This window comes from Lycium barbarum, chromosome 10 (assembly GCF_019175385.1).
Source record: "Lycium barbarum isolate Lr01 chromosome 10, ASM1917538v2, whole genome shotgun sequence".
NCBI classification, from domain to species: domain Eukaryota; kingdom Viridiplantae; phylum Streptophyta; class Magnoliopsida; order Solanales; family Solanaceae; genus Lycium; species Lycium barbarum.
The window spans coordinates 75,303,336-75,375,424 of NC_083346.1; the positions used below are offsets into that span (position 1 = coordinate 75,303,336).

Genomic DNA, 72,089 nt, shown 5'->3' on the forward strand with positions numbered 1-72,089 from the left:
ATTACATAAAACTACATTAAAATCACATAATTTCCTATAATCATTTTCAACAATTTTCCATGCCAACTTGAACCATTTTCTTCCATTTCCGTCATAAGGCTTCAACAACACAATTAACATAACAAATAAAAAAATTAATAATCCCTCTTCACCAACACTATTTTCGACCACACATACACATACCCATAACACACAATTTTCACACTTTACATTCCTTTCCACATTCTACAACATATATATATATATATCTTCCAAGACAAAAGGGGTGAAATCTTACCTTTTTCCTCCTAGATTCTTCACTTGATCAAGGTATTAATTTGACGAAATAAGCGGCCTATCTTACGAAATAACTACACCACGTTGTAGAGGGTCCTCAAATTAGTAGAAATACCACAAGAAAATAATTTTTGGAACAAAATTTCAAGGGGTGGGGGTGAAATTTGTGGGTTTTGGCCGAATGGCCTTTAATTTTTGCTCTTCTTCTTTTGTTTTTCTCCTTCTCTTATTTCTTGAATCTTCTAAAGATAATGATCCCCTCTTATTTAATTTATCACATGGAGATTTAATAAGTCCCATGGGCTTGGGCCATGTATGGCCGACCACCCCTATACTCTTGGGCCTCTTTTTCTCTTATTTTTTTTTTAGCCCAATTGGTTATGAATATTGTTTCGTAATTCCCGAAACTAATTTCCAAAATTTCAATTTTGCCCCTAGCCTTCCTCAATATTTCCACATTAATATTTCATGAGCAACACACATATATTAATTAAAATCAACATATGACCTTATTTCTTACAACTCAAGATTATTTTGAATTTTTCCGAATATGCGAAAATACGGGGTATAACATCCTCCCCCCCTTTAGAACATTCGTCCTCGAATGTTAGATTAATCTTATAGGGTCTTGTAAGCATTTAGGGAAGGTTCTTCATATGGGCAATACATATCACTTATTCATTAATCAGCATAATCAGTTACGAAATTTAAATTACCTGTAGGCATAGGAAACAAGTGAGGGTATTTCTTCTTCATCTCCTCTTCAGCTTCCCAGGTCATCTCCTCTCTGTTATTGTTCCGCCACAGTACCTTAACGGAAGCTACATATTTATTGCGCAATCTTCTCACCTGACGATCCAGGATGGCTATAGGTTGCTCTTCGTAAGATAGTTCTTCCGTCACCTGAATATCATCCACCGGAAATATTCTGGAAGGATCACCAACACATTTGCGGAGCATGGATACATGAAATACCGGATGTACTGCTTCCAGATCAGATGGTAGATCTAGCTCGTAGGCGACATTCCCAATCTTTCGAACAATCTGGTAAGGCCCAATATATCGCGGACTGAGCTTTCCCTTTTTGTCGAATCGCATTACGCCCTTCATAGGCGACACCTTCAGAAATACCCAATCACTCACTTGGAACTCCAAAGTTCGACGTCGTTTTTCAGCATATGATTTCTGTCGACTCTGGGCTGCTAATAACCGCTCTCGAATGAGTTTCACCTTATCAACCGCCTGCTGGATCATATCTGGGCTGATTAATTCAGTTTCGCCAACATCGAACCAGCCGATCGGTGACCTGCATTTTCTACCATATAAAGCCTCGTACGGTGCCATCTGGATGCTAGAATGGTAGCTGTTATTATAAGCAAACTCAATCAGCGGCAAGTGATCATCCCAACTACCTCTGAAATCAATAACACAGGCCCGCAACATATCTTCTAGCGTCTGTATAGTGCGCTCGGCCTGCCCGTCGCTCTGAGGATGGAATGATGTACTAAGACTTACTTGAGTCCCCAATACTTCTTGAAATGATCTCCAGAAATTTGCTGTAAACTGGGCACCCCTGTCAGTGATAATAGATATAGGAACTCCGTGAAGTCTTACTATTTCTTTAATATATAGTCTGGCATAATCCTCAGCTGAATAAGTGGTTCTGACTGGAAGAAAATGGGCTGATTTTGTCAGCCTATCAACAATAACCCATATGGAGTCATACTTCCGTGGAGTGCGAGGCAAACCTGTAATGAAGTCCATATTAATTATCTCCCACTTCCAGGTCGGAATTTCCATTTCCTGCAATAATCCACCCGGCTTTTGATGTTCAATCTTAACCTGCTGACAATTCGGGCACTGGGAAACGAACCCTGCGATGTCCCGTTTCATGCCATCCCACCAGTACAGACATCTGAGGTCATGATACATTTTCGTCGATCCCGGATGAACAGAATAATAGGCATAGTGTGCTTCGCTCATAACCTGCTGTCGTAGCCCTGCAACATTAGGTACACAACATCTGCCTCGATATAGCATTATTCCGTCTGGTGTAAACTCGAATGGAGTCTTCTCCTTTTCGTGGGCTGTGTCTCTGTACTGTACTAAAACAGGATCTTCATATTGGTGCCGCTTTATGTCTTCCCTAATAGATGATTCAGAAACCCCTCGGACAGAAATCCTCGTACCTCCAGAATCGGCCAGACGAACTCCAAGATTTGCCAGCTGATGAATATCACGTACTATCTCCTTCCTTTCTGGTCATAAATCTGCCAAGCTACCCATAGACTTGCGGCTGAGTGCATCTGCTACGACATTAGCCTTGCCCGGATGATACAAAATATCAACATCATAGTCTTTCAGCAGCTCCAGCCACCTCCTCTGCCGCAAATTCAGCTCCTTCTGCTTAAAGATATACTGGAGACTCTTGTGATCTGTATATATATCAACATGGACGCCGTATAGATAGTGTCTCCATATTTTCAAAGCATGGATTACCGTTGCTAGCTCCAAATCATGGGTAGGATAATTTCTTTCATGCTTTTTGAGCTGCCGGGAAGCGTAGGCTATAACTCTGCCATGCTGCATTAATACACAGCATAACCCAACGCCGGAAGCATCACAATAAATAACATACCCATTCGGTCCCTCTGGAAGAGTCAGAACTGGAGTTGTAGTCAACTTCTCCTTCAGCAACTGGAATCTTCGCTCGCAAGCATCAGTCCACTGGAACTTGGCTCCCTTCTGAGTTAGCCTCGTTAAAGGCGCTGAAATCGAAGCAAACTTTTTCACAAATCTTCTGTAATATCCTGCTAATCCCAGAAAACTACGTACCTCAGTGGGCGTTGTCGGTCTAGGCCAATTCTTTACGGCCTCAATCTTCTGTGTATCCACCCGGATGCCATCAGCTGCAATAATATGTCCCAAAAATGCCACTGAAGTCAGCCAGAATTCACACTTAGAGAATTTTGCATATAATTTCTGATGCCCAAGTACCGCCCTCAGATGATCTGCGTGTTCCTCCTCTGACCGTGAGTAAACCAGGATATCATCGATAAATACAATCACGAACATATCCAGGAACGGCCTGAATACCCGATTCATCAGATCCATGAATACCGCTGGAGCATTAGTCAGCCCAAAAGACATCACTCTGAATTCGTAATGCCCATATCGGGTCCGGAAAGCTGTCTTAGGAATATCAGCCTCTCGTACCCGTACATGGTGGTAGCCTGACCGCAGATCTATCTTCGAAAAACACTTAGCACCCTGCAACTGATCAAACAAATCATCAATTCTGGGGAGGGGGTATTTATTCTTTATGGTTACCTTATTTAGCTGCCGATAATCAATACACATACGCAGCGACCCGTCTTTCTTTCTTACAAATAATACCGGGGCTCCCCAAGGCGAGGTGCTGGGTCTGATGAAGCCTTTTTCTAATAAATCCTTCAGCTGCTCTTTTAATTCTTTTAATTCTGCAGGTGCCATCCTGTACGGGGGAATAGATATAGGCTGAGTATCTGGCAGCACATCAATAGTGAACTCTATCTCTCGCTCCGGAGGAAGACCTGGAAGCTCATCTTGGAATACATCTGGAAATTCATTAACCACTGGGACTGACTGAAGAGCCGGTGCTTCTGCTTTCAAGTCTTGTACCCGAACCAGATGATAAATATACCCTTTTCTGATCATCTTCCTTGCCTTAAGGTATGAAATAAACTTACCTTTCGGTGATGTTGTATTACCTGTCCACTCTATAACTGGTTCCCCGGGAAATTGGAAAAAAACCACCTTTTTCTGGCAATCAACATTAGCATAACAGGAAGCTAGCCAATCCATGCCCATAATAACATCAAATTCAATCATATCTAACTCCACCAAATCTGCCTTAGTATCTCGGCCACATATAATTACAGAACAATCTTTATATACCTGTCTCGCTATAATAAAGTCCCCAATCGGTGTAGCTACTTCAAATGGCTCTATAGGTTCGGGCGTTATACCAATTTTACTAGCTACAAGAGGAGAAATATATGACAAAGTAGAACCTGGATCAATCAATGCATATACAGACCGAGAGAAAACCAATAATGTACCCGTAACAACATTTGGCGACGCCTCCTGATCCTGGCGGCTGGCCAAAGCATAGATGCGGTTCGAAGGACCGCTAGAACTGGAAACTCCACCACGGCCTCTGCCGCGACCTGCTGGTGCCGATGTACCCGGCCCCGTAGGGCGCATAGCCACCGAAGAAGATGATGACCCAGCGGCTGATCCGGTAGGCTGCGCTGCACCTCCCAAATTACCCTTATACGGGAAATCTCTCACAGTATGGCCCTGGCGGCCACAAGAATAACAAGCACCTCTAGCACGGTAGCACTCTCCAGGGTGGTATCTCCCACAATAAGAACACTGAGGCCTGGGTGGCCTCGTCTGACCGGAACTCCTGTCTACCCGCGAACCTGAAGCCCTAGAGCTCTGGCCTGCTCCTGAATACCCTGGGCTGTCAAATCTCCTGCCTGAGAACTGTGGAGGTGTACTCTGTGTCGGCTGGGAAGAATGCCTGCTAGACTGCTATTGCTGCTGAGGCTGCCTACTCCGAAACTCCCCAGAATACCCAGCTGACCTGGCCCTCTTGGGCTGCCTCCGGTCCTGACCCCTGTCGGGCTGATGCCCCTTATGCCGGTCCTCCATACCCTGGGCGTGCGCCTGTATACGGGCAATATCCATCCCGGGCTAAGCGGCCATAACCAGAAAACTATCGACCAAATAAAGGTCCAGCCCCATAATATACCGGTGCATCCTGTCAGTCATAGTAGCTACCATAGCAGGTGCATATCTGGCCAATGAGTCAAACTCCAGACTATAATCTCGGATGCTGCGGCCCCTCTGTCTCCGCAATAAAAATTTGTCGGCCATAGCCCGCCGTAGCTCCGGAGGCAGAAAGTGGCCAAGAAAAGCCTCAGTAAACTCGTCCCATACTGCTGGGGGAGCGCCGTCGCCTCTGGATAACTCCCAGGACTCATACCAATTAGCTGCTACATCGTGCAACCGATATGAAGCCAACTCAACTGACTCGGTAGCAGAATCCTTAATCAACCGTAACGTACGCTGCATTTGCCTGATAAACTCCTGGGGGTCCTCTTCGGGCCTTGTCCTGAAGAACTCTGGAGGATTACAAGTCAGGAACTCACGGGCCCTCGAACTATCATGTTTGTCTGCACGATCACCCCCAAGTCCGTGCCTATGAACCTGCCCTGCTATCAACCTGGTCAACAACTGGACCGCATCCCTCATGGCCCTATCCTCCGCCCCTGGCTGTGGAGCCGGTGGCTCGGGCACTGGAACTCCGGGAGCTGGCGGTGGAGCCGCCCCCTGATCTACAGCTGCTGCTGCTCCAATCCCCTCTGGTGGTGGCGGTGTAGAGGAGCCCTCTGACTGGGGCATAATCTCAGCACGGGCCCTGGTAATCCTCTGGGCCTGGCTAGTCTCTCCCGCTGCTACTGACTTGCCCTTCTGGGCAGCTGTCGCCTTTTTCGGAGGCATGGCTGAAAACATAACAATTCGTTAGGGAGAAGTCATCCTGATAATACAGCTCTATCGCACGATCTAAGAGAAGAAGGAAGGGTAGCATCCTAAATGTCCTGTAGCCTCCTGTTTATAGATGTGGTGCACAACACACCGATAAACAGGACTCTACTAGACACGGTCTGTAGACCCTCCGAGGACGAACCGCTCTGATACCACTTTTGTCACGACCCAATCCCGTAGGCTGCGACTAGTGTCCGTGCTGGACACCCGTACGTACCCAGCAACCCAAACTAGCATTTACACAGAATATACAGATATAGAAGGCAGATAGCGTTACTAATTACCACAGGTAAACAGATATAACGCGGGAAAGCCGATAAGGCTATCGCAGAACATATCAACCCAAAACATATACACAACCCACATGTATGTCTACAGACCTCTACGGAACAATAACAGAATCATAAGATGGGACAGGGCCCCGTCATACCCCTGAATAACATATATATGTACAATAGAAAAAGTCTGTACCAAAATGTAGGCTCCGGACAAGAGAGCACTCCAAGACAGCAGAATAAAATCCTAAGCGGGCGGATCAGTAAATCGGTCGTCTGTACCTGCGCGGCATGAAACGCAGCCCCCGAAGAAAGGGGGTCAGTACGGAATATGTAAAGCCTGGAGTACAGTAATAAAATCATAGTCGAAACAGAGCGTACAGAAAATGAGTGTAATGTCCAGAATATCAAATACATATTTACAAACATAAATAGTGTATGCAAAAACATATGCCATATCCGGCCCCCGATAAGGGATTCGGTGAACAGAACGTGGTCGCCACCCCGACACTGGCGCCACAACACATCATACTCCAGAGTAAGGAACAACTCCGTAACATATCATATCATATCAGATGGCCATATCGTATCATATCATATCATATCAGAATAGGCGTACATGGCATAGCATACTCCACAACCCATGTACGTGTATACCTGCCCCCTCACATCGAGGCACGGCGAACAATGCAGTGGAATAGGCTTGATGACATATCCTGGCCCGGGCTCAGTGAAGGAAACATTGAGGCATCCACGAGTGGAGTAGTGAGAAACTAAATGCAGTATAAAACATAATACATTTACAAAGACTCGATGGAATATCTCGATAACAAATCTTAATAATAAAATCGCACGATAATCACAGTGCATGTATTTCGGATACCACAATAGGTTACGTAAAAATAAATTTTTCTGGAATCGTTTCCACGTTCCAAAATAGTTTATAAGACTCAATGGAATATTTAAAACAATTGTCGTTTAGTAGTTAGAAGGGTAGTTAAAACGTTCCCTTTTGAAATCGCTCGAAAATAAGTCAATACACAATAGGAGAGGAATTGGGGTACATTAAGCCTATGGAGTCGTCTATGAAGGTGTTAGGGAAATCTCATATCCTCTTAGGTAATTTATAGGCGCTTACACCATTCTTTCAACAAAGCATAGAACATATGATTCAACTCTATTGAATGAAAAAGGGTTAAATTCAAACTTGGATTTCTAGGAATAGAATCGTCCCCGAGGCTCGTATCTAAACCTATTAGGTCTAAGACATGCCAAGAGAAGGAAAGGTAAAGCTTTACATACCTTATTCGCTCCTTACGCTTCTCCAACTCAATTCCCGTTTCCTCCAAAATCTACAATTGGTCACAATTACCAAATATCAATTACAAGCCTCTAGGAATTCAATCTTAACTCATACTTGTCTACAGAAATTTGGGCAGCATCTCCCCTATACATACAACATCCCCGAGATTTAACTCGGCCCCGAATATCGACAACCATACCAACAACATCAACAATCGAATTAAAACACATTCTAGCATGAATAGTATTCTTTTCTACATAGTGCGACAACTTCCAATCTAACTTCGCACTTCCAAGCCAATATCAATGTTTTCATATTCATTTACTAATCAAGATCATTCCAATACAATTCGGAAGCATTTCATATCATTCTACAAAATATTTACAAAATATACAAAAATTCCACCAAAACCATAATTCATCCGAAACTTCTAATCTTCGACATAAATATTCATAACACATTTTCATCTTCCAATTTCATTAACAATAATCATAATTCGCACCTTAACAATTTCATTTTCATCATTACATAAATCTACCAAAAAATCACAAAACTTCCCATAACAACTTAACAACCAATCTTTCATGCCAATATGGACTTGCATCCCTCCAAATTCACCAACCAACATAATAATTCACATTTAGAACTCCACTTCCATAATTACATAAAACTACATTAAAATCACATAATTTCCTATAATCATTTTCAACAATTTTCCATGCCAACTTGAACCATTTTCTTCCATTTCCATCATAAGGCTTCAACAACACAATTAACATAACAAATAAAAAATTTAATAATCCCTCTTCACCAACACTATTTTCGACCACACATACACATACCCATAACACACAATTTTCACACTTTACATTCCTTTCCACATTCTACAACACATATATATATATATATATATATTTCTTCCAAGACAAAAGGGGTGAAATCTTACCTTTTTCCTCCTAGCTTCTTCACTTGATCAAGGTATTAATTTGACGAAATAAGCGGCCTATCTTCCGAAATAACTACACCACGTTGTAGAGGGTCCTCAAATTAGTAGAAATATCACAAGAAAACAATTTTTGGAACAAAATTTCAAGGGGTGGGGGTGAAATTTGTGGGTCTTGGCCGAATGGCCTTTAATTTTTGCTCTTCTTCTTTTGTTTTTCTCCTTCTCTTATTTCTTAAATCTTCTAAAGATAATGATCCCCTCTTATTTAATTTATCACATGGAGATTTAATAAGCATGGGCTTGGGCCATGTATGGCCGGCCACCCCTATACTCTTGGGCCTCTTTTTCTCTTATTATTTTTGAGCCCAATTGGTTATGAATCTTGTTTCGTAATTCCCGAAACTAATTTCCAAAATTCCAATTTTGCCCCTAGCCTTCCTCAATATTTCCACATTAATATTTCATGAGCAACACACATATATTAATTAAAATCAACATATGACCTTATTTCTTACAACTCAAGCTTATTTCGAATTTTTCCGAATATGCGAAAATACGGGGTATAACAGTCTGAGTAAGCATCTATTGCGTTATCCGGTGTTTATGGCCAAGTTGGGTTGAATATGTGATACTACTTGATAATCCATCATTGGAAGGGACGCGAAGGATAGATATATATACATACATGAACTGGCACATTTGACCGAGGGTAAGGATGTGGCCTAGTTGTGAGCTCGGGTCGACGAGTGAATCTGGAACGAGGGTACCTGGACACCATGGGTCCCTTGCAAGTCATGAGTTCTGGGCAATGACCCCAGTTAGCATGTGTGTACAGTGTGCATTTGGCCATCGCATTACATAACTTCATGTCCTCATATTGCATGTTGTCATTCTATTACATTACTCTGTGCATCTCCTATAATTGTGTGGTACTTTCTAAAGGTTCTGATCATTCGTGATGGTGTTGGTTTTAGGAATGATTCGTTAAGTTTCAGAGTTCGGCATTTAGTCTGATGGATTTGGAGAGTTGTAGTGTTGATAGAAGTGTGATGAATGTGTTCCGTGGATGCGTCTTGAATCTGTCAGAGTGACGTAAGGTCGTTACCCCCTCTGAAACTCGTTATGAGATAGCATTTTCATCAACAAGTGACTCTATGAAGCACACTAAATCTGGAGAGGATCTTGCTAAGAACAAAATTACTAGGACATGAATCAACATAGAACATCCCTAGCTGCTAAGAATAGAATCATTATGGTGTAGCGTTACGTTTACGTTTCGTTCATATGGATCGTGCCAACAAAGAAAAGGAAAGTTAGCCTTAACATACCTTTTCCACTTACGTTATTAGCTTAACTTATGCTTCCAACACTGGACAATCTACAACCAAGGTAAAGGAAACCGTAAACAACTCGTAAAAGGTCCTTACAATACTTTTTTAAGTTCGTAAATAACTTGCGTAAATTTGGGCAGCATTTCTCCGGTAATCTTCACTTCCATACAATTCCTATTCAGTCCAACCCTAAAACATAATCATCAATAACAACATACATACAAGCTATCATATCAAATCAGCCCAAGATTTACTCCACAACTCCTTCCAAAACAGTCTATGCGCATATTACCTTCACTTTCATGCTCTAGCTCAAGTTTAAATAATTTCCTTTCATCAATTTCTTTCGTAAACACATACACACACAGAAAAATATTATACATATAATATTCATGCTATTTACCATGATTTCCATCCACAACAACATCTACATATACTTCAAAATAGTCAAACAACACAAGCACAACATTTCATCCTTCTTTTAAGTTTGTCTTACTTTCTTTCACTTAAATAACACAACCAACACCAAGATAATCTTAAACAAAACCAATATGGTGATGGTCGTACCTCATACAGAAACTTCAGGTCGAAACCTTAGCTCCTCCTAGCTCACCACAAGCTTCAATCCATCAACAACACCATAAAACTGCTTTTCCTTGTTCTCCTTGAACTTTTGATGTAGAACTTAGGTAAAATACTTTAGTTTTGGCTTAGGGTCTTTAATAACTGACTTGGGAGGGTCTTAAGAGCTTGTAAACAAAATTTCAAGTGAAAATGACTTAAAATGACCCTTCCGACGTATTTAAAAAACAAGAAGGTTGGCCACCGCCTCACAGATGCGTTGGCATCTGCGGCCACAAATGCCTTTGCAGATACCTTCCAGAGAATTGTCATTCTTTAGGCTTCAAATGCAGACTCATCTGTGAGGCATCCTACCATCCGCGATGCGTAACGCTTAGCATATCGTACTAACTTTATCGAACTTCGTCGGAAGATGGTTTCTTTGATTCGTTCAACCTCGAAACTTTATAATATATACCAAACACTTTATTACACCCTTCCTTAACCTTGTAGTGGTTCCATGGCCTCTCCATCTTATATTGGTTTACTTACGATGCGAATGACGCGAAAAAATTTTGAAGTGCAACATATAATTACTTGTTTCGGTTTAACTATAAGAACAAATTCACTATTTACTCACTTACATAGCTAAAATCTACACACGAACTTCTTGTCATGTGTAGTAGTTAATGTCTTGTCTGATAATGTAGTTACAATATATATTTAACCAAATCAATAGTTTTTTTATATGTATATTTGTATAAATCATCCAATGTCCTATGTTGTTGTATATTATCAATTGATTTAAACCATTTCTTTATAATTTAACCTTATCTTATGTAGAGTGATTTTTCTCCTTTATGTAAAGTAATTTTTTATATTTGAATTTCAGTATTTAATAAAAATCCCAAAAAGATTATAAATTTAATTAATTTAATATGCATTAAAAATAAAACTCACCCAATTAAATAAAAAAGATAATGTAATAATAAGATTGGTAACATAAAAGAATATACTAATAAAAATGCATATATATATATATATATATATATATATATATATATATATCAATTTATTAGATTATTAAAAGGTAGATAAGATAATGTAGAATAAAAAAGGGAATTAAAATCGATCATAGATGTAATATAAGTTTATGAATAATACAATTTAAATATATTATTTTTAATTAAATTATTATTTATTAAGTCAATTAACATAATTCTTAATATAAGAAAAATAAAACTTCAAATATGAGATTAATCATATATATATATATATATATATATATATATATATATATATATATATATATTAAGGGAGTCAATAATTTACTTTAAAAGTATAGCATCATATATTCGTAATGCAAGAGAGACAATTGCTAAATTTAAAAATATATAGGAATATGTATGCAAAAATGTCAGTTATAAGTTAATAGCTTACTGGTAAAATGTAGAGTCTGGAAGCTAAATGACCCAAAAAAAGAGGAAATGAATACCCCAAGAAAAGAAGTGATACCACTTCTGTCACGACCCAACCCCGTAGGTCGTGACTAGTGCCCGAACTGGGCACCCGAACACACTCACCAATCCCGAATCACATACAAATAGTGTATACGGGCACAAATATCACACGCTGCTACAAATCATATCAAACCGTCTCAGACACATTTCAAACACAACCATATATATATATATATATATATCAGAAGCCGACACGGCTATCAAATGGCGCAACGGCCCAAAACATATACAAATGCACGCCGACAAGGCTGCCATGGGGAGTGGGATCATACAAACACACCTGTACAGAAGTAGGCACAACCCACATATACGTCTACAGACCTCTAAACAGACCAACCGAAACATATGGCGGGACAGGGCCCCACCGTACCCCTGAACAAATATACGCATATGCAACGAACGAAGATATATACCAAAATGTAGGCTCCGGAATGAGAGGAGCACTCCAAACAGCAAAAGAGGGTGTCCTAAACTGGTGGATCGCCAAACTGTGCGTCTGTACCTGCGGGCATGAAACGCAGCCCCCCGAAGAAAGGGGGGGTCAGTACGAAAGATGTACTGAGTATGTAAAGCATAAAGTACAAAAATCCAAACCATAACTGAAGTGAAGGGTACAGAGAGAAAATACCGGATCAATATATCAAAACCTGTACTGAAGACATATGTACATAATGCAAACAGAAATCATGCATAAGGCTCAGGAACGTGGTCACCACTCCGACGCTGGTGCCACAACACAACATAACTCCAGAAGGTTTCAAATCTCCGTACACCCCGAACACAACATATCATATCATCAAACATATCATAAGCCATATCACAGCATAACTCCATAAACGGAACCCGGCCCTATGGCGAGGTCTCGGGAACCGTAACACAGCATACTGCCGAATTTATCATAGTGCGCACGATCACAAACCGGCCCGGGAACCGGCGAACGATATCATAATAATGGGCACGAGCAGAGTAGTGCGGAAACTAATGCAATTTACATATCAAAACATTTATGAAACTGGATAAATCATATGACCACCCGTTAAGCAACTAGTCCGGACAACTGATCAATACGGAGTTTAGCTCATAAAAGTACTTCGGAAATCATATTCATAGTTCAAAATGTAAATCAGAATATCATGGAGTAATCAAAACATTATTCTTTAATGGCTAGAGTTATAAGCAAAAGTCTCTTTCCGATATCGTACAAAGTTATGTCAATTAGGGCAACGAAGGAGACTCGAGGCTAGTGGGCCCACCTCGGTCCAAGTCGAGGCGGCGAGCAAATTTTTACAGACATTTGACCTTATGGAATCAACCATGAAAGCTTAGGGGTGATTCGATCATATTTACGAAAGTTACGAATGTTTGAACGTTTCTTTTCAACAAAGCATAAGTTTCTAATTCAATTTCACTGAATAGAATAGTGCTAAAAGTAAACTCGGATTTCTATGAGTAGAATGATCCCCGAGGTTCAAACTCAAACCTAGTACATCTAGGACATGCCAAGAGAAGAAAAGGAATAGCTTCACATACCTTTTCCGCTTCCTACTCGTCTCCGAAATCGAATCTCAAGTTCACCAAAATCTACAGTTTGGTCACAGTTACCAAATGTCAATAGTAAGACTTTTAGCATTCGAATCTTTAATTCACTACTTGTCTACAAAATTTTGGGCAGCATTTCCCCTATAATTTTGCCACCCCGAGAATATAACTCGGCTCAAAATATCAACACAACACCCATAACAATATCAAAAGCATCAATAATTACTACAAAACACATTCTAACATGAATAGTCTTCCTTTCTTCATAATGCCACAACTTCTACTCCAACTTCATACTTCCAAGATATTATCAACATTTTCATATTCATGCGCTAATTCAAAACCATTCAAATGCAATTCGGAAGCATTTCACATTATTCTTACAAAGTATACAAAAATTTCACCGAAACCATACTTCATCCAAAACTTCCAACCTTCGACATAAACATTCACAATGCATTTTCACCTTCCAATTTCATTAATAACAATCATAATTTGCACCTTACCACTTTCATTTCCATATTTACATAAACTACAATAAAGTCGCATATTTTCCTACAACAACCTTATAACAAATCTTCCATAACAACAAGAACCATTTATCTTCTATTTACGTTCCAAGGCCATAACAACACAATTAACATACTAAATAAATTTAATCCATCTCCCTTCATGAATGGTGTCACACGGCCACACACATACACACATACACACGGCTCACACACACCACATCACAATTCCATGATTTCCATTCAATTCTACTCACTCTAACATCTATAAATCTTCCATAACATAAAAGAAACAAGAAATCCTTACCTTTTTCCAATAAGTTCTCCTTGCCACCAAAGTCACTTTCATGCCAAAATAATTATACCACTTTGTAGAGAATCTTGAGCTTAGTAGAGATACAAGAAAACTAGGATTTTTGGATTAAAGATTGAAGGGCAAAAACTTTTCTTTCTTTTCTCTCCCCCTTTTTTTCTTATGGCCGAACCTCACCTTCTCTTTCTCTCTTTCTTTTGTTTTCTTGATTAGTCTTGAAACTTCTTAAAATGATGACTTGTAGCTCCTTTTATTAATAATCACATGGGTCAATTTTTCCATGGGCTTCGGCCATAAGTGTATGGTCGGCCACCCTCCAAACATTGGGCCTCTTTTCTTATTTTTTTTAGCCCAACTAGTGATGGATCACACTTGGTAATTCACGGAACTAATTTCCAAAATTCCAATTTTTCCCTTGGCCTCCTTCCATATTTCCACATCCAAAATTTTCATAACCAACTTATGTATCAAACAAGGCCAAGATATGGCCTCATCCTTAACTTGTCGCAACTTTCTCAACATATGCGAACGTGCAAAGTACGGGGTATAACAAAATTACCCTTAACGCAGGAATTTCCAGCGTTAAAGAACTTAACTGTAACAGCTCAGTTAAGTCCTTTAGTGCAGGAAATTACTGCGTTATAGGGTCTTGTATAATACAAGAATTTCCTAGTCATTAAAACTAAGGCAGAACCTCCATTTTTCAACACTTCTCCATTCTCCTCCATTTTCACTCTTTTGCCATACTCCCCCCCCCCCCCCCCCCAGTCTCAAAACTCTGAATCATCGTTTCTTGCTATAGAACCCCATGTATGTCATTTTGGTGTATATTGCCGGCTCAAAATATCAAGGATCCCAAAAAATCCGGGCCGTCATTTTTGGCGTTGTAAAGTGCCCGAAATAAGTTTATTTTGCAACTTTTTATAGAGTTTGTCACATTTTCTACATTTTTTACTTTACAAAACTTATTTTTTATTTGTTATTTTATTAGGCAAATGGTTGGGCACATATTTTCGGTGGGAAAATCAAGTTCTCGTGGATAAAACGGTGGCGGCAAATTATAAAAAGCCTTCGGTTGATAGACATACCACAACTTCACGAAGTAGTGTAGATACCGTGAAGTTTAATTTGCAGTGTCAACTTAGGGAAACTCTAGAAAAAAATGAACTTGTTGAGATGTTGCTAAAAGAATCAGAAGAAAAAAAAGAGGTTTTTCAAGGATAATCTTAGAGATTCTCAACACGAGACAAATGCTTTGAAAGAGAAAGTGAAATTTTGGAGGATGATTTGTGGTCTCTTGTTGTTGTTTGTAATTTTGAAATGTTGCATTGTCGGTTAGGTTTATTATTTCCTATGTAGTTTGTTTTTATTTTTAGTAGTTTCACTTTTTATGCATTATGTATTTTCTATGTTTTTTCTAATGTATTATGTAATCGTCACTTTTTATGTAGTAATTTATTTGTGTTTTCTATAAAAATTTGAATCGTTGCACTTTGTATGTAATTTTATGTATCTAATGTTTGTCAATTCTAACACGCTTAAGTAAGTAAATAATAAAAAATAAGAATAAATGCAAAACTAAACATACTAATATTCTTCAAATTAATGACATCATCATAAATTAAAAATATAATTAAAATCACAATATTCTTAATCATCATAATTGAAGTTGTCAATATGGTCCTCAGATAAATATCTTGGGTTTCTTAAGACAAATCCGCTTTCTATAGATGTTAGTTCCCTACCGGTTGATGATGTTTGTTCTTCAGCCAACTTGAGCATGTAAAATCTACAACGTCGTGCTAGCATTCGGTTGTTTTCTTTTCTAATTCTCTTTACCGCAACCTCACAAGAATCTTGATCAGTTCGAGGCATGCTCATTGAGAATCTTGTTGGGATTGGAGCGTTGAGATTTTTCAAGTCACGAACAAGACGTTGTCATTCGGCATCTCACAGTCCGAGTCCCACTTGGATGTGATGTAACCATTTCGACTACATCCAACCCTAATGCAACATATTTTCATTCGGTTGTTCTCTTAGAGCAAAATTCAACTCTTGTGGAGTGTCACGAGGCATTGACGTAGCACAACTTTTTGGGTGTTTAAGTCCAAATGCCCTCAAGTTTTGTTCCAGTGCTGCAGCCTCCCTAACACACTAATTCCACTCATCTGTCATTGTATTGTTGTAACATTGATTGTATCTCTTGTTCAGGTTATTCGAGTATTCAAAATATTCACCCAATTCCCATGTCTACCCATTGCTTCGAATATGTCTCCTGGAAAGAATGATGTAATACGACTAATATTTTCAAATTGGTTAAAAAATCACACAATAACTCGATTTTGTATGGTTGCTAGTTATTCGTCAATTATGTCATATAACACTACCTAGCACTTTATTTCTATTTAACGTTGATTTTACATGCATTATGCATGGTGGATTTATGACGTTTCTGAATGACAACCCCGATTGACAACGCAATGCATGTGTTTGACCACTTTATATGGCACACTTATATAACACTGATTTTACATGCGTTATGCATGGTGGATTTATGACGTTTATGAATGACAACCCTGATTGAAAACACAATGCACGTGTTTGGCAACTTTATATGACACACCTATATAGGGATAATTTTATATGCGTTATGCATGGTGGATTTATGACATTTCTGAATGACAACCTTGATTGACAACACAATGCACGTGTTTAACCACTTTATATGACACACCTATATAGCGCTAATTTTATATGCATGGTGGATTTATGACATTATAAACACAATGATAATTGTATTCATTGAGGTAAAAAAAACTCACATTTTCAGAATGCCTAGAAATATTACATTCAATAGTTGGTTTAGAAATAGACAAAAAGGCGAATGTAGCTCAAGGAAGCCCCATGGTAGGACAGAAACAAGCACAATTGAATCTTATTTTGAAAAAGATATATTAGGATGTTACACAGATTTATCAGATGAAAAATGGTATGGTGTTGTTCGGCCCTTTGAAAATCGACCTCTTTGTATCCATGTTGATTTAAAAGTTGTTGGACACATCATTGAGGGCGATGCACACTCCTCAAAATTTGACGGAGTTCGAATTTACGGTGAAAAGCTTCAATGGGTTGAATTATATTTGAAAAGGTGTGATTATGAGGTACTATGTCGTTGGCATAATTTGGTCATGCCACAAGCATTGTCGGCTACATTTCAAACCTCCAAATTCAAGGATGAACCACTAGTCATCCAACACTTAATAAAAAAAAATTAGAAATGCAAAAATCATTAGACATGTATCATGCTTTGGATGATCTTAACTTTCGTGGAGCGGATGAAGAAGAGCATTGGAAAATGTTAGAAGATAAAAACCTTCACCGAGATTCTTCTTATCTTGTTTTTCCAGTTATTCAAGAATGGATAGTCCTTCCAAAATATTTACCAAAAATATTAGATTGTGGAGTGCCATATTGTTGTTTAAACCAAGAAAGTGCTCCTAATGATGATAGTTGGGATCTAGACTACAATGAGTATGATGAAGATGAAGCAAGGGAAGTCAATGAAGAAGAGACAGATGAAAATGACGATGATGACGAGGTCATCCCAGAAAGTGACGAAACTTAATCCTTGTATTTTAAGAGACTTTATCATTGTTATGTCTTTATCCTTTATTTAAGATAAGTTATTTCTAAATTGCATCATTCATAACAATCTGAAAATAATTAAATTGCATCATTCATAACAATCTGAAAATAATTAAATTACATCATTCATAACAATCTGAAAATACTTAAAGTACATCATTAATAATAAACCGAAACTACTTAAAATACATCATCAAAGAAAATAATTTAAATAGATTCATCAATTCATGCCCATGACTATATGTTCCGCCACCGCGAGATGTGCCACCACCATGAAAGATTCTTCCGCCATGAGAGGTACTTTCACCATGACCCCATAGGGGACACTTACGCTTATCATGACCAAAATCATTGCAAATTGTTGTTAAGGAAATCCTTGTAATATTTAAATGTGTATTAAAATTCCAAGGTGATATATATAATCAAACGTTTTTAATAAAAATTGACTGCCAAGCGGCCAAATTTATGTTTAATAAATATTGTAAACATGATGTTTCTAAACAAATGTTTGCAAGATGGCAAGCACAATTAGCGCCATTCGATTTTGAGATTCAATATAAAAAAGGGTCAGATAATAGTCTAACAGTAGCATGGTCACTATCAACCGTAATAGTTTCTTCAGTGGTTTTTACCACTTGTTTGAGACCTAATTTCTCAAAGGTACCCATCTGATATATTAAACTGGGCTTGATTTTAGGGATAGTCCACCTATTAAGCTGCTCTAATTGCTGAGGCATATCATATTCCTCCTTTTTACTATTTTTAACAGTATTTTTATTTCTAATGATATTCATTAAAAAAAGTGTGTTGAACTTATATCACCTATTACTACTCCTGTACCATGGCTTTGATACCATAATTAGAGGCGGATCGCACGGTGAGATAATACTGCAGAAGGACTTTTACTAGGTCAATAAACCTGGCATGGAGGTTGTCAGACTTAGAACATATCCAAAAACATCCCTAACGCCATCTTGGTTCGGCGGGCAAACAAACAAGACCATCAGCCTGAGTTTGAACATTCCGCCTGGGTTATTCTCTGCCTGACCTCAGTACCATCTTATGTGGGTCTTAGCTAATTAAAGCATTTTCACCATAATACCTAGTAGTCTAGTGTGATATAGTTCAACACAAGGTGTTTAGCCTATCATTTAAGCTAAATATGAATACTAAATTAAAATTGAAACAAAATAAAATAAAATAAAAATTACCTAAAATTGTAAGTTGTGCTCAGAAGAAATGGAGATGTTGTAAACTGGAAACTTTTTATTATATTGAAAGTATTTTTACAAAGAGAGAAGGTGGTTGCTCAAAACCTGCCCTTTACATAATTTAATAATCCTTTATATAGAGGATCGGTACAACAAACTGCAAAAATAGAAAACAGTAAAATGGCCAACAATATTTTCTGGCCGACAAACTAAAAAGCAAAAGCTACAATAATATGAAACAAATAAAAAGCTAAAACGAAATACTTTTTATCATATCAAACTTTATTAAAGTTTGTGCTTCTTTTATCAAAAGCAGACATTTCCTTTATTAAAAAAGTCCTCATTCCACATTATCGTGGGGTCTTTCTTTCACTTCATTTTTTCTTTTCCCTTGTCTTTTATAGAGGCGGAAGATTCTTCCAGCTAGCTTTTGAATTTTTTAAAATATTCTTCAATGTCTTCTGTATTATCGAAGCTTTGAGACTCTCCAGCTAAACAGTTATGGTCCTCATCATCATTATCCGTAGTATTAGCTGATGCCATTGATATGTCTGAACGCACCTCTATTTCTAGATTTTGGATTAAATCCTTTTTAACTTCTTCCATGTAAGAAGCTATCATTTCTGATCTAGCTATGATTCTTTCTTCATTTGAAGTCTTCTGGCTATATGCTTGAAGGGACTATGAATTTCCTTTTGTTGTCTTGAATTGATTGAATCCTTATAACTTGCTATAGTAGCCTTAATCTGATCAGCCACTTCTTGTCCATGGATATTACCATCAGCTGTCTTTTGAATGAGTTTTTTCCAGAATTTTGTATAAAAAATTCTATTAAGGCAAGGAATATTTTGAGGGTTATAGCCCACCTATAACACCATTTCATGATCCATGGAATGAAAAATTCTATGAAGAAATAAATATTAGTCATTCCTTCAAAATATGTACTATTATTTTCCGAATCTATTAACTTTGGAGAAACTTCGACCCATTCAGTATATAAACTTTTGAAGGGTTCCGGTAGTATTCTGATTGATGGACCATAATTAATCCACCATTGACAAAACCAATTTGGTATGCCTTGTTTATAAACATTGGCACATATTTTTATAAACCAAGAATGTTTTTTATTAGCATTCTCATATAAAAGAGCTTTGTTAAAGCTTTCAATATAATCTCAATAATTAAATTTAACTGGGACCTTCTGCTCAGGATGATTATAATTCCTTTCCTTAAGTGTACTTAATCCCCATTCAGCTAGAGAAAAAATCTTTTTAATTATAATTTTTGAAAGGTTATAAACTTTTCTGCTATTAGCAGGATAAAAATGTTGGAATTCTCCCGATCCTGTAGAAGAGAGAATCATCTCATAATTCATTCTATACTTATAAGTATGAGTAGCATATGACGCTGTGTCAAAATACCTATGTATTATTTGCCAAGGTTCATGTCACGACTCAATTTCACTAAGTCGTGCGGGCACCTACCTTTTCCACCACGATAAGCGAACTCTTAACCCAACATTCACAAAAGATAGAAAATAGCAGAGGAAAGTAAAATAACGTAAATCTCAGAAATATAATATAAATAAGTGCGGAAGTAAATGAAATTCAGCCTAATATCTGGTCTGGTCATAGAAGAGCATCTAAACCAAATACTACAAGTCTGAGTAATAATACATAAATAGTATCAAAATGGAAAGCAAGACATAATAATAGGAAGTGTCTTCGAGCAGCAATCGTCCTCATGCTCACCTTGAAGAGACTCAAATCAGCAATCCTCGAATATCAGCTACGAGGGATAGAAGTAGATCCAACCTGGTACTCTGCATTCATAAAAAAATGCAGCAAGTACAGGTCAGTACAAACAACAACTACTGGTATATAAGACTAGCTAACGTATATAAAGATGACAAAGCAAGATAAACAAGTAAAACAATAAGGTACAAGTCAACACGAATCCATAACCACAGTACAAGTCATCACCTATGTGATAGCATCTAAACCCAACTATGCCAAGTATCAGTCTTATTGACACCTAATTTTTGACCTGCCGTAATTTATTTCAATCACTCAGAATCCCCGGATAATGAATAAATGAGCTGAGCATTTTTAAAATCCTTTAGTGATTTTTATAAATTGTTCAGATCAGCATTTCTTTCCCTTAAATTAACAAAAAAAGGATTTTCATGCATCATAAATTTTATTTAGAGATTAATGAGCATTTTCATGATATTTGTTAAATTTAATTTAAAATGGAAAAGGAGAGATAGAGGAAGAGTTCTTATTTAATTATTTAAAATTATTTTGCAAATACTTCTTCCCTTTTTATTTTATCTTTGAAAATTTTAATAATTTAAATAATTTAAGTAATTAATTATTTAACTTTTTTAACTCCTGAGTTTTTTAGAATAAGCACAATTACCCCTTAAATGTTTTAATTAGGCTAATTAAGTAATTAAGTGATGATTATTGCAAAAAAACAAATGAGTCTTTTATATAGATATATTTCTTGCTTTGGCCATAATTAATTTAGTCAGTCCATAATTTAAAGAAATTAGAGTTATTGTTTTACAAAATTAACCTATTAACATATTATTTAAAATAATAGGTTTAATTTAATTTCCAAAATTTATTTAAAAGGCCAAAACTAAAATAATTATGCTAGGATAATTAATTAAGGCCATTTTAGGCCAATTGATAATTTGATCGACTTTTAAAATTATTTTAAAATAACTACGGCCTAATTTTTCCCGTAATTAAAATTTCCTCCAATTTTTAATTTCTAATTATTTGTTTTAGGTATTAGATATACCCAATGCATACACAAAAGTATACACATATATATGAAATATATATGTATACACCTGGTGTATACATGAAATATTAAGGCCCTCTTAATTTAAATTTGGATTTGGACCGAGTCCAGCCCAAGCCAGGTTGTGACCCGGCCCAATCCTTTTAATTATCAGACGTATCCCCCCCCCCCCCCCCACCATGCTTCTATCTCTCTCTCTCTCTCTCTCTCTCTCCCCCCTTTCCCTTCTCGTGTAAACCTTAGGTAGCAGCCATGTATTTCTCGCCTCTCTCATGACAAAATGGCATTTTTACAGGCGTGTGCTGACATGCACAGCATCTATATGCCCTTTATGATAAAATATTGCATATACTCTTGGTTCCACGACTGCTTTAGTCTAAATGTGGTAATGAATCTTTGCTTTACTCTATTATTTTCAAATTTTAGTCAAAATTGCCATTATCTTTTACTTTTAAGTTTATTTTTGCTGGTATTTTGTTATTGGTTCATGTTCCTTGGGTCAGATCGACCCAAGAGGGTCAGATCTGACCGTATGTTGGCTTATTTTAGATCTGGGGCGTTGATTTGTTGGCTATTTGACTTTGATTGTGAGAAAGGTTTTGTCCCACATCGACTGTTGTTGGGTTTCATTTGAACTTTGGGGTTCTATAAATAGAACCCCAACCCTCGTACAAGAGGAGTTTTTAGAAAGGTTGAAAAAGGAAAAGTCTGAAAAAATATATAGAGAAATTTGAGGGGAAAAAAAAGGAAGTTGAAAAACTTAGATTTTTCAGATAAACTTCTTAGTAAAAAAGAATTTTGAAAACCTAGACTAAATAGTTGGTTTTTTTTTTTTTAGTTAATATATTTGGTCCTCACTTCATTTGTTTTGGTGTGTATGTGTGGCTGAGTTGCTGAGATTTGGAAGTACAGAGGCTCCCAAATCCATTCTTTTCTTGGCTGCGCACTTAAAAGGTAAACCTTAATTTAATTTATTTCATTTTTGTATTTAGTATTTAGTATTCTGCCTAGTTTGAATATGTTTGTAGGTTTGTTATGTTTATATGTCTGATGATGCTAAGTATGCCTTATTTGGGTTCTATGCTTAATATGTGCTTTATTTAATAATAAACATGATAGGAATTGAGGAAAGTGATATTGTGAAGTTCATTCAAGAAGTAGGCTGTTGAATTACCTTTTTGTCTTGTTTGTTCATGTGGTCTTGAGGTTCTGTGTGCACCATAAAGATGTGTATGTGAGGTGTTTTGAAAGTCCCCTTCCCTTTCCCCTGCCTCTTCTTGAATATTATTGCTAGTTTACTGATCATGATCCTAAGTAGAGTCAGTATAATAAGTTCAACTTAATTTTGAAAAAAAAGGAAGGTGAGACAGTCTATGTGTTAGTACAAAGGAACGCGGATGATTTGTTGTTAGTATGAGTCTATGTGTTAGAACAGAGGAACGTGGATGATTTGCTGGTAGTATGTGCTTGTGATTATAGCTTAGTCCCCTATTGTGCTAATCAATCATGAATGGCCCCTATGGTGAAGTGAGGTCTTGTGTCAAAATCTTAAACTGGGTTGTTTGAACTTGACAGGTTGTTCTGGACACAATCCCTAATATGTTTCCCTTTTTTTTTTAAATAAGTAAATAAGGGAACACTTAGATAAAATATGAACCTGTTTGCTAAATCTCTGAACACAATAGGATGCCTTATTGCCTTCTTTCCTTTCCTCTTTGATGATCTTGCTCACCCAGAATAGAATAAAACAAGATAAGTCAATAGCCTGTTTTGTTTGTCAATCAACACTAAAAACAAAGAAGTATCAGGTTCATGCCTTAAGCTTACAGTTTGATAGCATGTTCATGGTTGTGTCTGTCATTGTGCCACCATCTAATGTAGATCATGTATACCTGTGACTTGTGGCAAATGTATGTGAATTGTCCATGACTTATAGCAAGATCCTAGAGCCATTATGATCATGGCACTTGAGTGTGAATTCTGTTTCCCTTTTGGTTTGCTTAAGGATGGTTTGCCTTGATCAAATTTGTTGCTTATGCACATGGTGTTCACAACTTGTCCTTTTAGTCTATGCTACAAGTCCTTCACCTAGGAATAGCCTACCTCCCTAAATGTGCAGAGTTTTGATGGAAAGGGAAAAGTAAAAATGAGAGAAATGATTAATTGTAGGAACTATAGGATCAAGTCCTCATTTATGGCTAATTAGAGTTAATTTAGTTGATAATTGGTTAATAGACTAACTATCACCTGTAACTTAGTCATGGTCATGTTGAAACTGAAAGGTATAAAATAGAATAGAATGAAATAATGTCTAAGAAAGAGGTCTGTTCTATTATTTGTGATTTATTTTGTTGACCCTGCCCCATTAGTGATTTTACTTAAAAGGTGAAGTAAAGTAGTTATAAAAATGGACTGATATGTTAATGCTCTTGCATCTGTGTTGTCTTCATCCGTGTTGTCTTCATCCATGTATGGGTCTTAACTTGGTAAGGGATCAGGAGTGTTCCAACTTTATGAGTTTAAGTATTAAAAGAAGAATGAAAGGAAACAACTTGATTTTGATTTGCCCAAGTCTTGAACAATTTAGAGATTAAAGCTTTACCTTGAGACAAGAATGCTTTCTTTGTTCTCCTATGTGTATAAGTAATTGATGTAGTAATAATAATCCTTTGTTTGCAAACTGCCTAGGCTTAAAGCTAGGCACAGATAGAAAGAAAAAGCCACATGATAATAGTCTAAGTAAAAGAGGATTATGAAAGAATAGGAAAGAAGAAAGCAGTGTTTGAGAACTTAAGAGAAAGAAGAAAAAATAACTTGCCTTTGAATTGGGAACTATCCAGTCTCATTCGGTGTGTGATGGGGGATAATAAAAGGTCATAAGTGTATGGGTTGAGGTTGAAAACCACTTGGCTAGATGGGGAAGGTCTTTTATAGACATCTTAGGAGAGGATTGAGAAAGGGTTAAGCATTGCTAGACCCATAGTATCTTTTCTCCCAAAATAAAAGATTGAAATGGCATCCCTCTCAAGTCTATGGGGGTATAACCTCTCACCTTTGCACTTTGGTCTCATCTTGTCATTCTGTTAAGGTTATTGAGTCCTAAAAGATAAAATTTCTTGTACACTTGTTAATGGACCACTAAAACTGATTAGCCTAGTTTTTGTTGTATTTGTCCTGATGTGTCTCAAGAAGATGTTTGGATCAATTGGATGATGTATGATGATTTGGAAATTGTAATAAAACTGGAAAGGGAAAAGTTGTTTTCAAAAGAGGAAACTGATTGTTTTTTTTTTGGATAAATAAAGTAGAAGAGTCCTTTCCTTTTTGTGAAGAAGACATGATAATATGTGACAAACTCCTTAACAATTGGCTAAGTTAGAATCAGGATTTAGACCCTATGTAGATTCTGTGTGCATTGATGTGGTTCCAACCTGTATTTTGAAGGGTGATCTGTCCCCCCTTGCATCCTAAAGTCCTAATAGTGCCTCTTTTAAAAGGTAAGAAGGTCAATGGTCTGCATTTATTCAAGGTAGTAATATAGGCTGATGGGGGGTATATTTGGCCCTTTTCTCTGTGACCCTTTTGACAATAAGCCATGCTTCCTTCCCATCTTCTTCTTTGAACTGAGTTGTGAGTCCGTTAATCTAAAAGCCCAGTAACAGATGAAGTTGACCCTATTCTAGCTATGTTTGAATGAAGTTGTTTTCCTCCTGTGCAACATATAAAGTTAGTCAAAGATATGTGATACTTATTCAATTTTGAAGAAAAGATGAAGATTAAGAATAAGGTTATAGCTAAAATTAAGTGCAACCCTTAAAAGTTAATTTAAATTTTTCTGCAAATGAGATAGAATCAAGAATAAAGGTTAGGAAAGTTTAAACTCTGCACCTAGAATAAAAAGAATGTGAGGTCTCTATGCATTTTTAAGACTTTGACCTTCCTACTTGCTTAAGTCATGTATAGAGGTGTAACCGTTGGGTCTGAGATTTATATATCCTATATGGGAACATGATAACATAAAGGTTTCTGGGCAGTTGGTTCTATAGATGATCCTAGCTTGGTTTTCATTACTGCTTAGGTCTTGAATTGAATTATGTAAAAAATAACATAGTATCACACCATTAAGGGACCCTGATTTGTGCCTGCTTGGTTTTGTTATGCTATGTCTATTAAGATTATAGTTTGGATCCTCCTGTTTATTTTTGTCTTCACTAGAGGAATCATTTAGACTTTGGAATATAATGTCCTAAAAAATGGCAAGAGCATTCACTTGAATTGTCCATAAAATGTCTAGGCCCATTTGAGAGTTATATTTAGATAGTTATAGATATACTTTATGTATACTAAACCTGTTGCAATTACACTATACCTAGAGGATGGTTTTCCCTTATCCTTGTGTGTCTCTATACTTTATCACATTGACCTGATTCAATATTGGACAGAATTGCATTATTTCCATGTGACTGCCACTATTGTGATTATTTGGTTTAAGTTTGGCCTAAGCCACACTGTGTCCATATAGATTGCTTCTCATCTTTGTGCTCAAGTCATTTTGTCTTTCCTCTACTTGTCTCATCTGTTTTTGTTGGCTTATGATTGTTCTGTACACATGTATATTAGACCTATCCTACTTATTATGAGCTATGTGTGTGTGTATGTGGATCTGTGTCTTCCATGGTTGTTGGTTGAGAGGCAGCTTAGGTAAAGGGGGGTCTAGTTTTGTCACGACCCGACTAGGGGGCCGCGACGGGCACCCGGTGCTAGCCCACCCGGGCACCCCTTGGCTTACACTTACACTTACATCTAGTTGAGCCACATAATTAAACATATATATATATATATATATATATATATATATATATATACATATATATATATATATATATATATTTCTATTCATCCATCATGCTAGTCCCATTGGACAACAATGCCTTTATATCATCGCTGGCATCTATGCCACATCAACGTACATAAGCCGACAAGGCTAACAAAATGATATACAAAATATAGGCCGACAAGGCCAAACATATCTAATCGTATACACATGTCTACGAGCCTCTAAGGAAAGTGTGTCATATCACATAAGCGAGACAGGACCTCGCTATGCCCATAATTATGTACACAAAAGAATAAGTACCCAAAAGCTATAGCTCCGAATGAAATGGAGCTCCGCTATATAGTCCCTGAGAATGTAGCTATGGATCAAGTCTGTCTCCCTGTGCACCTGCGAGCATGACGCAGAGTCCACAAACAAAAGGACGTCAGTACGAAGAATGTACTGAGTATGTAAAGCATGCTCAATATCAACATAGAAGCATATTATACGACATATGAAATAGTATAGGATGGGAGATAGTAATATCATCGTCATAAGAACTTACTTACCTTTCATAGGAACTTTTCAATTCTAATGCGTATTTGTGTACATACATCCATATCCGTATCCGTACTCATTTACATTGCATTCATCGCCGTATTCATACACATAGTCTTATTCATACTTGTACCATATTCGTATTCAAACTCATATCTATATCATATACATAATCATATCATATACATAGCATTTGCGTAGCATACCCGACCATGAAGGATCGGTGTTCCATACTTACTTGGCCAACCAAGGCTCAAGGTTACACATAACTAGCCCTACCAAGGCTTCAGGGTTACATCTACCTAGCCCTACCAAGGCTTCAGGGTTATCCGTACCATCTGCAGAGGTGTGCGCGCGTTACATAATCATATACATATTCTACCCGGCCTTATAAGCTCGAGGTTTCATAATAGTCATACATAATTACATATACATAATAGCTCATAAGCATCTATACTATTGACATCACTATCATTATCGTCATCGTTATCGTCATCGCTATGAGCGTCGTTATCGATATCATTATCACTGTTATCATCATTCGTTGCATCTATCTTTATAGGCTTACTCGTCATATGAGGAACTTAGTGTAATCGTAATACATATCGAGAGTCATAAGCTTAGTAGCTTCGAAGATAGTATCATTTGGAATATGTCATAGACTTATAGAAGAATTTATTGGCCAAAGAACCATGCCTTATGAAAGAAAGGGTTAGCCTTACATACCTTTCCGTTCGACTATTCTATCACTTGCACGTGCTGCTTCAATGCTCATGTTTCTACCTTCATTAGAGTGCATACTAACATTAGAGAATTGATAGCTTAGCATTCATGACTAAAGCGAGGGAAAATTGGACAGCATCTCCTTTGTTTATACGACATTCTTCCATATGGTAAATAAACTCCCAAACGTCAATAATACATTCACAATATCAAAACAATAGTCTTTATTTATCCACATTATCCTTACTTCTCATTTCACCCCAATTCATCCATATTCATGGTCATATCACACAATTTCGTTCCTTCATATACATAGTATATTCCACGTTCTCAATGTCATTTATAACATGATTATAATCATAATGTATCGAGAATCATAACTCAACCCAAACATTTACTCAAAAGTGACACTATTCCCACATTCATGACCCATTTCCTATTTCCTCATATAATCCAAGTGTTTCAACTTTTAAATATCTTAAACAACAAGGAAATGTCGTAAAACTTACCTTAGATGGTGTAGGAATGAGCCTTGGGTGCAAACACTTCACTTGTGAAAAAACCCTAGTTTCACCTTCACTTGGATCTCTTGAATTTGTGTGAAATAAATGTAGAGAGATGTTTTAGAGAGAAGGGGTGAAATGTAGAAATGAAATAATGAACTTGGTCCCCTTTTTAATAACCCAAAATCTTATCTGTCGGGACCATTATACGGGTCGTATAAATTTATACGGTCCGTATAAGGGACCGTGAAAGGGACCTTTCATCCACTCGTCTCTATGACCATTATACAATCCATTATACGGGCCGTATAAATTTATACGGTCCGTATAACTGACCGTATAATCCCACCAGTGAGTGACCCTCACTGTGATGGTTTTGCAGTCCATTATACGGTTCGTATAACATTATACGGTCCGTATAATGAGCCGTATAACCCATCAATCCACTGAACTTGTTCTCGCCACTTCGTTTGATCTCCAATCCTTATAGGATCTTCTTAACACTTGTTCAACACTTCATTAACAATCTAAAGGACGTTATAACTCTTCCCCACAACACCATTAAGCCGTCATCAACTTGTTACTCATAATTCTCGTCTGATACCTATCGTGTGCCTTGCCTTCTCTTGGCAACTTTCTTGTCTAACATCGGATATCTTTGAAATCTTACTTAGGGTCATCACATGTCATTATTTGCTTATTGAAATACCATACACTTTGTGCTCTTCGTTAGCCCTTTCACTGTGCATCAACGGGAAATTTTTCCGAGGTGTAACAAGTTTGAACCCTTCCCTGGTGACCAACCATGCCGAAGGTTCATGAAACCTCTTGGAACTTGTGCGGCATTAGGAATAAAAAGGGGGTGATGACTGGACCTTCCATCACCTAGTTTGGATATTGAGTTTGAGGACATGGAACACACATATGCCCCACACATGAGCTTATGAATAAATAGGCTATGTTTCTTATATGTGTGTATATTTAGGTATAGAATGGATTTATAAACTGTAGTGTGTTATGTATATTATGTGTGTATATCATATGTATGATAGGAACCGAAAATATAAACTAACCGTGGTCTTTTGTCCCCCCCCCCCCCCCTCTACTGCATGGCCACTTGGGCCGAAGTCCAGCCACCCTAGGGAAAATTCTTTCATTAGCAGCCCAATAGGGAAAATTCTTTCAAATGTCTTCGAGTCCAAAAAGGAAGAAAGGGAAGCTAACATAGTGAGGGCCCAATCATGGGTAAAAATGATATGAAGGCCCAACCATGGGTGAAAATGGTTGGGGTTTGGTACACCCCATTTCATTTTACTTCATATTTTTGTTATCTTTTGGCTTATTTGTATTGTGTTTATTACTTGTAAAACCCAAAAATATTATTGGAACCTTTATTATGAATTAGGCATCTTAGGCAAACGGTGCATATGTCGTTTAGACCGACTTTAGCACCCGAAAACTCTTTTTTTCAAAACTTTGAAAATGCGTACTGATTTTTGGAGGTAAAAAATGGAAAAACAAAACTACTTTTTCTTAATAAACGAGGAACTAAAAAAGGTGTGTTTGATAAGATGGCATAATCGTGTGGTATAAAATTAGGAAGATTAGACAAAAATTCCATTTCATTTTTTCAAAACTATCAAAAAAATACTTTTCTTTTCTGGTCATGAGTTATAATAAAAACACAACGTTTTGGATCGAAAACCCACATGATTCTTTTCCTTAAAACTGAAGGTTTTCAAAAGAATAAGTTTAGGCTGAAACACATCCCAATTTGGTTTTCAAAATATGGATTTGTATAAAGTCACCACTTGGGCTAGTAAATTTCGTTTAAATGTTGTATAAAAATCAGAGGCTAATAAAAGAGATCAAGGCCCATAATGTAGTTGGCCAAACAAGGAATATTTGGGCTAGGGCCCATGCGGGTAGTTTCTTTAAATAAGCTTAAAGAAAAACATTTCTTGGTCAAGACCCGTTTTTATCTTTTAAAAACCCATGATCAAAGTTTTTGGGCTAATGCTTGGAGGAATTTCAGTAAAGTGCCTTAAAACGAAATGGATTGCAAAAAGCCAAATTTATCTTTAAAACTAAAATCCGGACTTTTTATGTGTATAGCAAGTATATTTTGTTAAAGGAAAACATATAAGATTTTCTTTTAGGCCACAAACAATTCATTTTTCTTTCAAACTAACTGTGCAACATAATATAAAGAGTTCTTTCTTAAAAAAGGTCAAAACAGTCCAATTTGCGCCTAATCTACCAAAATTTAGGTAAGGATATTCTAAAAAGGTATTGAGCGGATCAACCCGGTCCATGTATGAGTAAAGCATGAATGAAATCTAAACCAATAAAACAAAAAATAAACTTTCCATTCTTTTAGAAAACTACTATCCTTATAAGTAAAAGGAATTAATTATACCCGGATATCATAAATCCGAACTTATATACCCTATATATAAAGGGGATATATTCAAAAAAAAAAAAAACAATGATATGCAACACGACAGTATTTGCGGGAAATAAACACTAAGTAAACAGTTCATGCAAATACTCACACATTGGAATTCGAAGGTCAACCTATAGTACGGACCCTTAATATTAGGGTGCCTAACACCTTCCCTAGGGGATCACCAGAACCCTTATCAAGAACTTTAGATTAAGAAGGTTTTTTCACGGTATACGAATAAAACCTTCAAAACTGGTTTTCCTAATTTCCTAAAAATTAGGTGGCCACTCTTTTAAAACAAAGTCCGAAAGAGCACCAACGATTTCGAAGTAGCTTTTCCGAGCGCTAACCCCTCCCGTGAAAATGCGACCCGTCACAAACCTATCCATTCCGAACCAGTAAATCCCAATCATATCACAACAAGCCATCACCTACGTTATAGCAGCTAAACCCAACTGTACCAAGTCTCAAGAATAATCAATCACGAATCAACATCACAACAAGGAGCATATGGAAGAATAAGATGCAATGCAATGAAGTATGTAATGTGGATGCAATGCCAATGCAGTCTTTGTACAATATGTCCCGGACGGAATACCTCCACGTTTTGGCGATCATGACCCATGAGGGACCCGCGAAGTCTATGTACCACTCGTCCAAGCAACGACCTCGGCGACGAACTCTCTCTCGATCCCGGCAAGAGACCTCGGGAAACGTACACTCATTCCGCTCCGATAAATTACGTCAGATCACGGACTCTCATCTCTCATTTTACGCTCTCCGGCAAAGACCTCGGAGGCTACCCTCTCTCACTTATCATCATCGGTACCATAACAAAGCAATATCAATGTATCATGGAAATGAGTATTAATACGATGCAATGTGCATTAACAACCAATTGAATCCCAAACAGTACCACACCTGGTACGCAAATAATATCAATAATAAGGCTACACAATAAGCCACAATGGAATCACAATTCTCATCTCAATATCAATCAAGTAAAGTACCGCAATATCATAGCCATGATATATCACTAATCACCAACATCCGATGTCTCAACATGGCAATGAGCCAATAAGTAAATAGAACAAGGTAAGTCAACAACACAACAAGACCCAAACTAAGACAATATCCAACCCAACTACATACCTGAAGGGCTACATGCATTCTCCAACAATATCATCTAAACAAACGCTTCGCTAATTGAAGTATCACCATAAGGTAAATCGTAACCTACCTGGATAGCCGAACAGCAAATCTCCAACAGTCAAACCTTAGTCTTGCCCTTTCTTTGTGCCTCGATATAACGAAAGTCTAGTCATATCCGGATTAGTAAATTAGAATCAAGAAGAATCATTATTCAAACGACCTTACTTCTATTCAAGACCCAAATCCCAACTTATGGAATGGAGTTTATGAACTAGAAAGAGGAAATTAGGAATCTATAGGTCTCAAAATGAGATTAATGTTCTAGGTGATCAATTCCCATCAATTAGAAGCTAGAAGAACTCATAAATTACTCAAATTCAGATTCTAGGTGAAACCCCCAATTTTGGGTATAAACCCTAACACAAATCGGTCACCAATAATGAAGGAATCATGATTATATAGCTACTACTCATCAATTCCATACTTACTCAAGGTTAATCCACCAACAAATCAAGGTTTTATAATTAACAACTTATTCAAGAAAGAAACCCGAAAACCCTCTATTATTCTTCCAAGTTCTAAAGACTTCCTACCATGGATTCTTACTTAGGAAGGTAAATGAAAAAGATTAAGATTAGGGAACTTACCCTTATGAGAATTCTGACCAAACCCTCCTCAAATCGCGTCCAAGATGCTAAGGAAATGTAATATAGGAATGGGAGGAAGAACGGTTTTCATAAGGCATTTAAATAAAAATCTGGTTCGTTGGCCGCTTCCGCGGTCAGGCCACCGCTTCCGCGCTACCACTACCGCTTTCGCGAGCAGGCGACACCGTTTTCACGCACCGCTTCCGTGCCAAAGCGGTCACCAGACACCAGAAAATTCTAGTGTCTTCCAAACATGCAATTGAGCCCCGGAACCATCCCAGAACCTCCCAGACACAAACCAAATATGCAGATATACATAAAAATACGCTACGAACGCACTCGTGGCCTCGAAATTCTCAACAGAGGGCTCATTGATCACGTCAAATCCCAAAAGGCACCTGAACGCATTGGGAACCGAACCGAATATACACCCAAGTTCTAAATGACCATCTGGACCTATCGAAATAGACAGACTCACAAAAAAGGTCTGTTTACCAAAAGTCAACTACTTTGCGCTTTAAGCCAAAAAAAATTCCAAATCATAGCCAAAGATCTTGGGAAGTATGTCAACGGTCCCCTTGGGTAAAATGTGAGCTAAAAAAGCTCTGGAAAGGATCAAAAGCATCAAAAAAGTAATAACAACCAAACGGATCGTTACAGTTCATCCTTCCATTGATGATCTTCATTTTCAAGGAGAAATATTACCTCTCTGCTTTCATTTTGATCATATGAATCTGTGTTCTCATGATCATCCTCAGTAAGGGCACTAGAATATGAAGGTGGAATATTATCATCCTTCTTTTTGGATTTTATGAAATCCAGAAATTGTTGATACATAGGGTCTTCTTTATTAATGTTAGAAGATCCGGCAATATTGTCGGCTATGAGCCTTTGGTTACCCATTTGGGCAAGAACAGCTCCTCTGCCTGTTCCTTTGGTTGTGCCTCTTCCTCCCCTGCCTCTATAAGAGTTGGGGCTATACGGCGGCCTCATCCTGCAGATAAAAAAATTATTAGAGTTATAAACTCAAATATTATCTTGTGAGTAAATCAGGGAGACTATTATCTAACCCTTTTTTATATTGAAACTTAAAATCGAATGGCGCTAAAGTGTTTACCATCTTGCAAATATTTGTTTAGAAACATCATTTTTACAGGATGAAAATTCTATTAATGCTTTAATATTAAGTGTTAAATTACATGGCTATGATTATATGCCAGGTACAGAAGTAATATGTATTTGCTATAGGATATATTTTTGTTACATCCCGTATCTTACAACAAAGGTTAGACTCGTATCGTTAGAGTTTCAATGGAAATTTGAAGGTTTGAACGTTTTACGAAAGTGGCCGAGGGGCCTACTTCGGGCAACCATAACCCCTTAATTAGTTGAGATTATTGAAATGGTTCCTTAACGAAAGTTATAGTACGTGGAAGTACATTTCCAGGCATATAAAGATCAGGCCAATCAAAGATCGGAGCAAGGATATATGATCATCGCAAGGTGGCTAATAGTAAGGTGCTCAAGATTCGATAGAATCAGCTAAGTTTACGGCAGGTCTGTCTTCCAGCCTGATTTAGTGAAAATCCGTTGAGAATTGGAGAAAACTCAACACATGAAAGTTGTAGCCCATTGAAATAACTTTCCATCCATATAAGGCCCACGTCAAACAGAGTTCTGTACAAAAAGTTATGGCCAATTTACTGAGGACATGTAAAATGGAAATCCCGATTCTTGTAGGATTAGGTTTTAAAGCTCAAGCCTTTATGATAACCTATAAATACAATCCTAAAACGTTTTATGTAAGGATTTTCGACCAGAGCTGCTACCAAACACCTAAGGTGAGTTCTTATTCAATCGTTATGTCAATTATATTAATTTAACACTAGATTAACACCAAATAATTATTTGGAATCGCTAGATTTTGGAAAAAATCCATTCAAGGTTGAATTTGGAATGAAGCTCTGGGATTTCTTCAAAAAGCTAAGCCCCTCAATCATTAATGGATTATATGGAGTTATTATTATGTTTTTACACATTTATTGGTTGGTAAAATCATGAAATAGGATTGATTTAGATGCACTCCATCAAACGCAAAACCCTAGTAATTCTGCTGTAGATTTCCCGCCAACCATCCAGCTTCCTTTGGCGTTTGCCACTAATTTAGCCGTTGGATCGAACCCAAATTTTAACTGAGTTATCAAAACATATAGGTATTAAATGTGAACGGTGGAGATCATATTTAAAAGTCCGGAGAAGTGTGGTTTGAGCTATGAACAGTAGATACGAAAATCAGTGAAAACTCTTCTCAGAGTTTCAAGTTCTAGCTTTGGGCTTCTTCTTCAAAATTTCAGACCTTTTCTTCAATTTTTGGAGTGTTACAGGTATGTGAGGCTAACTATATATGTTAGGGAACATTTATGATTCTCCCTATGCCTCATTATTCATGCTCATCCGTAAATTGACTCAGAATATAGTTTTGCCCCAGTTTCATGATATATTGTAGAACTTCCATCTTCTAGGGATATAGTTTCATAATTCGTTCATGTTTATCATTCTGACTATCATGAACTCAGTACGTAATCATTATAGACTTGTGTATTGTCATCACATGAGTCTCAGTCAGTGTGTAAACAGTTATTGGCTTAAGTTCCATAATCAGAAACAGTTATCATGCTATCAGTTATATCTCAGTCTCAGTATCATGAATTGTTTGATGTTGAACACCTGTATCTGTATTTTTGGGCCCTAGGCCACAGTTTATGCATACGTATTGCTTGGGCCTAAGGCCACAGTTTTTGTGCACATTATCTGGGCCCTAGGCCACAGTTTATTTTTACAGTTATACAGGTGATTCATCATTCAGAAAACAGGAAGTATTCTTATCGTTACTTCACATGTTTAGTTTAGTCTGCTTTCAGTTTAAGTTTCAGTTTCAGTTTCATTACTTACAGTTCTTTCGTTCAGTTTGCTTTACATACCAATACAATCCAAATGTGTTGATGTCTTTTTTCTTATTACTTGGGGGCCTGCATCTCGCGATGCAGGCAATGATATACAGATTGATGATTCAGCTAGCTAGGATTGCTCGTATCAGCTACTTGGTGAGCCTCAGTTCCGCCGGGGCATTATCCTGCTTTCAGTCTTTCCAGTTTTAGACAGTTACCTTTTCAGTATTCGTAGAGGCTTTATAGACATAGTCTAGTCAGTCATTAATAGCAGCCTTTGATGTGTTGGCATTGATTTCAGATGTTTTAGACTAAACAGTATTTCCCCATGTTATATATTTCATCCAGACTTTTTAGTAGATCAGCATGTGTTAGTCTTATTTCCTTATTTTAGCATGTTTTGATATCACATGTTGATTCAGCCAGCCTATGGGTTCGCTCGGTCACATGCAGTTAGGCACCGAGTGTCGTGTTACGCCTAGGTCATAGTTCGGGGCGTGACAATTTTAAACCATTATATACTATGAATCCCATGTGCAAAATTATGGATTTCAAAAATGAAACTATTTTAATAGAAACTAATTTTGGCAAATCCAAAGTTACTACTCGTAGACATATTAAATGGGATGAAATTGATTTTCCCAAAGAGTGGGTCATAGAGGGAGCTGCTCCTCCCCAAAATAATTTAAATACTGATCTTACTGAGTTGAGCAGGCATAACATTCCATTCGAATTTCCCTATAGGGACATTGAAAGCAGTTTTGTATTTATCTTTCTCTACAATTTGAATTTGCCAATACCCTGATTTTAAATCAAATTTTGAAAATATAATAGCATTATGAAGTCTACCCAACAAATCTTTTTTGTTTGGAATAGGATACCTAATCCATTTCAAAACTCTATTAAGGGGTTTATAATTTATAACTAATCTAGGGACTCCTCGTTCCTGTTCAACATATTTATTAACATAAAAAATTGTGCATGACCATGGAGATTTGGAAGGTTTTATGAGACCTTTATGTAAAAGAGAAGTAATTTCTTTTTTACAAAATTCTAAATATTCAGAATTCATTTGACATGGTCTTGCTTTTTTAGGGATAGTTCCCTCATTAAAATCATCTTCGTATGGAAGAGTAATGTTACGACCCAACTGAAAGGCCATGACGGGCACCTGGAGCTAACCTACCGAGCACCTCAAAACATGCATGCATCACATAATCCTACCTGAGTAGGCGATAATGCTAACTCATAAATGTCATACTCTGTAAGGGATACAAGCCCAAAAGATATATACATATATACGTCATCAAGATGTGCCCATGTATACAAGCTGACAAGGCTGTCAAAATGATATAACAAAATATAGATCGAGAAGGTCATGGAATATCTAGTTGTACATATCTGTCTACGAGCCTCTACATGGAGTGCATATCAATAATAAAGACGGGACAGGACCCCGCCATGCTCAAATGTACACAAAGGATCATACCAAGCTGAGCGGCAACTCCAGAACAAGTGGAGTGCTCCTATACCAATGCTGAGATAGCAACCTAAGGGTCTGAACCGTCTCCCTGTGCGTCTTTAAAAAAAAAGCCGTCAGTACAAACAATTTACCGAGTATGTAAGGCATGAATAACAACATAATGAAAATATGAAGATAACATGAGATAAGATAAGAAAGATCAATCTGTACCTCTGAATGCCTCATAAGGCGGATGGCATGCATGCTTGCCTTTTTTAAAAAAACATTTTCATACATATACATATAATACCATACCCGACCACAAAGGCTCGGTGTCATCCGTACCCGGCCATAAAAGGCTCGGTGTTATCCTACCCGGCTATAACTGCAGTGGTGTACACAATATGTGTCTTACCCGGCCAACTATAGCGCGGCTCGGTGTTAGAAAATAAATATGTATATATAAAGCATGCATGAGAGCCCAAAGAAAAGTTATGACTCTATCGGAGTGACGTAAGGTCAGTAACCTCCAATTACCATTATGGAACTATCATCGTCGGTATATCTCGCCTTAAAGGAATCAATGACCATAAGATGAGATCAACATCCATAAACAAGATCAATAATCATAAGACAAGATCAATAATCATGAGACAAAGATCAATAATATCATACGAAGATCATGAACATAAGCTCCTAACACCTTTTAAGAGTAGGGTCATTATGGACATCATTTGTGTAAGCTCGTAATAATGGAATCATGCCATAAGAAAGAAAGGGACAGCCGTAACAGCCCTTGTCGTCTACTTAATCACTCAACGTCTATCCTCCCAAGCTTGAAAATGTACATTCAAGGTGATTCACACTAAGGTTAAGTCGTTGAAACACTTATAAGATCAAACTAGATTAAATGGGTAAGCTAATGAAAGTCGGGCAGCATTTCCCCTATATCATCTACTTCCTCCAATTCCAAAACAACTCCCAAGCATCCTTAACAACATCAACAAAACCATAATCAAAGGATTACATTCAAATTATACTTAATTCAGCCCCAAAACTTCTTTTCATAATCAATCCATAACAATAACTTCAATACAACAACTTATGACCTTTTCTCCAATTTCTTTTCCTCAAATCTTAGCATAATTACCACATAAACTCATAAACATGAAACTCAGATGAAATATTACCTCAAAATTCAAGAAAACTTCAATTCCGAGGTCACTTCACCTTAGAATACCCTCCAAAGCTTTTACAAGAAGAAGAGACAAGTTCAAATCTCACTTTGAAACCCTAAGCACTTTAATCTTCACTTTGATCTTTGATTTATACTTGAAGAAGTGTTTGAATATGTTTGGAGAGGTCTCTAGAGCTTTCTTGAACTTGGGATTATGTTTAAAATGAAGAGGGGTCGTCATATATAAAATCAGCAAAATCCACCGACATTGCAGAATATGGGCCGTATCTTGGGCCGTATAACATTATACGGCCAACCTTCTAGCCGTATAGTTGGCCGTATAATACCACCTCAAAAACTTCCTTCTCTGGAATTTTTTAAAATCCTTAAATACGGTTCATATCTCAAAATACGAACCATATCTCAATTATACGGTCCATATTCTATAATTTCCAAAAACGACTTTTGACAAACCTTTCCGTTACGATTCCCTTATTCTCTAATCCTTCCGTAACCTACCAAACATGAACTTAAACACTTATAAGCATAAGTTAAGCATGTCCAACCTCATATAACCTTGAAGGCAAATCCCAGTGTCCAGAATTAAGACAACTAACGCACGACAAATCTTAATGTATAAAACTACAAGGTGTAACAAGTAACTACATGCTTCTTCCTAGCCAAAAAGCATTGGAATGTTCACTACAAATTTGTAATGAAAACTGGTTTTTTATAAATCAATTTTTTGTTGTAATTTGGGATTTTGTAAAATTTCCTCGACATTCATTCTATAAATTTCTTGTTTGAGAAAATTGACTTGTTGATATTTAGTCATCAACTTGTCTTTGATTTCATTTAAAATTCTTGAAAAAGGTTCAGTTATAAACTGAAATTTGACCTTTTTTCCTTCAAAGGTTCCTATAATACCTTTTTTATTCCATCTTCGAATGGGAAATATTTTTTGAAAAAATGGTGTTCCCAAAATTATTTGGTTTGAAATATTTTTCACCAGTACAAAACTTTCTGGTATACAAACCTTTCCTTGGCAAATATAAGCTTTTGGTAATTTAAAAGCAATTTCCATTTTCTGTCCATTAGCAGTATATTCCTTTTTTAAATTATAATCAATTAAAAAAGTAATTTTCATAAAAAAAAAATTGAGAAGTAATTATCTCAAGAGTTTGGAGAAATTATTTATCCTCCTTATTACATATGCCTTCAGTATCTTCGATGGTTGGGGTTTCTATGATCTGTTTGCCTTTGCCCTCAATTCTAGAAATTCTTTCATCTAGAATAATACTATGCTTTTTTAATTTGAAATCTCCTTTTTGAGATTATCAATCTCTTTTTCAATCTCTTAACTGTGGTAGGAGTACTTATAATATTTCTCCTTTGTCCAAGAAGCCATTTAACTTTAGACATGGTGTATGGACCTGATGTTTCTGAGTTTGGTTTCTCACCTTGAATTTCAGGTGCTTCATGAATTTGATCAATGATTTGAGATCTGATCTCCGGATCTTTAATCTTTTTTAATAAGTCAACCAGGTTATTACCATCTAAGACATTGATATTCAAATCCTTGAACTAAGAGAAGACATTGCAAAATTCATCTTCTTCTTTGTTGCCTTTGCTAACAACACTGTCCTATTTGACAAGGAGCACATTCCTCATCAGAGTCCGAAGAAATATAACTTTTATTTTCAAGAACTCTAAGATCTTCATTTGAAGTAGAATCCTCAGATATATCTAAATCAAAACTTGAATCTTCTGGTTCTGAATTCAATAATAATTTGGACAATGTATCCTTCAATTCTTCATCAATGTTAAGGCTCTTAATTTTTTCCTTAACTTTGCAGTCTTTATAATAATGACCTGTTCTACCGCATTTCCAGCAAGATTTTGGATTCTTGGATTTGATAAAATCCTTCCTTTTCTTGAATTCCTTGATCCTAGCATTTTTCTTTCCAAGCTTGAAAATCCTTCTTTTTCTTTTTATGCCTATGAGGCTCTTTGGTTTTTGGAATGTCCATACCAAATGGTCCCCAAAATTCTCCTAATTGTTGTCTTTCATTTAGACGATGTCTCTTGATTTTCTGATTCAACTTAATCTCATTACATAAGGATAAAGCTTCTTGCATACAAGTACCTATTAACTTGCCATAAGTGTATTCATCATAATTGATGTTGGTTTCTCCTTTTCTAAAAACTTTCCTAACTCTTTCTGCAAAAAGGCTAGGTAATCCATCTATAAACTTGGACTTTCAATGGGTGTTATTGCACTCAGGTAATTCCATGACCCTACTAAGGAATACATTCTTATACCACCTAAATGCGGTACGGGTTTTACATCTTAAATTCTGAAGCATAGTCCTAATGTTTTCACTATTATCAAACCATCTCCCAGAGAAATATTCTATTATATTAATAACCAAAGAATAGACAGCATTTTGTCCTTGGGGTGTTCCTTCTGTACCCGGTTCATCTTTGACAGCACTTAAAATCCTATTACGATGGTCTTGGGTTAAATAATTATCCCACCATCCTTTCAATTGGCCAGTAAAACCAGCAATAATCATCTCAGCAATAGACCTATCATTATTTTTATTGGCCTTGCAAATTGTAGTAGTAGTAATCATAATAATGGTGGTGGTAGTGGTAAATAATAATGATTGATGATGATGATGATGATGGTAGTAGCAGTAGTAGTAGGAGTAGTAATAACTCATAAATAATCTCTCCGTCCCAAAACAAAGAAACCTAAAAGTTGGAACATCCTCCATTTTTTACTAATTTACAAGTTGGATGAATTTTTGTGTTTTCCTTTCGTCAAAAATCCGCTTTATATAAGTTTTGAATGAGTTTAAAGGTACCATATAACGAAACAAATTATTGCGCCATGCAACTTTATGTCCAATCAAGTACGGATGGGCAGTAAAATCTACTGGAAAATCAGTGGAATTATTGACTTGTTTAGCGCAGGAAATTCCTGCGTTATACAAGGCCCTATAACGCAGTAATTTCCTACGCTGAAGGACTTAACTGAGTGTTACAGTTAATTCCTTTAACGCAGGAAATTCCTGCGTTAAGGGTACTTTGGTATCACTTTTTTTCTTGAGGTATTTTGATTCATTTCTTTTTTTTTTTTGGGTCATTTAGGTTCCAGACTCTAAAATTTAAAGATGATGAGTGTGCCATCTTATCATGTTTCTTTGTATTGCTAGTTATCGGTTGCACGTGTAAAAATAAAAAATAAAAAAAAAAAAACGCAAAAATCGAACTAAATTGACAAAATTGAAATCGGCAAAATTTACTCTCTTTCTTCCAAAATAAGTGTCACCTCAGAAAAAAAAAATTATCCCAAAATAAGTGTCACCTTATGAATTCAAGACAAAATTGGCAAGTGGTTTCAAGTTCCAACTATGCCCTTAGCATTAAAAAAGTAGTCTTCTTTAATATTTCTCAATTCTCATAAAACATCTAATAAATAGGGGTAATTTAGTAAACTCCACATTGTATTTATTAATTTCTTAAATGGGCGTGATTTTTGCCAAGGTGAATCTTATTTTGGTACGGAGGGAGTACTATATTGGTTAAACTGGTTTAAATATTTTTTTTTTAAAAAAAATCAACTTAGTAGGTTTTATTTTCTTTTAAGTAAACATCGAGCCAAACAAGCATTTTGAATACGCAATTTCATGGAAACACTATTATGTGGGCATCTGAATCAAACATTCAAAGATTGCCATATGCGTTGCGAACACTATTATGTAGGCATCTGAATATGCAATTATAACAGACAATGAAAAAAGTACACCACAATCCATCTCAAATGGCAAGCGCAACAGAGAAACAAATTCATGCTCAATTCCGATGTTCAGCATTCGAAAATCTAGGAAAGGGAGGAATTGAAGGGGTCTTCATAAATGAAAACGAAGACGGAATCCTAGGCTACATGGAGGGACTCTCCTTGACAATCAACACCATAGCAAAAATCATCGCACTCCTACAAGGATACTACGACCGGTCGTTAATCAATACATACAAACACTAGAAAGATGAATAGATTCCAAAGAAGTAATAAACCTACTCATTGATCCAATTGACACTTACAAAAATTTATTAAGTGAATGCAAGGTGTTGCTGAAGAGATAGGGATGCATCTGTTAGCCACAACTAAAGTGAAGAATCGTGTGTGGACATGCTGGCAAAGGAGGAAGCTAGAACCTAGAACTAGAAGGCAGTTGTATGACGAGCTCTTTTTGGATGCAGTTCCTCCTGTGTTTGTCGTAGCATCAGTCTGGACAGACAATTAGAAACTACTTTTGCTAGAAGCATTTGTATTCCGGACTGTAATAGAAATTTAGGTGTTACCTATGACTCTTCTACAGTTCTACTTATCCGGCCCAACACGGGCCAAACTATTGCGGGCAATTGCCCTTCTTTTGGGGTGGTTTTTAAATTTTACCCCTCATATTTGAAATTTTTATATTTTGCCCTTCGGCTAAACCCCATGGGTTCCAGGTTCGAACCCCGACACAGTCAAAATTTAAAAAAAAAACGCAAGGCAGAGTTTAAATTCGCTATGCCCCCACCGGCATACACTTGTAAAGGAATTACTAAAGTTATGCTGGACCCGGCATACTTATGCCTTATGGGAATACTTGGCATAAGTATGTCGGGTCCGGCATAACTTTGATAATTCCTTCAGAAGTTTATGCCGGATCCGGCATAAAAGTTTGCCCATTAAAAGTATGCCCCCAACGGCATAAACTTGTGAAGGAATTACCAAACTTATGTCGATCCCGGCATACTTATGCCTTATGGGAAGACTTGGCATAAGTATGCCGGGTCCGGCATAACTTTGGTAATTCCTTCATAAGTTTATGCCTGATCCGGCATAAAAGTTTGCCCATTAAAAGTATGCCTCCACCGGATGAGGGTACCTAGGAAGAATTTCATTGTCCTCCTTCCAATATTATTACAGAACTAAAAGGTTTCATGGTAAAAACTGTGTGTGGCCTCTTCCACTCATCGTCATGCAAATGCTGTCAACAATTATCATAGTGTTAATACTCATGAAAAACTAGGCTTAGATATAATGGAACAAAATCACGACAACTACTCTTTTCTAACACTACCCAATAATATATTAACAAGAGCGGTTATAATATATCCAATATAGGAAATGTAGCAAAGAAAGTCTTTAGGCCACATTGACACAAAAACCACTTGAATTTTAATAGAGCATTTTGATGTCACTAAAAATCTGTAAAAAGTTGACATGAGATCTCAAAGTTATGCCAGACCCAGCATAAACTTATGAAGGAATTACCAAAGTTATGCCGGACCCAGCATACTTATGTCAAGTCTGCCCATAAGGCATGAGTATGTCGGGTCCGGCATAACTTTGATAATTCCTTCATAAGTTTATGCCGGGTCCGGCATACACGCGCCCCAAACCTTGCCTTGCGATTTTCTTTTTTAATTTATGCTTGAGCGGGAACTCGAACTCAGAACCTCATGATTTCTGCGTGAACGCTCAGTGTTGCAATGCGAAGAGCAAAAATTAAAGACCAGCAATATGAGGGGCATAATTTAAAGACCACAATTATGAGGGGCAAAATTTAAAGACCACCCCAAAAGAAGGGCAATCCGCGCAAAAAAATGAACTATTGCTCTGCAATTTTTGTATATAATGATCTCGCTTTTAATAAAATTAAAAAAAAAATGTATTTTTTTCCAATTTTATTGTGTTGGGGATTATAGATAAAGTTTTGATAAATCAATGAGTCTAGTAATAATTGATAAAGTGACAAACATGTGATTTATTAAACACATGACAGTTATTTTAACTAATAAATTTAATAATTAAACAAAAAGTCAATATAAAACCTAAAAATGATGGGCTGCTTTGTTTAGTTTTAAAAATTATCAATAATAGACCATCTCAAATTCGATGGAAGTATAAGAATTTGATATATCTTGAAACATGAATAACATAAAACAAATAGATTAACCATTTCAACAACACTTGTTGTGAATTTGATAAATGAGTAGATCATGAATTTACGTAAATTTGTTGTAAATGAGTAGTAACCGTGCATGTGAAACTATATCAACTCGTAAATACTTGACGATCATATGTCCGTTTTTAATTTTTAAGCATGAAAGGGGGAACAAAGTATCACCAAAAAGGACACATAAACACGCGAGCTTTTATGTAGCATTAATTTTGCAAAGCAACGGTTGATCCGTTGTCAATGTGAATGGAATTTCACATGCTGTTTGACATGTATGTAAATTTGAAAGTTTAAGTTGAGGTGCAGTCTGAACTATTCATTTCATGAAATTGATAAAGCCTTCTAAGCGGACCTCTTCTTGCTCTCAACTGCTTCCTTAAGTTTCCTTCCAAGTGCATATGCCAAAGGAGGTGGAACAGCATTTCCTATTTGCCTGTGCTTGTGTAAAATGGTACCAGCAAATTGGTAGCTGTCCGGGAAACCCTGCAATACATGATAGTATTATTATTATAAGAATCCCATCAAAGGCCTGGCTGCAGTTTTAGTGGAGTACAATACAAAATTCTGCAACTTTGAGTTGTGTTTGCTCATGTTTGAAAATGATTACTCTTATTTCCTAATGTAGAATTGCCATCTCACTTTTGACCATCTCAAGACAGACAGTGGAAGAATATAAAAATGATACTAAAATGAATAGCCCTCTTATTTCCAAATTGTCATGCATTAATGAAAAAACTGCACTCAATTTCACCTCGAACTATGCCTCAAACAACTTCAGATATCTTAAAATATGCGTGTCAATTTTGTAAGACTTACTTGAGAACGTGCACATTCACGAACTGTAACAATCCTGTCTTGGTCTGGATGAAAGCACATCCCCACTTTACCCATCGGCTGGGGATCAGTAATGGAAGTGGGGAAGTTCCCATCCCAATCCAACCTCCCAAAGAGCCCCTTCCACTGGTTGTGCCTCTTAGCAGTATTAGGCAGGCACCATGGAATCAAATCAACCAGTTGACCATTAGATAGTTTAACCTGCAACCCAAAACGCAAACATCTTTTAGACCTTAAAAGCATAAAGGAGATTTTATTTCATCAAAAGCACTGCTTGACTGCCACAACACCTTTTCATCCGGAAGGTCACGCCAATCAGCTCCTGGCCGCTTAGGAATTCTTTGGCACCTGATTTGGTTAAGCTCGTTCATCTCTTTTGAAATGTGATCGGATAATGTTATTGAGTTGCCTCTAATTTTCTTTTGGAACCAGGATACAGGATCACCTTGATACTGCATTAAGAATGAATAGCATAAATAACAAAGTAAGAACCAGGGCCTGACATGATTGGGTAAAATCTATAGAAATAAAAGCAGCATTCCTCTCTTCTTCCAAATTAAGTACAACTCCAAAAGTAATGGTTACACTGTTTTTCCAGTTCGTCAAAGAAGTTCAAGTTTAGTACCTCTATACAAGTCTTGCATGCCCCATTGCCAACAGCAGGAAGATCTCCAATTGTGTCCCTGACAGTAAGAGAACGGAATGGAGCTCCACTTGCAGTACTCCTCACAGCTGCATACTGTGAAGTATCAGATAATGCAATTTTTAATTCTGGGACACCAAAAACATGCATTGGTTCTGGCCACTCCGGAAGAACCTCCTCTGGGGAGGCAGCCCAGATAAATGCTCTCTTCCTAGACTGAGGAACTCCGAATGCTCCAGCTTCAAGGATACCAAACCTCACCTGATCATGAGAAAAATAATTTTCATTTTTTACAATTAGCAATACACATACATTATGCATAGAGAGAGAGAGAGAGTGGACAACAATATATACCTGATAACCCATCTCAAGAAGAGATGCAACAGTTAAGCGAAATGTTTGTTTTTGGTTGAACGACACAAAATTCCTAACATTCTCCAAGAGGAAGTACTTAGGCCGATAATAATCAGCAAAAGATAAAAACGCCAGAATCATCTCACACTGAACTTTACTCCAGGTGCTCTGATTAAATCTATTCATTCCAGAAAACCCCTGCAAAAGGAACACACCATTTAAGCTACAAAGTTTGTAAACATCAGGGTAGATGTGAAAGAGCTTAACAAACCTGACAAGGAGGGCCTCCATTTATGAAATCAACTTGTCCAGGCAGTGGCAAGCTATTCAGTTCATTCTCATCCATTTTTGCAGCTAATTCAGAAGCCTCTTGAGTTGAGATACAGTCATCAGAATCTCCACACTTCTGCATGACAGCCCTGAATTGAAACCATTATCCGGTTATTACTGTTATGTGCTTAGATATGCTCATAAAGGAAGAGTAAAGATTCTATACTCAAAGACCTACCTCAGAATCACGTTACAATTCTGTATGAACACCTTTGCCTTTGGATAGTTAAGTTTAAATGCATCTCCAGCAGGCTCTTCATATTCAATTGCCCAATTTGTATCTGTGACACCTGAAAGAATGAAACTTTCAGACGAAAGTTCAACCTGCATCCACTAACACTACAAACAAGCAGAGAGAAGGAAGTTACCCGCATGATGCAGCCCTTCAGACAAGCCACCACAACCAGCAAAGATATCTAGTGTGGCTAAACGATTCTGTGGAGAAGTTTCATTTCGTTCCCCAACTTCATCCACTCCTTCTTTGCCCTTCCCCTTCCTCTTCCTAGATGTCGCATCATCTAGGTTAATTTTTGAGTATCTCAGCTTTATATGTGCTGGTAACTGCTCAAAAGTACAATCATATTAGACTTCACAAGAAAAATAGAATTCAGAGCAAATGGGGTAGATAAATGAAAGGTAGGATATATTGTATTAAAAGGAGCTTGACCAATTGCTGTTAAAAATAAGCATGCATGACTATAAATTATGAAATGGGTACCTTTTTAAGGGATCCACTCGATGGATCATACAAATATTCACAAAAGAAAATATGGTCGAAGATGGCAGGGACATCTTCAGAGGAAACATCATACTTCTTTCTCACTTCACATTTACCTTCGATTGTTTCTACTGGAACTGTATGTATTTCCTCACTGTAATATATCTGGAAGAGCAGCAATCAGAAAATCATAAGTGGTAGAAGGTTTGGATGGGGAAGGAAGGAAAATCCCCTACTAATTACCTAGCTGATTAAAATCAACTTCCTACCATGACATAGTAAAAGAATTATATCCTTACAACTCTAACCAACTATAGAGTGGAGATAAGTTATGTAGCATATACCTCCCGAATATCAGAAGAGTATGCCTTATCTGAAGAAATGTCCTCTGGTCTGAAGAATCTCCTGACTTGGACGTTTGCAGAATCTACTTTAGCTTGTTTAGATCCCTTGGGACCAACAATTTCTAGTAATTGACATACTACATAGGCCATCAACCCCACATTTCTCCCAGCTTTAAAAGTTCCACTTCCCCCTCTTTCTTCAGCAAAGTAATGGGGACTTACATAAACAAAGTCATCAATTGAATACTCAGTCCCCAGATATACAAAACTGGGGTTGGACATATCCAACTTAAAGGATTCCTTTTCCTGATCAGTTCGCTGCAACTCACACGAGTAGCATAAACCATTACCAAGACCCATCTTATCAAATGGGAGTCTGAAGAAAGCACCTCTTTCAGGGCGATAAAAGCTTTTGCAATAAAATTCTGTTGGCAATCCTTTCCTCTTCCGGTCTTCTGCTTTTGCTCTGTCAAGTTTATCAGCATCAGCATTCGCTTTTCTATGCTCATGTCCCCAAGGCATCATTCTGATATTGACAGCTACACTTTCTTTGACATCTCCTAGTTGCAGATTTATGCATTCATTGATCAAAAATACCTCTCTCTCATTAGCTGCATTTCCAAGTACTGTGTCATGTCCTCGTTGCATCATTCTTCCATGAAGCATTTTGCTACCATCCGATTTTTCAAACATGTATTCAACAAAGTAAATAGAAGGAAGTTCATCTGGTTCATCATGTTCCACTAGAACTGAATCCCCAACAGCAATCTCATTTCCATGAACTCTAGCCCTTTTAAACAAAAGTTCACCAGAAGCTGTTTTACCTATGGATTCCCCATCCCAGTTTATTTCTTTGCTGTCAGAACGTGACTTAATATTCCTTCTTGTAGAGCTAGGTGTATGAGTTTTCTCTGGAACATCCAAGTTCTCCTCTGGAGCATCATCTTCTTCATTTTCCTCCTGCTCGTCTGCTTCTTCATCATCCTTCACCTCATTATCGACCACCTCCTTTGACACCTCAGGTGAGTAATTGGAATAGTACTCCCCCCAGATTCTGTTGATTAGCCTTGTCGTAGTAGCCTCCATAGCTTTCCTTTTAACAGATGGCGCCATAGATGCTCTAGGATTTAAGTTGTGTTCAAGTCTCTGCATAACCTTCTTCTTCTTAATCAGCCATTTTGTATGGTGCCTCTCTTCCATTTTCCTTGAGAGACCCATCACAAATGCACACTTCCTAATGCTTTCATCAGGATATTCAGAAAATTGCTGCAGAATAATCTGCCCATGTACAACCACATATCTTTCCACCACAGCTACATTAGATGATATATAAGCAGGATGGCCTTTCGTGAACTCTGAAACCCTTTTAATAACTTCTCCAAAAGAAAGTCTAGCCACACGACTCTGTTCCTTTAACAAAGTAATGATGCTCACTGCCAGCCTCGCGGTCTTTATGACTGGTTCATACCAAGGAGCATACTGTTTTGACGGCTTCCCAAGCCTATACCTGAAGAGAAATAGTATGCATGAGTAAAGCATCTATAATAAATTCGCCGAGCAAAAAAAGAGAAAGAAAAACAGTCAAGTTTATCAAAATATAAAAAATAGCAGTTCCAGCTATTGGCATAGCAAAGGGAAGTACTTGCAAACTAATTCAATCACTTAAAGGAATTAATCATATTACCAGGCCATATCAGTCCGAATAGATATAAAGATCATCGAGGACCCAAACTCAATCATCCATTCTTTTATTGCACTCAAATAAATTGGCATTCCATCAATCTCAGCTGGTCCAGCACTGCCTGAAGAGGAATGATTAGCATCAGCATCAAAATTGTATCCAGACCCATCATCAGCAGTCATCACTCCAGACCCAAAAATGGTTACATCAATATCAGCACATGGTTTCATTGGCAGGAGCTCTAAAGAAATTAGCCTTGAGTCCGAGTTGTACAATGCCCAATTATGAAGCATACTGCGAGGCAAGTCATCAATATGGTATGTATCAAACTCACTGTCAAATACGATATACTCATCGGTCTCTTCATTAGATGTCTTGTAATATGCAGGCAGAGGATAATCACTTGCAATCTCATCCTCGTTGATCTTGATGTAAAATTTGCTGGATGAGGAAGATGTATTCCGGCCTTTCTTCTGCTTCAAGGAGCGCCAGTACTCCTCTTCGTGTAACAATTTAGCCAATTTCATATCTTCATCTTCTTGTGATTGATCTATCTTGTCTTCTCCATTTCCTGCTTTTGGGCCTATACATAGAGCCTTACCAGATGATATAGGCTCTGGTTGTGCAAGCATTTCCTGCTGCTTGCTGCTTTCATCTCTAAGGGAAGCCAGGACAGGTAGTTCAACAAAAAGTTGATCAGTCTTCTTTGATGTATCATCCAGACCAATAAGTTGCTTATAGATGAACTCGCCCTGAGTGACCACAAAGTCCCTGATGGATACACCACCTGAAAAGCATTTTAAACCATTCATTGCTCGGACAACCCCTGCAAGCAACTCGTCAAGGCTTAAATCAGGATTTCCTCCAGATGACTTTGACAGCTTCTTATAAACCTCAACGCAAGCTGTTGCCTTGGCAAAGAAGTGGTCATAAAACTTCTTATAACTACCTGAGGGTTTTAAACAATCGTAATCAGCTGTCTCTGTTGAGATCCATATGACAGGAGTTCCATCTTCATAACCGGAGATAGCCCATTCTTCTATACGCCCAAAGCCTTCACATCTAATTCCCTTTGCTTTTTCTTTGTCAATACTGTCCTGGAGTGGTAAAATGAGACCAGTAATAAACAGATCATCAACTTCAGACATTCCAAAAGGTTGTGGTACTCCTTCTGAGTTATGAAAGACAAAATCCGTTAGTCTTCTACAGGGTCGCTGAGGATCTTGTAGACCCCCAGTTAACCGAATAGCCACATCCTCCTCCTCTACACAGTGGTCCTTCTTTGTTTCAATGACTGAAGAATTTTTTGATAAATGCAAAGATTTCTCTTTAAAATCTGAACAGGCAGCAGCTCGCTTGGGCCTTTTGCGTGCAGCACTGGGCTCCTCAATAGTTTCAGAAACAGGCTGTTTCTTTTCCTTCTTGTCAGTTGCAGGTGCCTTCCTTTTTGACACGGAATCTTGTGTGCTTTTGCCCTTTTTGTTTCCTGGTTAATTAGAGGAAAAACAGAAAAGGATAAGCCATAGCAAGAAGACCAAAAATATTTATGTTATCGTTCTCACAACAAAGACAAAGCACTATAAGGAAATTTTGTACAGGGTGGAGCAGAAGCTATGAAAGAAGCATTCTGAACTTCCCGGTGAGACAGAATCTTTATTCAAAACCATGAAGTGAAAGTAAACACTAAAAGAAGCAGCAAAATTAAGAAAATGCAGCACTCAAAGTCAGGCCAAGACACTGAATATCAAACAAAATTCCATGCACTAGAGTAAGCAACAAAGGCATAAATGATGAGGGTAATGATATACACATGGCAAAACACTACAAGATTGTGAAATGGCCAATTCATACAAGGCGCATTAAATATTTGCCATTTCAAGAGAGTAGACCATTTTGGCATAAGATTGCTTCGCCGACTCTAAAAGCTATCAATAGCACAAGTCACTGCACCATGCAAGTTTTGTTAAGTTTTTGAATCCAACTAAAGCATTATCCCTAAGAGGCCAATACAGAGATATTGACCATTTTGGCATAAGATTACTTTGCCGACCCTAAAAGCTATCAATAGCACAAGTCACTGCACTGTGCAAGTTTTGTTAAGTTTTTTAATCCACCTTAATCATTATCCCTAAGAGGCCAATACAGAGATATTGCACATGCAAGTACCACAACTAGCAATCCTACCCTTAAAACAAATTCTTAGTATGGACATCACACAGAAGCACTGAGGATATTTACTCCAAATCTCTAAAGGCACCAACTAAGAGACGGGGTTGTGGGTGGGTATATATTTTAGTAATGAGGGTATGAAGATGGTGTATAATTACCAACCTATATTTTTAATATAATTCTTTTATTTTATTCGTTGGTGTTTAACTAGACACGAAGTTTAGGATGTGGAATAGCTATATGAATTATTTCAGTAGTAGTGGAAGAACATTTTAAGTTGTCAAAAACTAGTTTGATAAAACACGACATCAAGAGTTTAAAATTTGAATACTTAAATGAATTTGTGCAGATCTAGAGGTCAGACTCTTCATCACATAACTCTTAGGATTCGGGGTATCGATCCGAGTGTGGATACGGGTAGGATACGGACAATAAATGTACATTATGACATCTAAAGTATATATTTGAACGAATTAAAGGTATTGAACTAAAGCTAATAAAATTTAATTATTTATAAACACCTAATATTGTATTCATAAGATATCTTGTGAAATAGCATAGCATTCTCATACTTCATGTAACAGTATTAACATCATTCAAAGGGCATAAAGAGCTATGTTGAATTAAACTTTCCCTTTATTTCCAAAAGACATGCAACTTAAATGAACCAGAAGGTTCCCACAGAAATATCAAGCTCATTAAATGCAATTACTCGGCACTCAAAAATAACAGTAATGAACTTTTGAAATTAATTTTTTTAAATGAACACGCGCCCCAACTCTTTGGCAGCAAAATGAGACACTACTAGTAAGAAGCAAATACAAGTCATGCTCAGTGGATCATCTAGCATCAGTATAAAATGTTCCAGATCTCGAATCTTTCCTTTTTCTTTGGGTGGGGGAAGTACTTCAAACTATCAAAGGGCCAACTAACTTCCGCCTTAGGCATGTTCTTTTGTCTATAATTATAGGAACCAATCAAATGAGCTCCCTTAGTTAATCAACTTAAAGATCTACATATTTTCTTCTCAGGGCTATGTTTTAAAGAGACTCCTACCACCAACAAGAGGAAAACACAATACCAACACCAACATACCCAGTGTAACCCCACAAGTGGGATCTAGGGATGGTAAGATGTAGCAGACCTTACCCTACCTTTATAGGGTAGAGACGTTGTTTCCGATACAACCTCAGCAACCCGTTTGTACACATAGACAAATAAATCTATATTTTCTAAACCAGTAACATAAACATCCCCATTTTTATCCCCATCTTAGCTTTAAATCAATCAGTTCATGCAGCCAAAGTACCATGCCTGAAATGCAAATTCATTCCTAAATCCAAGATTCCATGAAAATCATCACTACAATCACAGCAGCAAATGTATATATGATTGAAAAACTCCACACACAAAAATAAAAAAAATAAAAAAAAAACCTTTTAAGATCCCCATTTCACAAAAACCACATAGATATATCCGAAAAAACTCATAAACTCATCAAACAACAAAATAAAAGCTGAAGCAAATGTATATATTGTTGAAAAACTACAGAAAAAATGAAAAAATCGCCATTTCTTCACCTTTTGAGAACCCCATTTTCACAAAAACCACATAGATATGTCCGGAAAAAAGAACTCATCTATATATAAAGCAAGAAAACAAAAAAAAAACGGATGGCAAAACCATAAAGAGAAAGAAAACAAAATTACCAGCATTAGTATCTGGCTTATCCAACACCGCTAAAGAACCCATTCTTGAAATCAAGTTCTTAAACCTGCTAATTAAGAGCAAAACCCACTTAATTCAATTTTCGTAAACAATTTATGAGTCTTGAAAAAATCGAAGTCAAAATTGCTCCCTCAATGTGTCTTAACTACCCTAGCACATTCTCTGATATTAAACTAATGTTTTCTTTACAAATGTCAAGCGGCTATTTATTCAATGTATTTGGTGGGAAAATAGTGAAGAGGCGGGAACACCTTTTCTTTTTTTCTTTTTCAACAATGAATTGGCGCCGAAATTTTGTGTGTGAAAAATTCAAAGCATTTTGTATTCCAAATCCCAAAATAGGAAAAAGAATCTGAGCTTTCGTAAATATATATAATAATATTAAGTGTTTTCCCTTTTAAATATACACAAAACAGAAGTAGGAATAATTTTAAAATAGTTTCTTTTTTAGTTTCACAATTAAACAAATAATGAGTGTTACTGTGTTAGAGCCCATTTGGATTGGCTTATAAGTTGCTTATAAATTGCTTATAAGCTGTTTTCAGATTTTTTGAGCGTTTGGCTGACCAGCTTAAAGTCATTTTGTGTTTAAAATAAGCTCAAAAAAATAATTGGGCTCATTTGACTTAGCTTATCTACATTTTTTTGCGCGGATTGCCCTTCTTTTGGGGTGGTCTTTAAATTTTGCCCTTCAAATTTGTAGTCTTTAAATTTTGCCCCTCATATTTGTGATCTTTAAGTTTTGCCCTTTGCTTGGAAAGGTGGGCGAATACATGAAGTTCTGGGTTCGAACCCCCACTCAGGCATAAAATAAAAAAATAATTTCGTCAGGCAGGACTGGGGGAGTGTATGCCGGATCCAGCATACAATCTTTAAGGAAAAGCTAAAGTTATGCCGGATCCGGCATAACTAAAAGTCTGCCCCATAAGGCAAAAATTTTCCTAAGACATAGTTTAGTTATGCCTTATGGGGCAGAATTTTAGTTAAGGCATAACAAAATTATGCCCCATAAGGCAAGAACTTTTCTTAAAGCATAGACTTTGCCTTATAAGGCAAAGTTTAAATTATGACTTAAGGAAAAGTTCCGTCTTATGGGCATACTTTTAGTTATGTCTTTGGAGCACACTTTTTAGTTAAGGCATAACTAAAAGTTTACCTTGAAAAGTAAATATATATATATATGCTTCAAGGCAAAGTCTGCCGGAGGGGGCACACTTTTAGTTAAACACAACTAAAAGTCTGCCCCCTCCGGCAGACTTCTAGTTAAACACAACTAAAAGTCTGCCGGAGGAGGCATATTAAAATTTAAACTTTGCCTTATAAGACAAACTTTTAGTTATGCCTTAAGGAAAACTTATGCCTTATGAGGCATACTTTTAGTTATGTTTTATGGGGCACACTTTTAGTTAAGGCATTACTAAAAATTTACCTTGAAAAGTTAAAAAAAAAAAAACGTATATATGCTCCAAGACAAAGTCTGCCCCCTCCGGCATACTTTTAGTTAAACATGACTAAAAGTCTGCCGGAGGAGGCATAGCAAAATTTAAACTATGCTTTGCAATTTTTTTTTAAAATTTTTGACTGAGTGGGGGTTCGAACCCGAAACCTATGGGTTTTAGTAGAAGGGCAAAATTTAAAGACCACAAATATGAGGGACACAATTTAAATACCACCCCAAAAAAAGATTGCCCGCTTATCTAAAGCAGCTTATAAGCTGAAAACAATAAGTTGGTCTACCAACTTATTTTTTTTAACTTATAAGCTATTTGCAGCTTATAAGCGTAAACTCATCCAAACAGGCTCTTGGTAATGATAAGTTACTGTGTTAGTAATGATAAAAGGGACTTTAAAGTTTTATCTTTTTGTAGTATACATCTTAAAGTAGATTATGCATCATTGATATATATTTAGTCAAAGATGAATCCAATTGAATAGAAAAAAGTGACCCGCAAAGATTTTTTCTGTGCTAGTATTTGTATATCTTTTTATGTATAAAAAGAAAAACTTCTTATAAAAAAATATTCAACTAAAAACAAATTAGTAAAGGGCTACAAAGCATTTACAAGCCGTTCATCTTACTCACTTAATGATGCATTCTTTGAAATTATTGATTCATTCAAAATGTGTCATTTGTATGACAATTAACATTATCTTATAGATTATAGATAAATTATAGATTCACAAGCATAAATTCCATTTCAAAAAAGATTAGTAGATGTGTACTTTTACAAAGAAGCTACAACAGTTGCATTTCTCGATCAGTATCAATTTTGCTTTTCCACACATGCAAATGAAAATATTAACTTTGACATGTTTTATGTCGGAGCTCACCCATATTGGATCAATAATCGTGAAGTTTGAAAATCCTTCGAAGTAGAGGGAGTAGAATGATTGAGAATAAATTGACAGAATGTGAAAAAGACGAGTGAAATATTATCTTCTAAACTTAAAACACTCGTCATGTTATTTGTATATTGTTCTCTATTAAATACACGCCACTTATATATATTAATATCTTTTTGGCGGGATATTCTTTTACGGCTTTCAAATATTCGTGCCAAATTATTTTCAAAAATTATATATAACATATCTAAAGGATCTCAATAAGCCCCGATTTAATTTTTTCCTATTAAGGACAGGAGACCGAGGGAAAAAAACTAATAACATAAATATCCACACTTTTATTTTCTTCAATTTCCAAAATAGTCTTAAATAAATTATGATCTATATTATTTATTTTAAAACATAAATAGAGAGAAATTGTAACGACCCGTTCGGTCGTTTTGAGCATTAGAACTTTATTTTTCTAAATGACCCATCACGTAGCTTTTAAAATGGTGTTTTCGACTTGCGGGGATGGTGGCATGATTCCCGAGGCAACGGGATGAATAATAGAGAAGAAAACCTAATATTTGAAGTTCTTAAATTAAAATAACGAAAGGGTTGACCAAAGGCAACGTTTGGGGTTAACGAACTCGAATTCGAGTTTTTAAGTTTCATTAGGCCCGGAACGTGATTTATGACTTGATTGGATGGTTTGGACGGATCCCGAGGGGCTGGGGAGTGATTCAGACACTTGGTTGGATTTCTAGCTAAGTCATGGATTTGAGTTGACCACGATCAACATCGGGCCAAAATGACCCCGGACCAGTGTTCGAGTGTTCAGTAAGTTTGTAATGTGTTTTATGATTGATTTACATATTTGCTTTGCGTTCCGGGGGTTCCGAATGTGTTTCGGGTGCTAAATCGGAGATTGGACAACACCCGATTTTACAGTTGCTGGTGTAACTAGTTTCCTTCTTCATGTTCACGAGGTTGGGCCCCGTTCTAATTGCATTGTCTGTACAGTATGTAGGCCTCATGTGTGCATATGATATTGATGCTCTTCTATGATCATTCATGCATAATCACTAGATTGACTTGCATGGTTTTAGCTTGATGTGATATGGTGGAATCTGGTTCTGGATTGAGTGATGAGAGTATAGTCTACATTGACTAGTTAGTTGCTCGATGTGGTCTGGTTGGACCTAGTTCCGGATGGAGTGATGATTATTTCAGCCTCGTGATTCTTTCATGGGTAACATCTCCCGGACTCCCCCGTAGTAGTTTGTATGTATACTGATAGTCATATATGGCCATTACATTGCATTACACCTATTTGTTTTCATTAATTATCTAATTCTACTTGGTTGCTTTGGCTTATTTCCTATCAGTTCGATGAGACTGTAATTGTGATAAAGTAACTTTGTAATGTTGTAATAAGACTTTTTTTCGATAAACTAACCTCGTCACTACTTTAGCATTGCCGATCTACGAGAGTTACTAAGTGCACGTGCTTCTCGTACTCATACTACACTTATTGCAGTAAATTTTTATGCAGATTTAGATCCGAGCATGAGTAGAGCACGCGAAGCCATCTGAGTCTAAGGCTATTGATTCAGGGGATCTTAGGGCGAGTTGTCTGGCTGATCCGCAACACTCGTCTCCTTCTAGATTTATTTATGTCTCCTTTTACTTCCCAGACAGTTGTACTTCGTCAATTCTGACTTGTATTAGCATTCTTAGTAGCTCCTGTACACGTGACACCGGGTTTTGGGATGGATTTTTTGTTATTTTCGCATTTTCGCATGAGTAAAAGATTTGGTTTTGACTTTAAGCGTGCTATCACTTACTTTTCCGCTTGATTAACTGAATAATTAGCTTTTATTTTTTATTCGCCTACCAGATAGGGGTATGTAACACCTCGTGCCCTCGTGCTATGTTTTGACTCGTAAGGCGGGAATATAATGGAACCAAGATGGGAAGTGTTTTGAAACGTATAAAAGGTATAAGAAGAGTCTTTGAGCAAATTAAAGTTGGAAGATACACAACGAACCATGTTTTCAAGTGAACTTTCTCAAGGCCTCACTTCAAGCGGGCATAACTGGAGGGAATTCTAGCAATCTCAAGTACAGAATAGCAGCGGAGTATAAAAATGTATTGCTTAATCTCCATACAAGATCCATGTGTTTCAATCAATTCGGGCAAAAGGATCTGATCACTTACCTTTTGATGCGTGATTCCTCGATATTCTTTCTGCCAAAAACAAACTGTAGGTGTTGCTCGAAAATGAACGATCACCCTCTACCAGTATCCACACGAATGAACAAAATAGACACGAAGTGCGAGCTTCGAGTTCTGGGGTATAATTTCGGGCTACAAATCTTAAGTCAACTGCCAGAAATTAGGTCAGAGTTATTTCGAAAATAACTATGCAAAAGGCTTTTTTTTGCTTTTTTTTATGTCTTCTGAAATATTAATGCCTCTCACTATTTATTGTAATACATTAATCCTAATCATTTGAACCCTAGCTCATGTAGAGTCCTAGCTGATTAAGATGTCTAATTAATTAAGATCCTACCTAATAAGAAATCCTAACTTGATCAGATATTTTAGTCTTTGTATAATTGTTGTTTATATTTATAGTTATCCAATAATATAAATTTAAATCTGAATTATATTTTAACCATAAAATAAATACGAATATACTAAAATAACCCCAATCCGTTCATCACATGCTTGATGTGCGACCCAATAGGTTTATATCCTGTTGGTAGTAGAACTAATACTATATTAATTTCACAAATCGTAATTGGTCTCTAACAAGATATTATGACTAACCCAAGTAATAATAATTTAAAGTTCGTAATAACCTAATTAAATAGCATATGTCATAGTCCTTTTGTCGCACGATATCTAATTCGAACATAAGGCATGTATAGTGTCATCCTTATATTGTTCAAATATAATTTCTTAATACCTTAGTAAACTGATAAGTCAAATAATATTGATAACTCTTTCAGTTCATTTGAGCACAGCCATGCATTTCTCAGTCGTACTAATCGAGGGGCCCAAAAGATATCTCTCTCAAAGAGATGGACATATTCCATCTTGAATAATCACTATCTTCACATAGTTCACATTATGTTCAATCATACCTTTTATGATTATTCGGTTAAAGATAATGTTTGATAACGTCAAAACAAAATGTTCTTTATGTAGGATACTGTGATAATCTCAGGTGTGAGGATTGCCTGACATAACTATTATGAGAATCACTTATGACACTGATTCATGTAGTGATCCCATAACGGGTCTATCCAGTATGTTGTTCTCTAACAAATACCTATGAGTTCAATTTGTACCGTACACATACCTATAATTATCGATTAAGCTCATACTAGTCTTATATCATTATAATCAAGTTATCAATGATTAACTAGGGATATATATAGTTAATCTCGACCTGGAATATTAGAGGGCTAAACAAGCCCTATAAGCAGAAGGAGCTGAGGTTGTTTCTGTCAAAGAATAGGGTAGACCTCATTGGGTGCTTGGAGATAAGAGTTAAATCACATAAAGCAAAGGATATCCTCTACAAAACTGCTAGAGGCTGCTCTCATAGTTTTAATTACCCTTGGGCAGTAAATGGAAGAATATGGCTACTGTGCAAGGCTCACATAAAAGTGCAGGTATTGGTAGTCAAAGAACAATACATACATTGTTGGGTAGAAGAAACCTCTACATAGATGCAACGACCCGCTAGGTCGTTATGGGAGAGTGACTTAGAAAACTAGACCTCCGTTGCGAATTTCGAGGCCGCAGATGAGTCTGTTGCGTGATTTTATGCGTTTGTGCATGTTTTGTTCGAGTCTGTAGGGCCTTGGATTGGTGTTGGGATTTTTTGGTGAAAACTGGTGCAAAAACCCGAGCTACTGGTCAAAATGGACCGCTGCAGCGAGTCTGTCATAGCAGTCAGGGGGTCGCCGCCACGGGAGGCGGGAGTTTAATGAGGTCTGCCATAACGGGAACCTTCCCGCTATAGCGAGACCGCTGCAGCGGTCGACGGAAGGCAGAATCGGTGATTTATATTCTTTATTCTAAACCGATTCTCCACATAACACCAAAACAGTTTCCAAGAACTGCTGTGGCAAACAATTAAGGCTAGGGCTAAAGTGCGCTTGAAAGGTAAGTCTCAACCCTTGACTTTGTTAATTCCATCATCATGTTAGAATCCATGACTAGTTAAAGGCCCTTTAATGGTGAATGAAAGGGATAAAACCCTAGAACCTAATAAAACCCTTGATTAATGAGTGGGTTGTTGATTTTATGGTTACTTAATCATCTAGGAATATATATTATTGCTTTTTAGGATGAGAACTTGTCTATTAATGGTGAATCTTGTTGATTAAGACCTAGGGTTCCTTAAAGATGATAACTTTGGTGTAAAAAATGCTTGTAAAAGGGTTAGAATGATTAGAAAACTCATGAATGGATAGAATATGATTATTGGGGTTGATATTATGATGAATTCACGCTTAGTGATAATCCACCCATTTGAAAAGGGTAGAAGTAGTTGGGTTCATTTCCCCAAATTGTTATATTGTTGGAGTAGATGATTGAATACTCATGTAGCTCTATATTTCTAGACTTTGAACGTTCTGAAACTTTGCGAAAGGGGAAAGCTATCGCGGAGTGATTGCATTGTTCCAGTTCTGCTTTGAGGTAGGTTATAGTCTATTTAAGTTGGTACCGTCGGTTCGTGAAGGGGTTTTCTTCCATTGCTTCGCATTTGACGCGGTTGACTTAGAAAGAGGTACCTTTTCAGTGGTCCGACGAGTGAGGAGAGCTTCCAAAAGCTCAAGACTTTATTGACTACAACTCTTATTATATCTTTGCCCGTGGAAGGCAAGGACTTTGTAGTTTATTGTGATGCTTCTCGTTCTGGTTTAGGTGTTGTTTTGATGCAGGAAAAGAAGGTGATTGCCTATGCCTCCAGGCAGCTGAAGGTTCATGAGAAGAACTATCCTACTCATGATTTGGAGTTGGCAGTGGTAGTGTTCGCGTTGAAGATTTGGAGGAACTACCTCTATGGTGCCCATTGCAAGGTATTTACTAATCATCGCAGTCTTCAGTATGTGTTTACTCAGAGGGATCTAAATTCTAGGCAGCAGAGATGGATGGAGTTGCTTAGGGATTACGTCATTACTATCTTGTATCATCCTGGCAAGGCCAATGTGGTGGCAGATGCCTTGAGCAGAAAATCAGCTATTATGGGGAGTTTGACTCTTTTGATTGCATCAGAGCGTCCATTCGTCAGGGAGGTTCAGACTCTGGCTAACAGTTTCATGAGGCTTGAGGTGTCTAATTCAGGCAAGGTGTTGGCTTGTGTTGAGGCGAGATCATCATTTCTAGAGCAAATTAAGTCCAGACAGTTTGAGGATGCGAGGTTGAGTAAGATTCGCAATAAAGTCCTTCATGGTGAGGTCAGGGAGGCCGTGATTGATGATGAGGGTGTCTTAAGAATCAAGGAGCGTGTTTGTGTTCCCGTGTTGATGATCTGATTAAAATAATTTTAGCGGAGGCTTGCAGTTCTAGATATTCCATTCATCCTGGTGCTACCAAGATGTACCGTGACTTGAGGCAGCACTACTGGTGGGCTAGGATGAAGCACGATATTGTTGAGTTCGTTGCATAGTGTTTGAATTACCAGCAGTTGAAGTACGAGCACCAGAGACCCGGGGGTACACTTCAGAGAATGCCCATTCCAGAGTGAAAGTGAGAGAGGAAAGTGATGGACTTTTTGGTTGGTCTTCCGAAGACATTGGGTAAGTTTGATTCGATTTGGATCATTGTTGATAGATTGACCAAGTCTGCCCATTTCATACCGGTTCAGATTACCCATACCGCCCAGAAGTTGGCCCAGATTTATATTCTTGAGATTGTTCGTCTGCATGGGATTCTTATTTCCATCATATCCGATAGAGGCACAACGTTTACATCTCAGTTCGGGAAGACTTTGCATTTAGAACTGGGTACTAGATTGGACCTTAGTACAACTTCCCACCCTCAGACAGAGGGCCAGTCTGAGCGGACTATTCAGGTCTTAGAGGATATGCTCCGAGCTTGTGTGATTGAATTTGGTGGCCATTGGGATCAGTTCTTACCATTGGCAGAGTTTGCTTATAAAAACAATTATCACTCAAGCATTGATATGTCCCCGTTTGAGGCTCTTTATGGGAGGGATGTAGCTCTCCTATTGGATGGTTTAATGCTTTCGAGGTAAGTCCATGGTGTACATATATTTAGAGAGAATCATTAGATAAAGTCAAGGTGATTCAGGAAAAGCTCTTGGCTGCTCAGAGTAGGCAGAAGGAGTACGCGGATCGAAAGGTCCGAGATCTTGAGTTCATGGTTGAGGAACATGTATTATTGAAGGTCTCACCCATGAAGGGTGTGATGAGATTTGGGAAGAAAGGTAAGGTTAGTCCCAGATTCATTGCTCCGTCTGAGATTCTCAATCGCTTGGGGGATGTAGCTTATGAGTTGGCCTTGCCCCCAGGTTTATCAGGTGTCCATCCAGTGTTCTATGTCTCTATGTTGAAAAGATGTTATGGTGATGGTTCGTTTATCATCCGCCGGGATTCTGTCTTGTTGGATGAGAATCTATCCTATAAGGAGGAGTTTATAATTTAGATAGAGAGGTTCGTAAGTTGAGGTCGAAATAAATAGCATCTGTGAAGGTTCAGTGGAAGAACCGTCCCATTGAGGAAGCTACTTGGGAGACAGAATCCGATATGCGAAATTATCCCCAGCTCTTCACTGAGTCAGGTACCTTCCCCTTGTTCCTTCTTTTGTCCATTCGAGGACGAACAGTTTTTTAATTGGTATATGATGTAACGAAATGCTAGGTCGTTATGGGAGGGTGACTTAGAAAACTAGACCTCGGTTGGGAATTTCGAGGCCGCAGGTGAGTATGTAGCATGATTTTATGTGTTTGTGCATGTTTTGTTCGAGTCTGTAGGGCCTTCGATTAGTGTTGGGATATTTGGGTGAAAACTGGTGCAGAAACCTGAGCTACTGGTAAAGATAGACCGCTGCAACGGGTGAGGGACCGCTACAAAGAGTCCGTCGTAGCGGTTAGGGGGTCGCTGCAGTGAGAGCGGGACTTTAATAAGGTCCGCCATAGACAGAGCCTTCCCGCTATAGCGAGACCACTGCAACGGTCGACGGGAGGTAGAATCCGTGATTTATATTCTTTATTCCGAACCCATTCTCCACGTAACACCAAAAACAGTTCCCAAGAACTGCTGTGACGAAAAATTAAGGCTAGGGCTAGAGCGCGCTTGAAAGGTAAGTCTCAACCCTTGAATCTGTTAATTCCATCATCATGTTAGAATCCATGACTAGTTAAAGGTCCGTTAATGGTGAATGAAAGGGCTAAAACCCTAGAACCTAATAAAACCGTTGATTAATGAGTGGGTTGTTGATTTTATGGTTACTTAATCATCTATGAGTATATATTATTGCTTTCTAGGATAAGAACTTGTCTATTAATGGTGGAACTTGTGGATTGAGACCTAGGATTCCATAAAGATAATAACTTTGGTATAAAAACTGCTTGTAAAATGGGTTAGAATTATTAGAAAACCCATGAACGGATAGAATATGATTATTGGGGTTGATATTATGATGAATTCACGCTTAATGATAGTCCACCCATTTGTAAAGGGTAGAAGTAGTTGGGTTCTTTTCCCCAAATTGTTGTATTGTTGGAGTAGGTGATTGAATACTCATGTAGCTCTATATTTCTAGACTTTGAACGTTCGGAAGCTTTGTGAAAGGGGAAAGCTATCGCGGAGTGATTGCATTGTTCCAGTGCTTTGAGGTAGGTTACAGTCTACTTGAGTTAGACTTTGATTAGTTGATTGTATGTGATACGAAATTGATAGGTGAAGCATGATTAGGGCTTCAAACATAAAGTGTGGTTGATAATTCCTGCAGTTTAATACAAATTGATTAATTATATGATGAATTGATATGAAATGATAAAGCAGGAGTTCATATATACTTTTCTTGTTGACTTGGAGTATTCCCTTATCCATGATTATTGATGAATTGATTGGTGAGTCTTGATATGACTTGTGATATGGCAACTTGTGTTCCCTGATATTGATTTATTGATTGTTCCCATTCCTTGTTTATTTGTGGAAAGGAAATACGTTGTGATGAGAAAGATATATAAATATGAAAAGGCACATTTGACGGGGGGTGAGGATGTGGCCTAAGTTAAAGGCTCATGATCCGAGGTAAGATTCTAGAGCGAGGGTACATGGATACCATGGCTCCCCTGCAGGTCATGGCTAATGGGTCAAACACTACCATTTAGCATGTGTGTACGGATATGTGACAGAGTTGAGATAATTTTTTATTTATGATTGTGTTTGGTGATTTCGTGGGTTTAGTTACTCTTATTGATTTCTATTTGTGTGGATTTACCTTATCCCTATGTTGGCTGATATTTCGGTGTTGGATGATTTCTGTTGATAGTTCTTGGGATTATGTGCTGTTGTGCCTATCTGTCTATTTTATTGATTCTATAATTGTACGCATGATACTAATCTTAGTCATCCTATTGTTGACACCTAATTTTCACCTCATAAGACGCGTATTTTGATTTTCAAAATTCCCGAGTCAAAGACGGAGCAAAGATGCACCCTCAAAAAATTAAAATTTCAAAATCCCGAGAAAATTGCAAAAATTGACATTCAATTATTATTCTGTAAAAATTGACAATTGCAAGAAAATTACGAGTTATTTACTTTCATAAATATAATTCAAAAAGGAAATACATATCCCGTTCCGTTTAACTCGGGAAAATTATTAATTAAGACGACGTATGAATTACGGCTCATTTTGACCGCATTTTTCACATTTTTAAATATTCTCCGGAAATATATCAATATTAGGCTTGTTTTGAAGCTAAAATTTTAAATTTGCGAGTTTTAAATTTTAATTAGCCTAAATATTTATTTTATTTAGTTATATGTGTATTTATAATACTTAGGCTTTATTTTATTTAAACTGGGGGAAGGGGGATTAATTTAAATGCTTTTAAAACTTTTGGAGAGGGTGGGGGGGGGGGGGGGGTTTATTAAAAGGGGGAGTGAAAGTTTAATAAAATAAAACTTTCACCCCCCCCCCCCTCATTTCTCATTTGACCCCGACCCTTTCCTCTTCTCTTCTCAGGCGATTCTAGGGTTCCACCGCCATGGCTGTTCACAGCCATTTTTGGCCAGATTTTTGAGGGGTTTTGTTCCTTATCACGAGTTCTCGTAATTCTCAGGTTTAATTTCATTAGATTTGTTTTTTTTATACCTAATTGAATCCTATTAAGGATGTTACCCTAGTTTTCTTTTGTGTTATGGTTGCCATGGGCAGAGCCACGAGCTCTTTGCCATCTTGTGCCCCATAACACCCAATAAAAGAATCTAAGGGGGAATTTCCTAAAGAGATTCACGGTTGGGTACGATTTTGGGGATTTTATCCTATTTGGTACGATTTTGGTGCTATTCGAACGGTTGGAATGTAACAAATTTGTCCTATTAGTGACAAGGCATATTATCCTAGTATTTTCTATTTTTATTGGATTTTAGGGTACAATCTGTTAGATTTTGGTTGTATTCTATGACTTGTGAATTTCTGATTAGATGAGGTACGAATTAGTACAAGTTGGCTGAAAATCTTGTTGTCCTTGACTGAAATTCGAATTTTGTTGTATTGGGGGGAAATCTGATTTCATTTTTGGGGTCATTTTTATCCCAGGGTTGAAAGGATCATGCTATAAATAGAATAGGACTGGGACATTTTTAAGGGTTTGATGTTTTAAAAAAACAAAATCTCTCTTAAAGCGGCTAGGGTTCTAATGTCACATTAATCTTCCTATGCTACTGTTATACTACTACTATATTGCCTAAAAATCTATTATTATTATTATTATTATTATTATTACACTACTGTACTGATATTATACCAGAAATACTATTACTACTTTGAAAAATCCAACAACAAGACTGTTTAAGGTTTTGGGGTGTTGGTGTTTGAAGTTTGTGATTCAACCCCTCCTTTTGATCTTTAGGTTGCCCTTGAAAAAGGTAATCTCTTATTCCATCTGTTTTATCTCATTTCAGTCTGAATTATATGTTTATAAGGTGCTTATGTTAATTTAAAAATGTACTTGTGTTGATTTAGTCTTTTTCTTGATGAATGAGTAGACATTATATGGATTTAATATGAATTAAAACTGACAAATGACTCCAAAGCATAGCTTAGGTTGTGTTAAGTGATTCTAGATTTTTAAGTTTGTTGGAATAAGGAAAGGGGTTGATTTATTTTCTGGGATTTTTGTATTGTTTCATCAGTTTGATGATTTGACACTGTTAAGATTAGTTCTTTCAAGTTTAGGTGCATTATAATTGGTTCTGTTTGGGTTTACTACTGTCTTATGGCAACTTTGTGCATTTGATCCCATTTTAAGATATTTAAAGATCACTAGATGATTGAGAGACTTGTGGTGAGGATTGAGAGATAGTAGTATGTTTATTTGTTGAGTTAAAATGATTCAAAGTCGCAGAATGTATTTGGGAAAGGTGTTCTGATCCTAAATTTTGCAAAATAGTTGGTTTTTCTCCCATTTATTTGATCAATGTTGATTATTCTAGAGTGTATTTAGTAGTTTGATTCTTTATAAAGAAATATGACAATTTTAAGGTTTAAAACTGGCTTAATGAGAATTTTTCTTTCAAAACAAATTGCGGAATCTTATATTGAACCCTAAACGAGTTTGAAAGAATCAGGTGACCTATTTGAGTCCTATGGAGTTTTTGAACCTGCACCTTCCATTCTTTATTTTTTGACTAAATGACTGTTAACTTGATTCATAGTAGAATTGTGTGATTGACAAATTTGTTTATCCTGTTTGGATGTTTACTTAATTTCTTGGCACTGCCAAATGATTTTAAAGGGGAGGGTTAGTCTTTCAAATGTGATTTGTAAATCTTGAACCTACTTGGGGCTCTGGAATTATCTGAATATAAACTGTGGTGAAAGTGAGAACTTGTGTACAAATTTAAGGTTCTGAGTCCTTGTATTGCGTTGTTACTTGGTTTTATCTGGAAATTCTGAGAGTTTGACATGAAAACAAGTTGGGAAATGACACTTTGTCTCTAGTATTTGCCTTGTCAAGTTAAGTTAAGAGGTAAAAGGACTAGGAGTTCAAATTATGCTTAAAATTTGAGAATGGGAGGTTAAAAACTAAGTTCACTAGGACTGCTATGTGCTATTTGTGATCTGTCTTTTTCCTTTCACTTGTTGTGTGCCCAAAGTCTTCTGGATTTGCTCTTTTCATGATTTGTGCTCTTTGAAGTTAAACTTCCTGATCATAGTTTTAGGAACCATCAACAGAATTAAAGTATAAAGGAAAGTATAAAACTAAGCTTGAAGTTTGTTTGAAATTCAGAATGTTATTTGTTTGTAATTTTCTTTTCCCCTCTTTGTTTGAAATAATATTTATGACTTGTACACTTCATATCCCACATCTGTCTGCTGTTTGAACTACATTAAACATTAACATATCATCTGTGGCCTTAGGGTAGTATCATGCACCCTCCTTAGTTTGATTTTCGGATTATTTTGAGCTGTCATGGCTCCTATTTAGAATTCTCCTCTTGGTTGTGACTTGTTATGTGAAAAACTGATTTACACTACACCTAAGGACAATGCTATGTACCACTTTTGACCTCAGTAAACATTTTGAACTAAGTTTTAATTATTTTTTATTGAAACTCTCTCTGTGTAGCTTGTTGTGACCGGATCTCTATCTATACTTACCCCCCCCCCCCCCCTAAATCCATTCATGCATTTTGATAAAAAACTGTAACATGTACATCACTTGAGACCCTACTAGTGTCTCTACAACATTTGAAACTGCTGAAGACAGCCTTCCACTAGTAAATGAATCTCAGGTTGGGAAAATTGGAAATTTGGAACTTGTTCCAACTTAGTTGATGAACTATGATTGCATCAGACACTGTAACTTGCATTCATTTGCTTTAAATCATGTTGTAGACTAAAGGTTAGACTAAAACTGATTTTCATATCTTTGATTGCTTCTGTGACTCTTTATTTGAGTAATTAGAAGCTTAAAATGAATCTGGCATTAGTTTAAATTATTTATAACACATGGAATTCACCCTTGGGCAGTTTTGATCACCTATCCTATTAAATGTTAACTTCTAAAATTGGACAAACAAGTCCTTGAAGTCCTCTGTGTGAACTGTGTGATTCATTTGGTGTATTTGATTAAATTGCTTGACTTTTTACTTAGATGAATCTCTTTTAAGGTGTGAAACTTAGCTTTGGAAATTGTTTTTAGTAACTAAAACCATTTGATATGACACTTAGATTCAAAAGAGCCTAAAACTTTAAAAAGGAATTCTGAGAAAATCCTGTTTATCTTGCTTGCTGAGTTACTTTGACTTGAAGTTTGAATATTATTCATGTTTGGTTTGCTACATGTTCTTACTTAACTTGGATGCTTAAAAATTGATTTGAAAGTTATAGTATAGGAATATATATTGGACCTGTGTCTTGTTTGGAACTGGCTTTAAATCTTGAGAATGGAGTTGGCTTACTTGTTTACTCACCTCCTTGCAACCCCCAAGTTATTCTGGTTTGACATTTGAAGTTTGAATCCTATCTATCATTGAAAATATGGTTGAGGATGTATTAGTGTAGATGCTGCTAGCCTGTTTTGATTCTTTGGCTGATGTTCTGATAATTTGGCACTATGATTTTAAAAAGAAGAAGAACTGGAAGTAATTTTGATTAGGAGTTGAGTGATATGTTTGTTTGCTACCTTGTCTCTTCCTTACCCTTCCTAAGTGATCTTAAGGCTCACTCTCATGCTCTATGTATGACAAACTTTTACTGAAAATCTTTAAGAATTCTGTTTAACCTGGAATATTAATGAGTTAAGTAAAGATAAAAATGAAGTAGTGAGTTCAATAATTATAAATTGCTTATATGCATTAGTCCTTTTTCCTTTCCTATTACATGATGATTCTGCCTATATATTCCTATTTCCTAAATGCCATTTAAAACCTAGGATAATGTCATGTACCATCTTAGTTCTAGTTTTGGATTATGTGAACCTTTATGGCTCCTGTTTGATACTGCCCCTATTTATGACTTGTTTTAACTTGAAATGATCCAGTTGTACCTAGGATAGTATCAGGTTCCTTTTCACCTTTTGTTGTAACTTGTTGTGATCCTGTTTGGACTTTATGTTGGTGCTTGGATCTATTTGTTTAATCCTGAGGATGAAACCTAGCATTAAATCACCATTTTGAGACCCTATAGTGCCCTAGGACTTTTTTTAAGATGAATGAGATAATCTTTATGATTAGCTAAAAATCTGTGATCATGCTGGACCTTGACTAAATTTGAAACCTGGAATACTTGTTAAATTTGCAGACCTGTTCCTTTAGTATTTGAACTTGCTTAAGGTTGAAGTTAGTTAAGATGGCTTAAAATCTTGTTGTTTGATCATGTAACTTGTTTGAGTAGGAAACATGGCTAAAAAAATTACTTTGTAGGACTGATTTAACTCCTTTCAGCTTAAAATGAATCCAGTAACTAAACTAACCCCCATGGAATTGCTTGTTGGCTATTTAATCTTGTTGAAAGCTGTTTAAGACTGAGTCTTGTCCTTGTTGATTACTTGTGCACTTTTGTGCCTTGTTCACCCTCCTTTACCTATACCTCCTCACTATCTAAATCTTACTATCTGCCCTTAGCCATCTTAACATACATGTTGTTCTTGCTTAAGCTATGCCACTGCTTGAAAATTGCAGCCTAGTGTTTTGTCTGATTCTTTCATTATCTGAATTATTTTCTAGCCCTGTTTGCTTCTGGAAATGGCTCTAGAGTTTGCAGTTGAGTTTAATGGTTCATTTGAGGTCATTTTGATGTTGAGTAGATCACTGCTTTGCCTTAGTAGAAATTCTAGGATCTTGTCATCTTTTAAAACCAATTAGAAGTCGCATGTTTTTGGTAAAAAATGATGTTTCTGGGGATCTTGATCTAACCTTTTGGTTCTGGGAATTAAAGGGGTTAAGTTGGGATGTATACTGAATATATATAGCAGGGTTTATGCAAGCATTGTTTTGCTCTCCTAGAGAGGTGTATATCAATGTATATTCAGCGTATATAGTGGCTTCCACACTTAGAGAAATTTCGAGGTTCTAGCCTTGGGCTTGCAGTTTTGGGCCTTTGATGACCTGGCTTTCTTCGGCCAACTGCTTTTGTGTTTTCGATTCTAGTAGCTTCCTAGTCTTTATTAGGCTTCCTTTGGCAGTATTGGTAGCAGTTTCGAGTTATATTTATATCGAGCTAGGCCCAAATATTATGTAATCAAATTTTTGGCTATGTAATAACCATGTCTAGTTTAATTCATCGTACTTAGTTTACTTGTGGATGTATTCTAATGTCATGTATACCATTGTTTCCTTGTCCACCCAAAACCCGTTGGTCCAACGGGGCCCATTAACGTATCTATATCGAGTCAACCTTTCTCTTGGAGCAAAATGGAGCATACGTTGGATTTAAGGCGAACTCGATTGCATAAATACTTCCCTTTTGGGCTTGGTCGGCACAAACTCTCTATCTCCATTAATTATGTACTTTAAATTATTATATGAGCAATTATTATGTCAATTGGAGCCCTTATAATATTTCCACGTATTTTAAAGTCGCCAAAAAATGAATTTGCTACAAAAATTAAGACTAATTTTGAGACTTTAACGCAAACTCGGGGCTTTTTGGACAGAAGGGCTAAAACTGCTGATTTTTGTGAAATTAAGGACCAAATTGAAAGTTTGTGAGACTTGTGGACTTGTGACATATGGATTGATTCAGACCGATGTTCAGAACTTGTAGGACTAATTGTGACTATTTAGACTTAGACAAAAAATAAAACTTGACAAAAATAGAATAAAATGGACTATATATGTAGAATACGATTAATATATGGACTATAATAGTATGCCTAATACTACTTTCTATACTTAAAAAATATTTTTTAAAACTATTTTGGGTGGACTTACGTGGAGTCCTACTTAGGTTAAGAGCCTTCGGGTATTAGTCTAAGTGTTTTAGTTTGAAACCCAAAACACCCAATTTTGGGCAAAACTCTACCACTTTTATTTCTTGAAGTATTGTTTTTTTGCATGAATGACCAACCTTTTATTGGGGGAATCTAAAACAAAACCAGTTTTTTCTTTATCAAAAATAATTTATATTTATAAGCATACTATTAGAACCCGTAGGTCAACCGTATTTTACGGATCCTTAATACCGGGGTGCCGAACACCTTCCCCGGAGGATCACCAGAACCCTTACCCATACTTTGGTTAGATTAGGATTCTTTTAAAATTAACCGTTTTGAATGAACCCTTTTCGAACTGGTTTTTCTAATTTCCTAAAAATTATTTGGCGACTCTAAAATAAAGTCCATTCAGAGCACCATCCACGTAGAAGTATATTTTTTCCCTTTTCCCTGTACGATTGACAACTATACTTCCCCGAGACACTTTCCTTTTTAAATGAGGCAAGTGCAAATACGAATCGGAAAAAATAGAACTGATACACCTATGATATCTACCGACACATAGTGTTTGTACTGATAATACCTTGCTGCATTCTTTTGAGTGCAGATTGTGATCCAGAGACTTCTACGAGACCTCATATTTAGCTGAGGCCAGATTCCAACAGATTCGAGGGTGAGCTATTCTCCATGCCAGGCCGCCTGAAGAACTTTCCTATTTTAGATGTCTATTTCATTTCAGACATTTATGTTATTATTAGACATTGTGTCTTTCTTAGACAGTTATGTTAGAGTCCTTATACGATGACTTTCGAATTTTTGGGTTGTAACAGTTAGACTTCCGCAGATTTTATTTATTTATGGCATGACTAGACTTTTGGAGATATCTATAATTGTTATATCCTTGAATGCTTTAAAATTGGCTAAGTAATTTGATAATGGTTTGAATGGTTGATTAAGTAGATGGTTCGCCTACTAGGGGATTTGGGTGGGTGCCACTGATGGCTGTTTGGGTCGTGACAAGTTCTCTACTTTCCTTACAATTGTCTATGCTAGGAATCATTTGAATATTAGAGAGATGCTATGGACTGAACTAAGCCAATTGGGACAACTACAAGGCCCTTGGATATTATGTGGAGATTTTAATAATGTACTATCAGTTGATAATAAGATAGGACCGCCTGTGACTCAAACTTAAACCAATGGGTTTAAAGACTTGGTGGAAAACCTGCAGCTAACCCCCCCCCCCCCCCCTCTCGAGATCAAAAGGGTGGCACTTTACTTGGTATAGCAAACAACAAGCAAGTAATAGGGTGTATAGCAAGATAGATTGGGCATTAGGCAACTTTCAATGGATTCAGCAATATGGGCACTTGGAAGCTGATTTACTTCACCCCATGGTATCTGATCATTCCCTAATCCTCATACAGACTTATAAGCAAGTGTCCTTACAACCTAAGCCATTCAGATTGTTTACAAATGTGATGGAACATGATGAATTCCCTGATGTGCTTGG

General features: G+C 36.9%; 1 protein-coding gene across 1 annotated transcript; it reads right to left on the reverse strand.

Moving 5' to 3' along the window:
• Positions 1-44,465: 44,465 nt before the first annotated feature.
• On the reverse strand, positions 44,466-53,313 carry LOC132616223 (DNA (cytosine-5)-methyltransferase 1B-like). The gene is made up of 12 exons (XM_060330841.1): positions 53,073-53,313; positions 49,198-50,680; positions 47,514-49,020; positions 47,170-47,334; positions 46,820-47,012; positions 46,630-46,741; positions 46,393-46,540; positions 46,122-46,319; positions 45,750-46,028; positions 45,415-45,576; positions 45,107-45,325; positions 44,466-44,773 (listed from the first exon to the last, which is right to left on the reverse strand). The coding sequence occupies exons 1-12, from the start codon at positions 53,113-53,115 to the stop codon at positions 44,633-44,635; spliced, it is 4,650 nt and encodes a 1,549-aa protein (XP_060186824.1). The 5' UTR covers positions 53,116-53,313; the 3' UTR covers positions 44,466-44,632.
• Positions 53,314-72,089: the final 18,776 nt, after the last annotated feature.

Coding starts and splice junctions, on each gene's coding strand:
- LOC132616223 (XM_060330841.1), bottom strand. CDS start 53,115: ATGGGTTCTTTAGCGGTGTTGGATAAGCCAGATACTAATGCTG. Junction 47,013..47,169: donor CGAGTGGATCCCTTAAAAAG/GTACCCATTTCA, acceptor ACTTTTGAGCAG/TTACCAGCACATATAAAGCT. Junction 46,541..46,629: donor AATTGTAACGTGATTCTGAG/GTAGGTCTTTGA, acceptor GTTTCAATTCAG/GGCTGTCATGCAGAAGTGTG.